Source organism: Filicampus tigris, chromosome 5, assembly GCF_054856515.1.
Source record: "Filicampus tigris isolate MCC_2025a chromosome 5, RoL_Ftig_1.0, whole genome shotgun sequence".
NCBI classification, from domain to species: domain Eukaryota; kingdom Metazoa; phylum Chordata; class Actinopteri; order Syngnathiformes; family Syngnathidae; genus Filicampus; species Filicampus tigris.
This window is the reverse complement of record NC_141221.1, coordinates 40,321-105,703: the sequence shown is the minus strand read 5'-3', so window position 1 is coordinate 105,703 and position 65,383 is coordinate 40,321. Positions and strand designations below refer to the sequence as shown.

At 55.6% G+C, this 65,383-nt stretch overlaps 6 protein-coding genes and 1 long non-coding RNA gene across 17 annotated transcripts in view; 5 read left to right on the top strand and 2 right to left on the bottom strand.

The window, feature by feature from the left end:
* LOC147146708 (uncharacterized) overlaps positions 1 to 3,116 on the top strand; it is a 4,071-nt gene extending 955 nt beyond the window's left edge. The window contains exons 1-3 of one of the 3 annotated variants that reach the window (XR_015086797.1): positions 1 to 1,256; positions 2,051 to 2,161; positions 2,525 to 3,116. The exon at positions 1 to 1,256 is cut by the window's left edge and continues 955 nt beyond it. This is a non-coding gene — a long non-coding RNA (uncharacterized LOC147146708). Of the gene's footprint in view, positions 1,257 to 2,050; positions 2,162 to 2,321 lie in introns of all 3 variants that reach the window. The other 2 variants (XR_015086796.1, XR_015086795.1) reach the window with 2 other exon arrangements.
* LOC147146707 (regulator of G protein signaling 3-like) overlaps positions 1 to 8,265 on the bottom strand; it is a 12,274-nt gene extending 4,009 nt beyond the window's left edge. Inside the window, exons 1-8 of one of the 4 annotated variants that reach the window (XR_015086793.1) lie at positions 4,872 to 8,265; positions 2,921 to 3,002; positions 2,333 to 2,438; positions 2,109 to 2,205; positions 899 to 1,165; positions 604 to 643; positions 307 to 527; positions 137 to 220 (exon numbers count right to left, since the gene is read on the bottom strand). Coding sequence is in view for 3 of the 4 variants with exons in the window: in XM_086030473.1 (XP_085886599.1) it covers positions 137 to 220; positions 307 to 527; positions 604 to 643; positions 899 to 1,165; positions 2,109 to 2,205; positions 2,333 to 2,438; positions 2,921 to 3,002; positions 4,872 to 5,486 (1,512 nt within the window). In the remaining variant the exon portion in view is untranslated. Of the gene's footprint in view, positions 1 to 136; positions 221 to 306; positions 528 to 603; positions 644 to 898; positions 1,166 to 2,108; positions 2,206 to 2,332; positions 2,439 to 2,920; positions 3,003 to 4,441; positions 4,629 to 4,871 lie in introns of those variants that run through there. The other 3 variants (XM_086030473.1, XM_086030474.1, XM_086030475.1) reach the window with 3 other exon arrangements.
* Positions 6,695 to 14,791, top strand: fibcd1a (fibrinogen C domain containing 1a). The gene is made up of 9 exons (XM_086030489.1): positions 6,695 to 7,276; positions 7,545 to 7,623; positions 9,813 to 9,925; positions 10,829 to 11,201; positions 11,398 to 11,515; positions 11,596 to 11,732; positions 12,039 to 12,135; positions 13,940 to 14,119; positions 14,239 to 14,791. The coding sequence occupies exons 2-9, from the start codon at positions 7,546 to 7,548 to the stop codon at positions 14,496 to 14,498; spliced, it is 1,356 nt and encodes a 451-aa protein (XP_085886615.1). The 5' UTR covers positions 6,695 to 7,276; position 7,545; the 3' UTR covers positions 14,499 to 14,791.
* A 759-nt stretch (positions 14,792 to 15,550) lies between these two features.
* phf19 (PHD finger protein 19) lies at positions 15,551 to 21,922 on the top strand. Of its 3 annotated transcripts, none has more exons than XM_086030486.1 (14): positions 15,551 to 15,706; positions 16,150 to 16,401; positions 17,474 to 17,555; positions 17,629 to 17,733; positions 17,803 to 17,897; positions 17,995 to 18,143; positions 18,233 to 18,328; positions 18,441 to 18,630; positions 18,709 to 18,776; positions 19,989 to 20,129; positions 20,211 to 20,271; positions 20,344 to 20,408; positions 20,494 to 20,577; positions 21,231 to 21,922. In XM_086030486.1, the coding sequence occupies exons 2-14, from the start codon at positions 16,156 to 16,158 to the stop codon at positions 21,535 to 21,537; spliced, it is 1,689 nt and encodes a 562-aa protein (XP_085886612.1). In that variant the 5' UTR covers positions 15,551 to 15,706; positions 16,150 to 16,155; the 3' UTR covers positions 21,538 to 21,922. The 3 variants fall into 3 exon arrangements, with proteins under 3 accessions (XP_085886612.1, XP_085886611.1, XP_085886613.1); XM_086030485.1 differs by lacking the exon at positions 15,551 to 15,706 and adding an exon at positions 15,808 to 16,047; XM_086030487.1 differs by lacking the exon at positions 15,551 to 15,706 and adding an exon at positions 15,808 to 16,047 and having other exon boundaries at positions 16,146 to 16,401.
* Positions 21,923 to 22,412: 490 nt separating this feature from the next.
* LOC147146704 (disabled homolog 2-interacting protein-like) lies at positions 22,413 to 40,907 on the top strand. 3 transcript variants are annotated; one of them, XM_086030469.1, is made up of 22 exons: positions 22,479 to 22,551; positions 24,907 to 25,025; positions 26,347 to 26,449; positions 27,586 to 27,662; positions 27,737 to 27,831; positions 32,211 to 32,355; positions 32,425 to 32,597; positions 33,881 to 34,152; positions 34,727 to 34,935; positions 35,015 to 35,159; positions 35,243 to 35,387; positions 35,462 to 35,698; positions 35,811 to 36,003; positions 36,511 to 36,734; positions 37,744 to 37,835; positions 37,906 to 38,367; positions 38,556 to 38,785; positions 38,852 to 38,965; positions 39,080 to 39,202; positions 39,684 to 39,763; positions 39,837 to 39,924; positions 40,109 to 40,907. In XM_086030469.1, the coding sequence occupies exons 1-22, from the start codon at positions 22,491 to 22,493 to the stop codon at positions 40,277 to 40,279; spliced, it is 3,558 nt and encodes a 1,185-aa protein (XP_085886595.1). In that variant the 5' UTR covers positions 22,479 to 22,490; the 3' UTR covers positions 40,280 to 40,907. The 3 variants fall into 3 exon arrangements, with proteins under 3 accessions (XP_085886597.1, XP_085886595.1, XP_085886598.1); XM_086030471.1 differs by lacking the exons at positions 24,907 to 25,025; positions 26,347 to 26,449 and having other exon boundaries at positions 22,413 to 22,551; XM_086030472.1 differs by lacking the exons at positions 22,479 to 22,551; positions 24,907 to 25,025; positions 26,347 to 26,449; positions 27,586 to 27,662; positions 27,737 to 27,831 and adding an exon at positions 29,626 to 30,005.
* A 270-nt stretch (positions 40,908 to 41,177) lies between these two features.
* On the bottom strand, positions 41,178 to 47,251 carry LOC147146703 (gelsolin-like). Its single transcript, XM_086030478.1, has 19 exons — positions 46,175 to 47,251; positions 45,169 to 45,375; positions 44,922 to 45,076; positions 44,689 to 44,850; positions 44,539 to 44,598; positions 44,379 to 44,468; positions 44,216 to 44,305; positions 43,640 to 43,772; positions 43,470 to 43,558; positions 43,286 to 43,414; positions 43,129 to 43,215; positions 42,927 to 43,060; positions 42,779 to 42,869; positions 42,553 to 42,723; positions 42,188 to 42,362; positions 41,978 to 42,099; positions 41,832 to 41,909; positions 41,483 to 41,543; positions 41,178 to 41,421 (listed from the first exon to the last, which is right to left on the bottom strand). Exons 2-19 carry the CDS (start codon positions 45,365 to 45,367, stop codon positions 41,249 to 41,251), a joined length of 2,199 nt encoding a protein of 732 aa, XP_085886604.1. The 5' UTR covers positions 45,368 to 45,375; positions 46,175 to 47,251; the 3' UTR covers positions 41,178 to 41,248.
* LOC147146702 (dynamin-1-like) lies at positions 46,315 to 64,094 on the top strand. 2 transcript variants are annotated; one of them, XM_086030476.1, is made up of 23 exons: positions 46,315 to 46,950; positions 47,508 to 47,581; positions 49,809 to 49,958; positions 50,184 to 50,387; positions 50,472 to 50,570; positions 50,843 to 51,003; positions 51,066 to 51,208; positions 51,287 to 51,422; positions 52,495 to 52,562; positions 52,682 to 52,820; positions 52,916 to 53,002; positions 54,377 to 54,447; positions 57,077 to 57,128; positions 57,214 to 57,225; positions 57,293 to 57,406; positions 58,550 to 58,659; positions 58,839 to 58,950; positions 59,039 to 59,050; positions 61,702 to 61,869; positions 61,970 to 62,056; positions 62,142 to 62,296; positions 62,614 to 62,778; positions 63,045 to 64,094. In XM_086030476.1, the coding sequence occupies exons 1-23, from the start codon at positions 46,790 to 46,792 to the stop codon at positions 63,064 to 63,066; spliced, it is 2,502 nt and encodes an 833-aa protein (XP_085886602.1). In that variant the 5' UTR covers positions 46,315 to 46,789; the 3' UTR covers positions 63,067 to 64,094. The 2 variants fall into 2 exon arrangements, with proteins under 2 accessions (XP_085886602.1, XP_085886603.1); XM_086030477.1 differs by lacking the exons at positions 46,315 to 46,950; positions 47,508 to 47,581 and having other exon boundaries at positions 49,814 to 49,958; positions 50,225 to 50,387.
* The last annotated feature ends 1,289 nt before the right edge of the window (positions 64,095 to 65,383 follow it).

Genomic DNA, 65,383 nt, shown 5'->3' with positions numbered 1-65,383 from the left:
CAGATCAAAACACTGAACATGGGCCCGGCCGACGATCGGCCTATCCCTAGAGCGCGCGCGCGTTCGCAGAATGTGCGCGTGAATCCTTTTTCGGGATGCTCAGTCAGGAGTGCGCAAAGCGGCACGTAGTTGGCACCTTGCGGGGCAGCTGGCGGGCCCGGTGGAGCAGCATTTCCTGGCACATCAGCAGCGTTCTGTCGGGGTCGCACAGGTCCACGGGCTGTCCGCGGGCGACATCGGCACGTCAGCGGCACGGCCAACGGCCACAAAGGTCAAGGATCTGCCGGCGGCGGCGGCGGCGCTGACCTCGACAAAGATGGGGAAGATGAGCGTTTTGGGCCCGCGCCATTGGATGACGGTGCAGTTCTGGTAGTCCTGGCGGTCGCGCGGCGCGGGGGAGAAGACGCCGGACGGCAGGGGGGGAGCCGAGCCCACCGGCCGGCGGGGGAGCGCTCGCCGCCACGGGCCAACTTGGCTCTCGTCCAGGAGGTCGACGCCTTGTCTGGGGTGAGTCTGATACAGGCGCCCTAATATTTGGATCCATACTGTCAAGGTTTGTGTGCGCGACACACGTACATTGGATGCAGGAGACATCAGACATACCAACCGTGGCGCTTCCGTCCTCAAATGCGGGATGGACGAGCTTCGGAGAAGACACACACACACAAACAAACAAACAAGGAACGCGTCACTCTTTTCTTCGGGACGGCAAAACACGGCGCCGCACGGCATCCATCAACGGGCTTTCGCTCGTCCGGCGCTCTCCCACTTGGGACTTGAAGTCAAAGCGCTCGAACGCTCTGCGGCGCTCTGACGCCTGAGCTGTGCTGCCGGGCTAAACTTCCAGCAGGGAACGGCGCCCTGTAACTAGCAGACTAGCCCCGCCCCTCAGACTCACCTGCTCTCGTGGTGTCACAGGGGACAGGATGATGTAATTGTCACCGTTTGATGATGTCACACAGGTGCCCTTGAGGGTGGAGCTGCAAGGTGCTGCTGCTGCTGCTGCTGCTGCTGCTTCTTCTTCTTCTTCTCCTTCTCCTTCCTCCTCCTTGCGATCCCTCCACAGAGAGCCCAGAACCCCCAGACCGGACGACGCCACAGAGCCGCGATCGCGTCCGCGGCGGCCATCTTGAGTGTGGGCGGGCCGGTGCAGCAGCTCGGTGCTCTGTGAAGAGCGAGCGCCATTGAAAGCGCACAAAAAGTCAGCGAGGGCTGATGGATCGCTCCAAAACACGAGTGGCTCCAGTGCATTATGGGTAACGGGACTCTCCTCGGCTACCAACTATTGTGAAGCAACGTACAAAGCCATTTGTAACCCTTTGGACCATTTCTAGAAAGCTGTTGTTGTTGTCGTCGACTCTACTCTATGCGCTTCGCTACTCCTTCCACGGAGGCGAGCGCCCTCTGCTGGGACACGACAGTCAAGTTGAATTGTGTTTTGACTGACGTTTTGCCCCACGCCTGCTACGGCGCATGAGAATGACACACGTTGGTGTTCAGTCGCTGCCTTAGCCCAACGCTGCCGAACAAATGGCACGTTGTTTTGCCCAGCGGCACAAGCGGAAGTGACGTTGGAGCCGCCTCGCAAACGTAGCAGTGATGTACTTTATTTATGATGATGATTATTTGACGTTTGGGTCAATTCCACATTCATGAGGCAACATTGAATAATTCTTCTCCACTTCTTGCCATTTTTCTGAAATCATATGTGCATGTACTGTCCCTCGTGAAGAACAAGAAAAGCCTACATACTCGTCACGCTAATCTGAAATACTGCTTAAATCAAGACAATATATGACAGAAATATGTTCTGAGGCGTGACGTCATCAGCAGGCGCGCGCTTAACACATATTTTTTGGCCGTCAAAGTTTTTAGTTTTTCTCTTCTTTTTCTATTGTTTATTTTTATTTTTTTCACGAACTTTACCCCTGACACAATGTCGCAACCCGATCACAAGCTTGAAGGCTTCCAGTCAGGCGTACACCTTTGTACTGTCACACTTGTTACCTCTCCCTTTTTTTTCCCCATCTCGATTGTCACGCACGCGCAGAGGAGATGGCGAGGGGCTGATTGTCACAACATGATGACGTCCTGATCATGTGACCCACCTTGCTGGCTCCTGGTGGGCGGAGCAAAGTCTCACAGCACGTCCTGACCTCAGGTGAGCCTCTCCACACCACCAGGACGATTCGACAGGGACAACTCCTGAAACAGGAGGACGCACGCGCACGCACGCGCACACGCACGCACGCGCGCACACACACACACACACACACATTCTTATTGCGCACGGCCAACACCAATCCGTGTTGGTGTGGAAGCAAGGAGTCACCTGATGGCATGAGCCAGCGCTCCACACTTCCAGATCTCCACGGGAAGTCCGTTGAGCTGCAAAACAGCGTCGCCTGGGCGGAGGCCCGAGCGATGAGCCGGACCACCTACGGCCGAGGACAAGCCATGAGAAAGCGTGAAACCGGCACAAGTGGCGGCCCTTCAAAATGTTGACGTTCAATCTACTTTGCAGCTTTGACTGTGACATCTTGAGACTGGACTTCCGCAGCAACAGACCCCAGGATGTCACGATGGGAAACGATACCTCCTGCACTCTCATCCTCAACACGGGGACACCTCAGGGGGGTGTCCTCAGCCCGCCCCTCCCTGAATAAGTGTGTCGCTGGTTTAATATGATGCCACAAGGCTGTATATTGTGAGATGCCCAACTGATTTTCATTGTTCCTCTAACAGCGACCATAAGTTCTATTTTTATTCGATGCCATCCTCCAATGAAGTTACTTCCCAAGTGAGTGTGAAAAGTTGGAGGATTTGTTGTTAAAGTTTGGAGGACTTGTGGTCAAAAGATGTTGGTGGTGGTGGTGGGGGGCGGCGGGGGGCTTTTGTTGGCAAAGGGAGGAGGTCTCACCGGCGTCGACGGACTGAACCCGCACGGGACTGTCGCAGCAGATGGTGAATCCGAAGCCGTCTTGTCCTCGGATGACGCTGACCTGGAGACGCAGAGCACATCGGCGCCATCGACGTCAAGATCGTTACTTCTAACAAATTAAAATGAAAAAAAAATCGGAAAAATTGTTCAATAAAGGTATGCCTGAAGAGGTTTCAACAAAGTGAATAGTTTTCATTTTGACACCGATATTTTTCCTTTTGCTGAAAATGAATATCGGCTCCAAATATCGTATCGCTCCCGGAAGAAAACACGGCTCCGTCCCTCGTCTATTTGCGTCACGACGTTGTCCGTGCGTCGGCGTTTGAATGGGGACATTCCAATTGATGGCTTTGGCCACGCATGCGGGAGTAATGCTCTCATTGCCGACGTTTCCCACAGCGGAATTTTGACCTTCACCCGAATATTGGCGGCACGTCAACGCCGTTATTGCCAATGCCCTAAGACGCCTAAATGTGTTTCTTACGAGGATCTCGTCTCGACCGTCGGCGTTTCCATGACGAGCGAGTCGGGCCGCGGTCATGAAAGTTGTCAGCTTGACACACGCAATTAAAACTCCCGGGCGGGCCCCGCCCACCCGCCGCCGCGCGACCTTTCGCCGAGCAGATTCTTTGCGCTGTTTGCGTTGTTCCGCAGAGACGGCCTCAGCTGCGGGCCGGGACGACCGTGGCTTTTGCACTCAAGCCGGGTGTGGGAATTTCATCTTCTGGAGGAAGGACGCCTGAGCCAGCAAACGTTTGTCAAGGGAAAATCACACAAAAGTGGGCAGGGGCACCCCAGGCAGCAGCAGCAGCAGCAGCAGCAGCAGTAGCGGCGGCGGCGGGAGGACGGCGGACGACGGACTCTTGCGCCAACCCAAAAGCATCTTTGCTCAGCTTCAACTAGGGCTGCTCCAGTCCGAAAAGAACACGCATCCAAATCACCGCGATTCAAACCGTCACTTCTTCTTGGGTTTTTTTTTGCTACAAAACAAGACAATGTTTCAATGCAAACGATACGGAGACAAATAAATGTAACTTTCTTTTGGACCAAACAAAATGGATCAAATGAGTTCTTACAACATTTTCTGTATCGATTCCAGTCGGATTTGCTGGTGGAAACCAATTGCCAGCGCGTTGGCCATAAATGCATATTAATAATGTTTTTTTGACGAGCATGCCCACTTTGTAGTGGTGGAGCGTATGGTCATCGCCACCGTCATTGACTTTGGACGAATTGCACAGCTTGGACAAGCTGTGCTCGACCGCGGATGGAATCCAACTGGAACGTCTGACCGATATCAACATTTTGCCGAGCATCGCGACTTCCTTTCCAAAGACTCGAGTGACCCGCGCGTGGTCGTGTGGAAAAAGCATGCGCTTTTTATGCGTGTGCATTTTTTATAACGGCGTCTCTCGCTCGCTCACTCGCAGCGTGAGTGCTTGTGTTGCGGGGCATGAAAGATTGAACAAGTGCATCAAAGCCGCAGCCGCCACTACCGACCTGAGGCAGGTTCTGTCCGATGCACGAGTGACACAGGCGGGAGATGCTGTGCATGACGCCCGCCGCTCCTCACCCGCAAGCAGCCGCTCCCGCCCCGGACCGCCTTCGCATCTAAACCCGCTGCGCGCAGTCCGTTGGAAAAGTAGCGCCGGCTCCGAGGTCCGGCGCCGACGCAAAGCCCACCGCGGCTGCAAGTGTGCGTGCGTGCGGACGGCAGAATAATGGCAGGAAACACGCCGTCACGGTGTGTCCCTTCGATAAGACACACACACACTTCCTGAATTTTAGGAGCTGGACTTTCCCACAATAACATGTAGCTAGCTAGCTAGCTAGCTGGCCCGCTTAGGTTTCTCACAATGCCCTTGACTGCACCGCCCGTGCACTTTACAAGAAGAGTGCCGCTTCCTAAATGAGCAGAGTTCAAACTCACCGTCAGTGTGACTCGCTTGGCGTCTCGGTTGGCGCTCCAGTTGGCATCCTGGTTTGCGTCCCAATTGCCATCCCGTTCGGCGTTTCGGTCGGCGTCCCGCTTTGCGTCCCGGTCGGCGTCCCGGTCGGCGTCCCGGTCGGCGTCTCGGTTGCCGCTCCAGTCGGCGTCCCGGTTCGCGTCCCAATTGCCGTCCCGTTTGGCGTTTGGGTCGGCGTCCCGGTTTGCGACCCAGTTGCCGTCCCCTTTGGCATCCCGCTCGGCATCCGGAGCGGCATTCCGTTTGGCGTACCGCTCGGCGTCCCGGTTTGCATCCCAGTTGCCGTCCCATTTGGCATCCCGGTCGGCGTCTGGGCCGGACTCTCCCGGTCCGGACTCTCCCGGTCCGGACTCTCCCAGTACGGACAGTCGTGCGGTTGCCGCCGGCGACTCAGTGAAGCGCTTCGGGCCTGGAGGAGTGGCAGCGGAGTCGGGGGTGGCGGTGGTGGCCATTTCTGCGGCCAGCAAACAAGCGTCGTCGCAATCGTGGCAATCCCGGTGGTGATCGCGATGGTCACGGCGGTGACAGTCGCCGCCGCGCTCATTGCGCCACGACCAGGTGGCGTGCTTCCAAAACATGGCCGCCGCCGCCGCTGCCGGGAAAGTTGCCCTGATGACAGTGACACACGATGGTCGAGGCCGCAATGTGAGCTCTGCCGCCCCTCGTCTTGTGACGGCGACGCCGGCAACCGGAGCCAACCTTCCTCTTCTTCTTCTTCTTGCTCACCGCTGAGCGCTTTCACATCTTATCATGATGGGATGTCACGAGTGGGAGGCGCTGTGTGTGTGTGTGTGTGTGTGTGTTCAATAGGACAGAGGTGTGCTGAGGGTCACATGGTTCCCGAGCAGCTTGTGGTCCCCATGGCGACCGTGGGGACTCTTTGGAGCACTCAGCACTTCAAATCTATTTCTATCACTGCACTTTACCGTCTGTGTGCGTGTGCGCGTGGGGGTGTGTGTGCGCGTACAGGACATGTGTGTACGTGTATGTGTGTGTGTGTGTTGATATCCAGCGGTGCCTTAACTGGTTCTGTGACCAGGTTCCTAACTCAACTGACTTGTGCACGACCTCCTGCGAGAGAGCACAAGTAGCTAGCAGCCAGCCGTTTGCTACAGCGCCTTCTGCTTTATTTGAGCCTTTTTTTTTGTTCTTGCTTAAAAGCGATCATCAGCCCCAGCGGCACTGAAAAATGCCTCGCGCGCCTTGGCGACTTGTTGCGCTAACAAGGACAAGTTGAATGGGTGGCTTTGAAGAGGGCGGCTCCATGATGATAACAATATGAACACGATTATTATTGAAATGACGATGATTGAAACGATCGTTTGTTTTGGGCTACAGAAGAAGAAAACGTAAAAAGTACAAAGACAAATAAGTGTAAGTAAGTTGCCCTTGGACCAAACCAAATGTATAAGATGAGGGAATAAAGGTCTTCTTCATGCCAATTGCGATTCCGATTCAAGATGATCAGGATTAGTCTTTGTGGCAATGGTGAGCGAGCGTGACAGTCGTCGCGCTTGACGACGCGACGCCCGTTTTGCTGGCGGGAAAAGTTGTCAAACAGACGGACTAAGCGCGGTCGGAAGCCCCTTCGTTTCATTGGCCGGCGGTGCGCCACGGGTCTAATTTTGGCGGCGGGGCTTCGGCCGTTGGTGTGGAGAGAGACGCGAGACGGTGGCGTGCGTTCAAGCCTGCCTGGATTTCCTCATTCTGACTTCGGGCCGCGCCCTCCTGCCGCCGGGGGCGTCCCATTGCGGGGGGGGGGGGGGGGGGGGGGGCCGATACCGCAATCCCTGCAACAGATGCTTCCCTTTGGGCCCAGGCTTGCAGCTCAGGGTCCTGAGAGGAGACTGAAGACGCCTTTAGTCCATGGAGGCTCCCGTGCCGCAGTGAGACTTACACGTGGCCAGCCTTTGGTTTCGTTTCAAATGTGGCCGAGCTTTAGTCAGAATTGCCAAGGGACGGCCGGTTCAAAGTAGAGGCGGACCGGCCTAGAGGTGGCTACGACTAAAAAAGGCGAATGACGGCCGACGGCAGGGGAGCCGCGCCGCTGACGGCCGACGAACGACGGCCGCTGGGTTTGTAGACCGATGGCCAGCTCTGCGTTTGATGGATCGGCGATGATGATGGCTGTGTGCATGTGTGTGTGCGCGTGCGTGCGTGACCTGATTTAAGTGCGCAGGGTGACACATCGCACTTGTTAATCCGCCGCCTCAAGTCAATCCGCGCAGATTGAGAGCTAATCCGAGCAGATTGACTTGGAAGTGGCGTTCTCTCGCCCTCTGTCTCAGCGTCTGTCGTCATGACGATGTGACACTTTGCAGCAGGCGGCGGGGCAGGTCGATCATCATCGTCAAGGCGGACAAGACAAGTAAGTCAATTCGTCGTGACTATTCTTCATGAGTGAGGAAGAAAGCAAGGAAAGAAGTCAAAGCAAAGTTTGACGTTGAGGAAAGAAGACCTCGAGCAAGGTTTTGGGGAGAATCGGATGAAATACGAGTCAGCGTTTTGTTCAAACCTTCCCACCCGCCGTTCAAGCCGCTTGCTGAAATCTTGATCGGCCCTCTGTCACGTTGCCGCCACTTGCAGCTTTGGCTTTCCTTCCATTTCCTTTTTCTTTTGCTCTTTGTTCGTTTCAGGATGATGCTAAACGACAGCTGGACCGTGATGAACAACAGCAGCTCGGAGCTGGACGGCAAACCGGCCAACGGGCGCAAGGTACGACGGGCGTGCGGCACCTTGCACTGCTGGTTTTGCACAGAGACAAAGGGAGAGAGAGAAGGGAAGAGACGGTGACTATATGTGACAGCGGTGCTTTTCGGGACGGCCATCCCAGGCTTCATCTCGGGACTGGTCTCAGGATGGACTCGCACGCGTCTGGCGGCCGGTCGGCGATGACAGCCCGTGGCCAAAACAAGGCACGGAGGTGAAGACGCCCAGTCATCCCAACGAGAGCGGCGTCGCTGTTGCTCCCGCGAGGCGCGCTGGAACCGAACAGCAGCTCGGAGGAGCGCAAACGACAAAAGGCACGATCCAAAAAGATGCCAAAGATCCGACCGGCCGGATTCCAATGTGGAAGTGGCCTCGCCGGCAAATTAAGCCCTCACTGGTCTTAATCTGCGGTCAAGGCGCTTGTAATCTTGAGCAGCTGTCGCCGTAGCGACTTGACCGCCAGAATGCCTGCGGAAGAAGACACCGGGACAGCCGTCAAACAAACGTCCCGCCAAACGCGTCCTAGCGCAGCCAAGCCTCTTCTTGACAAGGCTGCCGAGTGCACGGGATTTGCCCGAAAGGGCCGCGGCAAACAAATCGGGCTTGAAAATGCTGACGCTTGAAGTCCTTCTCCCCGCTCTTGTTGGCGGAATGCGTGCGGGCAAGCCCCGCCCACTGTCAGCTGTCCATCAATGGCAACAGGCTACTGCCGCTCGGGAAAACGGACGCCACCGCGGGCGGCCGCGTCAGCCGACTTTGCCGCTCCGTCTGCGAGCCGGGCACTCCTCCGTCATCGGGCCTCCCTCTTTCGCCAGTGGATTGAATTGATTACAACCGTCGACGTGTCGACCGCGAGAGCCTTGAGCGGTCGACGCCGCCACCGTCGGTCGCCAGACTACAGGGCCCGCCGGGGGACATCGGCAGAATATTTCAGATTGCCGTACGACGCAATTGCCAAACGTGTGCGTTATAACGCGAGAAGTTAGCCGTTTTTCATGGGTTATTTCACAATCGAATAACTGTTGCAAAATGTTAGTTTGGGAGCAGAACGAAAGACTTCCACTTCTGCGTCGCGGCTTTACGTGTACGCCGGCGCTAGCCGCAGAACGACTGGCGCTGCGGAGAGAATTTTAAGGACATACTTGGCACGCAAAGGGATGTACCAAATGTTAACAGTTAGTCAACAAAACAAAATTGCTATCCGGCTTCTTAATCCGTGCTCTTACCACCAGTGTTGAACCACCAGAGGGCAGACTATGCCTGTGAGTGCAATGCTACTGCAGGGAACGCACATGAAAAAGAACCCCAAAAGGACTCTACGGTGTTGCGCGCGCAGTTGATTAAGGCGGCTGCGTGGTATGGCAGGAGGGAGCGGCGATCTTGCTTTTGGAAAGAACCCGACACAACACGTCAGTTGCTACTTGACCCGGTTAGGGGCGATCGGAGGGATGGCCCAAAACCCGCGTCCGCCCTTGCTTAGCCCGTCCTCTTTCAAAGACTTCTCTTCCCCCGTCCTCAAAACGGCCGTCCGTTTCTGTCCATATGTCATATGGTGTTCTGCCAGGTTCTATTTTGAGGCCCTTGCTGTTCTCATTGTGTTTGCTGCCCCTGGGTTCCATCCTTCGAAAACTTGACGTTTCCTTCCACTGCTATGCGGATGACTGGCAAATCTACGTCCTGCTGAGCAAAAAAGACCCTTTTCCTCAAGACCACTATTGGGCCACGCCGGCAGACTAGCCGAAGGGAAGATGCTTTCCTGGGGCGTAGGGGTAGCTAGCTCACTAACCGCACCGAGCGGTTAGTGAGAGGAGGCGAGGCAACCCGTGCGGCATTGGGCGGGCGGCCATAGAGCCCCGCCCCCCCATCCGCCCCCCCGCCCCTAAAAGTCAGTCCAACTGGAAGGATGACAAACGGTTGAAGGTCTCCACCAGTGCCGGCAAACGTGTCCAACGGCTTTCCGATCAAATCTGCGAATGTTCCTCAGTGCTCGCTTTGTGTGTGTGTGTGCCGCGATTGGCTGGCCGGCGGTCGGGACGGAGCGCTGGCTGGCTGGCCGGCTGGCTGGCTGGCTGGCTGGCCGGCGGTCGGGACGGAGCGCTGGCTGGCTGGCCGGCTGGCCGGCTGGCCGGCTGGCCGGCTGGCCGGCCGGCCGGCTGGCGCGTACTTTGCAAACCTTTGTCGCTCTGTGTGCTCAGAAATGCTGCAGCTTCCTTTTGCGGGCGGTCCTGCTGGCGGTGCTGGTGGCCTTCGTCACGGCAACGGTCACCATCCTCTACGTCAAGAACTACCCTCTGCCCTTCATCGACAGGTGCACGCGCACGCAATGCTTTCCTTCATGAAGTCAACGGTGTGCCACCTTTTTATGCTATTGGAATGCGGCAGCAAAACGCAGCCGTCACTGTCCGTCGGAGGGGGCGGCCATTTCGGGCCTTTTGTTTGTTTGGGGTTTTTTTACTGGCGGGAATGTGCTTTTTGATTGATTGATTGATTGATTGATTGATGGATTGGTTGATTGAATTCACCTTGTTAACATTTGTAAATCCCACAAATAGTAGTCCTTACAGGCAGCTGTAACAGCGCAATGAACGAACAAAACACCAATGTTCAACAACTAAAAAACCAAACAATAATATGCCCGGGGAATAAGAGTTTACCCCCATATAGGTTGAGGGATATTCAGTGTTTTGATAGCTTTTTGGTTAAGAGCATACTTTCTGGGGCGGCCATTTTGCCGGCTCAGCGACCGACCAATAACGGTTCAGCAGTTTTCTCGTTTGATCGTGTCATATTGCGAACTGAGCCCGCCCGGCGTCTGTGACGCCATTTTGGGTCCACGGCAAGCGACGGTTTTGCTGCTCGGTTCCGACTGGGGCCGTATCCACGCGCGGGAGTGGGCCGCGTGTTGTGGTCAGGAACGTTTGGGACTCTTGGAGCCCGGCTCCATTTCGGCAGCGCTGGCCTCCGCCACTCGCAGCCCTTCCGGGTTTATTTGGCCGCCGCTCCTCGTCGAGCGTTTCAGAATCACCGCTCTGAATTGTCCCCGGCAAATGTGAGCGTCAGTTTGGGGGGGGATTGGTCGGCCGGGGTGAAAGAAGGGCAACTGGTCCGGCCGCATTCCAAAGCGTAGCGCAGCCCGCCGGTCCATCTTTCATTCAGTCATTCGCGAGCGGCAAGATGAGCAATCGTGATCGACGCGTCCGTCCGCTCGCAGGGACCGGGCATCGTCCTCTTCGCCCGTCATCTCCACCCATCCCAAGGAGTCGGGCGCCCTGGTGACGGTGTCGCAGGCGGGTGACGGCCAGCCCATCAGCATCTTCCTGGACCCCAACTGCCCCGAGCCCGCCCGCCACTTGGAGCGCTGGGAGGCGCTGCACGCCTCGCTCCTGCGGGCGCTGAGCGCGCGTGCCGCCGCCGGCGCCGACTGGCGGGAGCCGGGCGGCGTCCACGCGCTGGCCGAGGAGCTGCGGGTGGCCGCGGGCCACGCGGGCGACCTCCGGCGGGACGCCCAGGCCCTGAAAAGCGGCCAGGGGGTCCTGGAGCAGAGACTGGAGCGCCTGCAGAGCCAGCAGAACCGCATCGCCCAGGTGAGGACGGCTACGGGTTAGCTCGCTCGTCGTCCCTGGCCGGCCGCCGCCTGGCTTTTTGCAAAGATCTCTTTGCTCTCTCGTGCGGGGGCCTGCCAAGTCGAAATACTTGGACTGGCGAGGACGTGGGTACGTTCGAACGTTCCCGATCACGAGGTGCGCCTCAACCGTGGACGTGTTTGGTATTCGCGAGCAGGCGCTGTCGGACGAGCACGCGGGGGTCCTCAAGCTCAGCTCGGCTTTGACGGATTCTCTGTCCAGCCTGCAGAGGGAGACAGAGAGTCTGGGTAGACGTCACCGGGACAAAGGCCAAGGTAGGCCGGCGCCGTCTTTGACGCGCGTTGCGTTTGTGGTCTCTGACGCACACGTCTTGGCGCCATTTTGTTTCCTCCAGCTCTGGCGCCCAGAGACTGCAGCGAGGTCATGGCGGCAGGACATTCCCGAGATGGCGTCTATTCCATCTTTCCCGTCCACCGCCCCGACGGCTTCATGGTTTACTGCGACTTGAGCACCGACGCGGGAGGCTGGACCGTATGTGCTAGACCGCCCCCAAAAAATCCCCACAATGAAGTTTTAGTTGAGATGCGTTCGTGAAGCTTGACGCTCTCAGGAAGCTGTGAGCTCATTAGCCAGTCACCTCAGCGCACGTCGGCGCTAATGCGCTAATCGTGCTAATTTGCTTAATGGGCAAACATCACACCTCAAGCTGTCAGGCTGACGTTTGTGTGTGTGTGTGTGTGTGCGCGCGCGTGTGTGTGTGTGTGTGTGTGTGTGTGTGTGTGTGCGTGTGTGTGTGCGCGCGTGTGTGTGTGTGTGTGTGTGTGCGCGCGCGTGCAGGTGATCCAAAGAAGACTGGACGGCTCTGTCAATTTCTTTCGTGGTTGGAATGCGTATCGAGACGGCTTTGGAACATCAACAGGAGAGCACTGGCTAGGTCTGAAATACACACACGCGCACTGCAGACCGCTTGCCCATTTTGCCCCTCACGTTTGAGCCAGCGCAAGGTCGAAGCCTTCCATTTGCGCAGGTGTGAGCGGGACAGTTTCAGATTTGTTCTTCTGTTGGGGTGCGGTTTGCCGGCAGCCAGGTTGTTGGCGACCATGCCCAAATGAGCTGCTTGCCAAAGCGACCTGTGCTGGAAAAAGAAGACCGAAGCAGAGCGACTGCAAAGAAGAAGGCGGGCCGGACCGTGTGCGTGATTGGCTAATGTATGAAAAGAGGCGGCGGTCGTCGGGCCTACGGCGCGCGCACATGTGCCCCGCGTCAGCCTTGTGCAGCCTGAGCAACGGTCGAGCGGACTATCGACGCTTCCTTTCCCCCCCACTCAAACTCGCCGGCCGGACGAGACAAAATGAGTTGGACTCCAGCAGGCGGCCAATTCCGATTTCAGGGAGACTCTGGATGAAGCCAAAATTGGGAAAGTGGCCGGCCCACCAGTGAGCTCTCTTTTTACTCTTTGAGCTTTCCAACGCGTTTACCGCTTGCACTACACACACACACACACACACACACACACACTTGCGCCTTTGCGGTCCAAGTATTTCTCAGTCATCGCGTGAGAATGAGAAGCGATCGGCATATTGACTTAGCGCTTCAATTGTGCAGCGTGCGATCCGAAAAGGCTACACTTGGGGCCGCGCGGCGAGAAAAGGCTACACTTGGGGCCGCGCGGCGAGAAAAGGCTACACTTGGGGCCGCGCGGCGAGCTCTGTCTTGCGGCCTTTGGAGCCCATCGGCCGAGCTGGGCATTGCGTTGACGTGACGGGCCGGGCCGGGCCGGGCCGGCCCGTCTAGCCGCCTGTGACGGCCGCCCGTTTTCTGAGCCATAAACGAGAAGCTTCACGCGATTGTGGGACGAAGCATAGCGGGAAGCCCATTTTTATCCGTCTGTTTTGGCGGTGAGGCCAGGTTTCCGGAACAATAGCGTTGTGCGATTAAGTTGCTGTTGCTCGGGGGACACATTTGAGTGCGGGAACAGGCGAGAGGAAGTGACTTCATCTTACCAGACTGAGGGCTGGAGTAAATGCGTCTCCTTTAAATGCGGCCAGGCTTCCCAGGTCCTCAAAGACCCAAAAAGGTTCTTAAAGGTGCTAAGAGGAGAAGCATCGAGTCCGGCCGCGGCGAGGTTTCCGGAACAATAGCGTTGTGCGATTAAGTTGCTGTTGCTCGGGGGACACATTTGAGTGAGGGAACAGGCGAGAGGAAGTGACTTTTTCCCCCTGAGATGGTTGGTCTACATTTTTTCTTTGAATGCTTTATTGAACAAATTGCACATATAACAGCAAGAACGACCACAGAAGTTATATCAAAATAGTGCAGATTCAGAACATGCCAGCAAAAAATGCCAGGGGTACACAACGCATCGTAAATCACAAAAGAGCCGGACTCAATGCGTCTCCTTTAAATGCGGCAAGGCTTCCCGGGTCCTTAAAGGTACATAAAGCTGCAAAAAGATCCTGGAAGGTGCTAAAAGAAGACGCGAGTGGGAGTCGGTCCAGGTTGGTAGTGGGAAACGCAAACGGAAACCCGATGAAAATCATAGGCGGACCGGCCTCTAGGCGATGACTATTTTTCCGGCTGGACAAAAAGGACGGCGGAAGGGTAGCCCGGCTGTGAGCCGCGAACGGACCGGGAATTTTCAGTCAAATGCCCAGCTCTGCCGATGGGTTTGTCGAAAAGGCGCGCATTTGCGTCAGTGACACTCGGTCGCATCCACGTGCCCGATGGCGTCTTTGCAGGGCTGCAGAGGATCTACGCTCTGACGCGATCGGGCGGCTACGAGTTGCGAATCGACATGGCCGACTTTGACAACGCCACGGCCTTCGCTCACTACGGCGAATTCTCGGTGGGCCGCGACTCGGTCAACCCCGAGGAGGACGGCTACCCGCTGGCCGTGGAGCGCTACTCGGGAACCGCAGGTAGCAACTCCGAACGGCGCCGCCGCCTCACCGGCTAAGCCCGGAGAGCGGGCGGCGGACGCCGGAAAAAGCCCCCCCGCCCCCGCGCCCAGACAAAAGAGCCTTTGTGTGCCCTGCAGGCGATTCTCTCCTGAAGCATTCCGGGATGCAGTTCACCACCAAAGACCGCGACCGGGACCAGTCGGAGAACAACTGCGCCACCTACTACCAGGGCGCTTGGTGGTACCGCAACTGTCACACGTCCAACCTGAACGGGCAGTACCTGGGAGGAGGCCACGCCTCTTACGCCGACGGCGTGGAGTGGTCCAGCTGGACCGGCTGGCAGTACTCGCTAAGATTCACCGAAATGAAGATACGGCCTGCGCCCAAGCCCAACTGACCTTTTGCAGCCCTCGCGGGGACGACAAACGGTGCGCTTTCCCCATTGGGTGCGATATCAACAGCGTTGACATCACTTCGGGCGTTCGGAAAGATTAGAGCAGTCAAACTGCTGCTGCCCTTTCGCTTCCGGGCAAAGTGGGTCATCGAATTCATCGTTTGCTCACTTAGCTGCAAGCCTGTTATTGTATCAAAAGGGTTTTGGGATTGCTCGACAGACAACCTAAGAAGTTGTTCGCGTGCTGAATGATTTGTCATTAAAGACTTTTTGGGGGGGTGAAACTCTCGTCTGCATTTGTGATCGTGTACATTTGTGTAAGATGTCATTTCTTCTTTTATAAAACTCTTCAAGAGGTATTTGCTTACTGGGGCCTGCGCTAAAAACAGGATAGCAATTTTAAAAATCGCTGAGCAACGAAAGGAAATAAAGCTTTTCTTTTCTTCATTTACAGTACCAAATAACTTCAGTCATTCCCAGTTGGTTGAGGCAAGGTTTATTAACAGAAATATAAGGAAAAAAGAAAGAAATGAAAGAAGGGGGGGGGGGCTCAGACTTACAAAAACTTCCGTGACAAACCTTGGAATAAATATTAACCAGAGCTTCACTTTTTTTTTTTTTAAATATTTGTGATTCATTTAAAAGGTGTAAAATTATAATCAACTATTTGACTTAAAAACAATTGGGAACAATAGTGATAATTGTAGTAAAATGTGGTTTTCCTGTAAGATATAAAGATTGATAAAAACGTAACATTTCTTTTCAGGGGATTCGAAACAAGTCAATTTGCCACTGAAATGTTCATGATCAGCACACACTGCTTGCAGTTCTTTCCAAAATTGATTTCTAGATGAGCGACCACATGAGTTACATTTTCATGTTCGCTTTAACAAATGGTGCATTTGTTATCGATGTCAAGACATTTGGTGAAATTCAACAAGAAACAAACGTCGCGCAAAAAAATAATGAAAAGAAACAGGACAAAGGTCGGGTGTCGTGACGACTGTTGATGACGTAGGTGTGACGTTGATATGTAAATTAGGGACAGCCCAGGGCGCGATTGGCGGGAAAAGCAAAACAAAAAAACAAAAAAAAGAAGGAAAAAATGGCGATGGTGGACGTTTGAAGCGGACGCCTGACAGTGGCGTAAAAACAACGACGAGAGGAAGACGAGACGAAAGCGCCAGAGAGGAGAAGGCAGCAGCGCGTCGGTAACTTGTTCTTCTTGGCTTTCGATTTTGGTGAACGAGGCGTTCACGTTTGTCGCAACTAAAAACAGCACGCGCGCGCGCGCGCGCGAACACACGCACACACGCACACGCGCCTTAGTAGGTCAGTCAGTAAGTAAGTAACGCAAGTTCAGTCAAGGAATAGTTTGGACGGAAGTAAAGGGCGTCGTGTGAGACGTTCGCGGGAAGGCGACACACGCCAAAAGCTGCTCCGTGCCAGTTGCGAGCTCAAGATCCACTTTTCTATTCGCATTCCTTTGGACTGGTTTACATTTCAAAATCGGTGGATGCGCTCTCGTCACTTGAAGCATACAATGAAACAGGTGGTCAACTTTCGATGGAGATGAGGAATGCACGGTGACGACACAACGATCCGAGTTCCGCGTTGATGATCTCCTGCGTGACGTGTGTTGCGTGTCAGGCAGGTGGGCATGTTTGAGGACGTGTTTGAAGCCTCCTGCGTAGCGGAGCCTCTGGCGCCTGCTCCCGGCTGTCCTGCGCGTTGGGAAGAGAGCGAGGATGACGACATCAGGGCGGAGGATGACGACATCAGGGCGAGGGATGATGACGTCAGGGCGAGGGATGATGACGTCAGGGCGGAGTCCAGCCTCAGCGTGGGCCAGTTTGTGCTGTGCCACTGGTCGGACGGCCTCTACTACCTGGGCAAGATTCTGCGGGTAACGTATGCCGGCACGTCGTCGGCCATCTGTCGCCCCAGTTGAGCCGGGCCAGGCTGTCAAGTGGCAAGTCTGGACACAGACTCCGCGAGCGACGCTTTCCAACTCATCCCACATTTGCGACGCCGCCCTCGATGCGCTTTGCAGGACGGAGGTACAAGGGAATGTGGAGTACGTTGACTCCTTTTCCATTCATTGGGTTGCGGTGGTGTCATTTTCCTTGACCACGCCGCCTGGCTTTTTCAATGTCAAATCGAGAATGGGCTCCATATCTGTCAACCCTTTCCTGCAAAGAACAAATAGCGCATCGAGCTTGCCATCGCAAATGTTGGCTATCGTATCGACCGTGTTGAAAATGTCATTTCTTGAAAAGAGCCAAGTTTGCCCCCGTGTCCAGACTTTCAGGACACCCTGTAGACGGCAACAAAGTCTTTAGGACTGTTTGTTATTTCATTTGAGAAAAGAGAAGAAAATAAATGACGTCAAATAGGCCTGCCACAAACCATTATTTTGCTAGTCGACTCATCGCCGATTAGTTTAGTTAGATTCACCCACAATCTTTCGGCTTCCATCACGGGTGACGCCTGTGATGGCTCTCCTGCGCATGTGCCTCGCAGACAGGCAAAAAACAGCCGGCGGGAGAAGCGCGAGACCAGGCAGTTTTGGGAGAAAAACAATGCGCCTAAGAAATAAATACGCAGATAAACGAGGCGTCGACTATTCAAATGGATTGCTGACGATGTCGGAAGTCATGATTAGTCGACTAACGTTTGCGCCTGAACTCAAAGCGCGGGAAAAGCGCGTTGGCGCCTGACACTCGATAAGCTGCGGCCGCGCTACTTTTGGACGCCGATGCCGAGGATTTTCGTGTGGGGTGAAAAACACACTGTACTCTCCTTTGAGTTTCACTTTACAAAACGTTTTTTTTCCTGTGTACTCGAGCACACGTTTGGCTGCGTGCCAAACACGTCATTCTGACGCCCCAACTCATGATGGCCGTAGTGTGCGTGCGTGCGTGCGTGCGTGCTTGAGTGCGTGCGTGAGTGTCAACTCTGCTCTGATTGATGCACAGCTCAGCCCACCAAGACACAGCTGCTTTGTCACTTTTGAGGACAACTCCAAGTTTTGGGTCCTGTGGAAGGACATTCAGCACGGTGAGACAGACAGACGCGTTGAAAAAAGCTTGTCATATCTCCGTAACCGACCATCGATCCAATCGTCTTGCAGCCGGCGTGCCAGGGGAGGAGCCTCGTTGCTCGGTGTGTCTGGAGGCGGGGCCGAGCTCCGCCGCGCAATTGAACCAAATCCTCATTTGTGGAAAGTGCGGCATAGGTGAGGATGATCGGATCCGGGTGTCGCGATGGCGTCACGTCACCCGTCCGTGCGTCCGTTGCGTCGCAGGTTTCCACCAGAAGTGCCACGGTCCTCCTGTAGAGGGCGGCGGCGACACCAGTCCCTGGTTTTGTCGACGTTGCGTCTTCGCCCTGGCCGTCAGGGTACGCGCGCGCACGCACGCACACGCACGCACACACTGGCCTCTGCGAAGGTGTTGTATGAGGACGAGTGATGTCACAGTCCTGGCCCTCCCTACAGAAAGGGGGCGCTCTAAAGAAGGGGCCCCTGGCCAGAGCCCTGTTGGCCATGAAGCAGGTTCTGTCCTACGACCTCGACGCTCTCCATTGGGACTCTCAGCATCGAAGCAATCAGCAGCAGTCCTACTGCTACTGCGGCGGCCCGGGAGAGTAAGACGCACACGCGCCGACGCGCGGAGCGGCGCGGCGCTGGCTGATGTTGAAGACGTGTCGGTGGGGCGCTTTGTGCGTGCGTGCAGGTGGTACCTGAAGATGCTGCAGTGTTTCCAGTGTCAGCAGTGGTTCCACGAGGCGTGCACGCAGTGTCTGCAGGAGAGCATGCTCTTTGGAGACAGGTGAGCGGGCGAGCGAGCGACGAGCTCGTGTCCCACAAGCCAGGGATAGACCGATGATCGACTCTGAGCCGGCGTCCCGCCCTCTCGCTGGCCCCGCCCACTCTCCCTCCAGGTTCTACTTGTTCACCTGCTGCGTGTGCAACAAAGGCCTGGAGCACGTGCGGCGTTTGCCTCTTCGCTGGGTGGACGCGGTCCAGCTGGTGCTCTACAACCTGTCGCTGAGCAACAAGAAGAAGTACTTTGAGCTGGACGAGATCTTGGCTTTCGCCAACGCGCACTGGGAAAGCTTGCAGCTGGGGAAGGTAGCCGACCAAGCGCCGGCGGCGCCGTCCCACTCGCGCCGTCCCACTCGCGCCCTCACCATCTGCTCGCGTGTGTAGTTGGCGAGCACTCCTCCGGCAGACAGGGGGCAGCACCTGCTCGACGCCCTCAACAAGTACAAGAGCAAGTAAGTCCCCGCCGCGCTTGCGACGGAGATTCGCTCGACCGGACCGAGATGGTTCCTTGACTGAAAATGTTGTGACGACTGTGAGACGGTGGACGCAATTCCGGACGAGTTCGCCTGGAAAATCTCAACTGTCCCGGATGCCGTTTGCTCCGAACAAACGACACCTTCGAGTGCACTATGGGGAGAATTCAAATGAATTGATTCATTAGAATTGAGGTTTCTTTTTTTGTTTTTTACAGACGCCAAATTCTTCAACAAATGCTGATAAACATTTCCCACAGACAAACGTGGGGGGGGGGAAATCCCAGAAGAAAAAAATGAAACAACACATATTTAACTATGTTTTTCAATGTTAGGGATAAAAAACCATGCGAGTCGTGGTGGGGGGCGGTCGACTGTATGTTCTCTGGCGGAGTGTCCGGTGGCTAAACTTGTCCGATTTTGCGTTTGCCAATTTGGGAAGAAGCAAGTCGCAGATGTCACCTGTGCGCGCGCGTAAGAGTCCATTTAAAAAAAAAAAAAAAAAAAAAAAGCAAACAAGCATGGCTAGCGCTCATTGAAATGTTGTGTGGACGCCATCAAGCTGGCGGGCAGGCAGAGAGGAAAAGGGCGGCCGCACTTTGATCGAGTGCTCAAAGGCCATTTCCAGGCCAATTTCCTAAACACCGGCGCCAAGTTCCTCCAAAGACGGACTTTTTAAACCGCCGCTCATTTGTCACAATATCCCGACAAAGAAAAGAGGTCCAGACGGGCGGGCGTCATAGGCGGATGCAAATGAGACATTTCTTGGACGGGTCCATTTTTGTCAACTTCTGGAACGGCGCGCAGGCAAATGTACGAGAGACAAATGGTTTCCCGCTCACTTGGGATGCAACCATGAATGCAAAATGCCCATTTAAACTGCTTCAAATATGTAAAAATCCAGCTTTGGCAGCCCCAAAAGCGGACTTGGCCGCCACGGCCAAGTGGGCCTTTCTTTTCTAGTCCAAAGGCTGCCCTCTACAGGCATCTGCCGCTCACCACAGTCGGCCGCACGCTTGAAGTTGACGCGCAAGCTGAGCCGGAGCCTCGGCCTCCCTCGCCTTGCCCTCCAAAGACGGACGGGCCTGCCGTGAATGTGGGCGGGCGCCACCGAGTGCTTGGACGGGCCACTCGAAAGGAGGCCCATCTGAAGGCGTGCGTGCGTGTGTGCGTGTGTATGTGCGCACTCAGGTTCCTGTGCGGGAAAGAGATCAAGAAGAGGAAGTGCATCTTTCGTCTCCGCACGCGCGTCCCTCCCGCGCCGCCCTCCAAACTCTTCCCCGAGCGCGCCGACGGGGGGCGGGGCTGTAAGAAGAGCGTCGGCCACATCAGGTAACCGCCGCCGCCGCGGCTGTGTCGAGCAGAAAACGGCTTGTGCGGCGCGGCCACACGTGCGTGTGCGTTTGCGAGCAGGACTTTGTCGGAGAGGAGGAAGAGGAAGGCCAAGTGGTTGCTGCAAGACGCCATCCCCGACGTAAGCGCGCCAAAGCGCGGCCGCTCGCGCTCCTTGCTCGCTCAAACCGCACGTCTGCGCTTGTGTCCGCAGAATGATCATCAGCACGTGGCCACCGTCTTTGACTTGACCCTGGACGAACTGCACAAGCTCCGGAGGTCTCGCACGCACGCACACACACTCGCACGCACGCACGCGCCGCTTCGGATCGGCCCCGATCTTGACGGAAACGTGGCGTTGCAGCCGGACGCGGAGCGTCGACGGGGAGCGCGCAGACGTTTCGCCGTCGGGTCGGCTCACCGCCAGCGGCTCCTTTCAGCCGGCCAGGTACGTGCCCGAAAGGAAAGGAGGCGGGGCCAATGTTGAACTTTGCCGGCGGCCCATGAGAAGTCACTTTGGGACTCTCTCGCCGCCGACTTTGCCGTCGCGCGTTTCCGTCGCGCTCTGCAAAACGGCCACGGAGAGTTGATTCGAAAGGCGCGTTCAAAGTGCTTGACGAGCGAAACAAAATCTGAAGACCGATTGTTTGGTCCAAAAGGAACTTACATGATGATCGTGTTTGTCTTCACATTTTTTACGTTGAAACATATTCGTGTTTTGTGCCCAATAATAAATGATCGTTTGAATCATTGTCATTCCAATTATTACCAATATAATCCTAATGAATCTTTTTTTCATAATCGAGCGAGCGGCACAAATCCAGACGGAAATGCATTCAAGAGGTTGTTTTGCGTCATCAAACTGCCAAGGTGCAAAAGTGCCCTTTCAATGATTTGAATCCTCCGGGTTAGGCTTTTTGATGACTGCACTTTTTTAAGGCCAGGGGAAAGTGCCCTGATCCCAAACGTTTTTGAACAATTATATCGGAGCTGCATGAAGTGCTAAAGTCTTTTTTTTTTTTTTCCTTTTCCCCTCTCTCTCTCTCTCTCTCTGGGGAATCCCTCGCGGCCCGGTCCTCGACCTTTGACCTGTGTCTTCAGACGAAAGGTAGGCAGCAAGAAGAGGAAGTTGGCGAGCGCCGCCTACAAGCATTGGGCCAATCGCAGCCAGGCGGAGGAGGAGGAGGAGGAGGAAGAGCCTCCCGCAAGCACCCCGGAAGGCCCGTGCCCCGCCCACTCGTCCCGCTTCCTGTGCCGGCCTTCCGACGCGCCCCGCCTGCACTCGTCCTACTTGGGCGCCTCGGGCAGACCGACGGGCGGCGAGCGTTACCATGTGCTGGCGCGCCGCCTCACCGCCGATGGCGCCCTGCAGTACCTGCTGCAGTGGGAGGGCTCCGCGCCCTACTAGAGGCAGCCGACGGCAGCCGAGGATCGGCAAAATCGGCAGGCGATCAAGACCGGAGAAAATGTCGTCTCTGGCCACTAGCTTCGGATGACCAAATTGCACTTAGACCTACTCAAACATGTCATCGAAGATGTCTGTTTGTTTTTTTTTTTTTCTTTTTGTAAACAACATCTTGCTGGCTTGTTGTTCTGCACATCTCCAAATAAGAGTCTGCCTGCATGCTTGCTTCGAGCTGTTCATTAGAAGCGGACTGCAAAAATGCTCAATCGATCGTCAAAGTCTGCTAGCTTAATGCTGCAATAGATGCGCTAACGCAAATCAGCATCCATGCTGTGGGAGTCGAAAGGCGCGGCGGCTGAACGTCAATAAAGGCAAGATTTCAACCTGACAGTCCTCGCACCTTCTTTCTCTTGGTCTCGTACACTTCAATGAAAGGCCGACGTTTTCACCGGATAGTGATGATTCCTTGCGCGCGCCGCGTCAGCGTCGACCAAAGCTGTGGCCGACGGATTCCCAGAATGCGCGGCCATCTCGGTCGCGTGATCGCGCAAAGGTCAGCCGGAAACGACCGATCGAGGCAAAGCCGGCCGGTGAAGTCGCGGCGGTGCGACTGTTGACCTTTGACCCCGTGGCTTGTCTTTCCCCATCTGCTCCGATGTCAACATTTGATGACATGTCCTTCACCATAAAAGCAAAACAAGAGGCCCGAGCCCAACAGTGGACTGGATTCCAAGCGATTGATGACGCCCCAAGAGTCGTGGGCGCGCAGTGAGAGGAAGAGGAAGTAATCTGCTAATGCGCTTAAGGTGCTTACAAGAGTCAAGTTGGTGCCACTGTTGACGCCGCCTTTTTCTTCTCCGACTCGATGACTGATGGGCAGGTGTGTCATTTGCGTCTGCTGTGTGTGCGCCCACGTCTTATGTTTGTGTGTGCGTGCATATTAGGCTCGGGTTGCCATGGAGACGCTGGTCAAACATCTATCCCGATGTCAACATCTTGGCTGGATGAACGTTATTGGTAAGTTGATTGATTGACAGCTACTTTTTGCACCATGAGAAATAACAATCCGTTCCAGGGTCAAACTGCGCTTGATATTCACTTGCTTTACGGTCGTTCGAGTAAAACAAAAGTCGGCCACTATTGACATTCAAAGGAAAAAAGCACGGGGTCAACTTTTAGTCTGCAGCCACCGAGAGAGGAGTCGGCCGATGTTTTCGCTTTGACTTGCGAGCGGAGGTTTGAGATCCGAGGGTTGCACGGTGGCAGTCGAATCAACTGGACGGACGTTGTTTGGGGAAAAAAAAAATTAAACTTTGAATGTACCAAACATAATTGCCATTGTACATTGTTAACATAAGACAGAAAAGGTAACAGCCAAGTCTCAAGAAAGCGTCACAAAACAACACAGAGAATAAAGATCATGACAATAATGGCAATTGCCAAAAGGAGTTTTGACGTCTCCACGTCGAGTGGAAGCTAGCTCGGTTTTTGTATGCAGCGATTTGCTTTTCCGCAATACTTTTAGCCCAAAAAATGCCCGGCTTTTTGCGTATTCCGCCGTTTTTTGGTGGTTCGAAAGTGGCTTGTTTCAATTGGATTCGGCATGTTTTGGTTTTTGTTTGTCATCATCATCATCTTCCAAAGCGCTTATCCTATATAGGGTCGCGGGGAGTTGCTGGAGCCTATCCCAGCCGTCAATGGGTGAAGGCAGACTACACCCCGAACTGGTCGCCAGCCAGTCGCAGGGCACACATAGACACTGTCACTGAGCGGGAATCGATCCCACGCTGCCCGCACACAACTCAGGCGTGTGTACCACTACACTATCAGCGGACTGGTTTTTGTTTGATGAAGGCTTAAAGTCGGACTTTTTGGAAGGGATTCCACTGTATTCTAGTGCCCCCGGGTGGCCAAGACGTGCATACCATAAGCGAGCAGCATCCAACCAAAGCAAAAGCCGTTTCATTCTTGGCGTTTTATTTCATGTTTTTTAGGAAGTGCAAATATTCCAGAAAGCTCATTTTTGCTCCGTAAAAATGCTTGTTTTTGTTTCCTCTTCCGGGTTTTCTCCCGCCACCGCAGTGCACGTCATACGTCACGTAGCTGTCTCAGGCTATGCCTGTAACAGAGCGCACTGCCGAAACGTATCCCGCAACTGTAAATGTCACGTGGCCAGTAGAGTGCAACTTGATTGGCTGGACGTGAGGATGACTTGATGAAAGTCGGACGGCTTCTTTTTCTGCTGGCTCGCTCGGACGGGTCGTCGTCAGAATCGCCGAGTCACGCTCAAAACGGGTCGTCGGTCGTCACCGGAAGCGCCCCGACGCTCGCATGCGTGCCACAGAAGTCTCGTCAAATGGCTCGCCTCAATTCCACGCATTTTGCTTTTATCTGCGCGCGCGCGCGCACACACACACACACACACACACACAGGCACACAGCTCTGCTAAGTGTGTATGTGGTTAAAAGGAAGGTTAAAGGAAAAATTGCCCAATACGGGACAGTGTAGAGTAATTAACATTTCAATAGTCCCCCTGCACCCCCCCGAATGCGCTACAATTGCAGTTCCGAGTGTCACGTGTAATGCGGGAGGGAGGGAGGGAAATCAAAATCAAAAAAGTGTAATATGAAGTATTCCATTCAAAGAAAAGAAAATGGCAAACAAGCCACTGGGATCATACCAAAGCAACAAGGAGCGAAAGAAACGACGCAAACACTAGAATAGGACTTGGTGTGACTTGGACAAAGGACAGAACCGACAAGAAGCGAAAGAAAGCAGGCAACTAAATACAGACAAATTGACGAGACAACGAGGAACACCTGGACAAAGGCTTGGAGGGAGCTGATTGGCTAACACCAGGGACCGGCATGACAAGCACCGGTGGACCCAACAACTTAACCAGACAGACAAAGGAACACAAGGAAACAAAACAGCAAACTCAAAGACAGACCGTGGCGCACGAGGCTGCTTTTCATTGTCATTGTCAAATGTAAATAAGAATCAGTATTACAACGTCAAGACCAGTCCAATTGTCAAAACATTGACATTCCCAAAGTATTTGGTCAGTCATCGAATCCAAAGACACAGGAAGTGTGTCCTCAATGTCTCTTGCGATATCAAATCAAAGATGGATTCCCCGAAAGGAACCCAAACGCAGAGCTTGCGGGCCGCCCGCCCAGGATGGAAACGGCCAACGGCGCCGCCGCGGCACTGTCGGAAACGTGTCCCGCCCGCGCGCGCGCGCTTTGTGCCAACGGAAATCCAAGCCACCGCTCGGCCGAGCGCGAGTCGACGGGCGAGCGGCGCGCGCTGTGCGGTGAGCACTTTGGCTTCCTGTTTCCTGTCCTGACAACATTTTGTCGACGTGGCAGAGCTGAAGAGCGCCTCCGTCCATTGGCTGTCGTGCGGTCGGAGGGCGGAGCCGGAGGCGTGGAGCAGGAGGTTGTGCATCCTGTCCGACGCTCGCCTGCTGCTGCTGGACCACCCGGAGGTGAGCTCGCGACACCTTTGAGCTTTCGCTCCGTCACGACGGCGCTGGCTCGCAAAAGCGCGTGCGCGCGCGCGCGCGGGCGCTTCACCTTCGCTTCACCTTCGGCCCGCTCGCCACCTGGGCCGCTTTTGGACCGGGCCGCTGTTTTGGAGGCCGCTTCTTACGGCGGACAATGTAGACCAATGGGCACGCATCTCCTCCGTGCCACGTCTGGCGCAGAATGCCTTGGCCTTTCCGACGTTGAATTTAGTGAGGGAGAAGAGGACACCAGTGTCCGTCAAGATAGGAGGACGAATCCACACTTGATGGCCCGGCAAGCACGGGAGCGGCGCAAGGCCCGCGGGACCCTTTTGCCGGTTCGCTCCTCCGCTTGTCAAATCCAGTGGTAGGCGGCATGTCGCTTTCTTCTCGTCTTCGCGACCAAGAGGGGAAAAAAAGGGGCAGCGACAAACTCTTTTTTTCTCTCGAAAAAAATGCCCCAGCCGAGCCGCGTGGGGACGGTCGGAGGAAGCGCCGGTCCAACTGGATCTGGACTTGGGACGTGCTTCATTCCAATTCGCTTCCTTCCTTCCAAAACGCGTCCTCGTTATTTGGAGGAAAATGTCGACTTTGTCTTTCTTCGTCAGATCCTGCCGTCGTCATTTCCGAGCAAGTTTCATGCGTCAGTGCGGCCTGCCCCGATGTTGCGCCGTCCCAAAATCTCCCGTTACAAAAAGTCTTGAGCGTGAAGAAAGACGAATGGAAAAACGGCCAGCAGACAAAGTGGAATCCTTTCCTTCTGAACGGGTCCATGGCTTACGGTTAGCTTTTGACCTTTGTTTGGAGATCAAATCCTATCAACATTAGGAATCATTAGTACGTCCTAGCAAAGTATAGTTCTTTCTCTTCCTAAGGTTTGAACTTTGAGCTTGCTTCAACAAGAGCAAAATGTTCACGGTGAGCTTTACGGCGCCGTCTAATAATTGCGACAACAACCAAAAGAGTTTGCTCCTTGCCGGTTTCCTTTGGGAAGGTGACCCCCGGCATAAACGGGGGGGGGGGATCGGGGGGGGGTCGTGGGGGGGGGGGTGTCGGGCGGGGGTCGTGGGGGGGCACCGCCGTATTGTCAGCGATTTGTCCGTGTGACTTGTTATTTGAAGGTGCGGCGCTCCACCGAACAACAGGGCTGCCAACGGGTCAGAAAAGAAAAAAATGGCGTTTGACAAAGGAAAGGCGGGAAGAAAAAAGAAGACGACGACAATGTGCACTTTTGGTCTCTGGCAACATCTTGCGGTCCGTCAAGTCAGTGAAGCTTTGCTACTTTGGGGGTTTTCTTTTCCAGGTTCATCCTTTGCTGGTCTCGGAGAGGGCGGAGTCTTGTACTGTCTGGCTACTAAGATACCGCCTCCATGTGACCTCAGCGCCTTGGCACTCCGCCCACAAAGGTGAAGAACGCTCCACGCGCACGCGCAAACGATGGACGAGCACTTGGAAGATGCCGACGCTAAGAAGCACTTTGATTGTTTGCTGCGTTGAAGCCGGCGGGGACTTGGGGCCCGATTTGGCGGACCTGATCCATTCTTCATTCAGCTCATCTTCTGCGCTCACCCGTGTGAGGCGGACAAGAAAACAGGGATGAAAATGTCGGATGGCGTGCCAAAGTTCCAAAGCGTCACTTTTGCCTTGGTCGGTCCTGGAAGCGGCAAAAGTGCACGTGCACAACTGCTTCCGCGCGCTCGCAAAGTGCATCGGCCCAAGTCCACCCGCTTGCATTTTGGCGCTGGCTGGCTGGCTGGCTGGCCGGCTGGCCGACTGGCCGGCCGGCCGGCTGGCCGGCTGGCTGGCCGGCCGTCCACAAATTGCCACTTGCGCCTTTGTCCCTCACTGGCCGCCAGTCCGCCGTTGGCCTGCGACGGAGCGGCGAGCAATCGCGGCCGAGATGCGCGGCCGCCCCCCTATGAGGAAAAGCGCAAAGCAAGGGGGCGGGCGGCAGACTCGGCGGAGGTCGGAAGCGGCAATTTAAAAACACTTGCCTCGGAACGCGCTTGTCACCATTCATCCAACATCAATTTAAAATCGATTTAAAATATGCACCAAAATTGAAACGGATGAAAGGAATCATCGATTCGAGTCCAGACGCGCCGAGAGTTGCGTTTATGAACGCGGACATCTCAGCACTCACGAGCCATGAACAGCGACACCAAACAAAAGACATCACATGCCGAGGTCATGCAAATTTCGAGTGCTGAGCTTTCTCCTCATCTTTCCATTTTGTTCCCACGTTTGGAATGTGTAGATCAAATGATGCGCCTGCACCAAACATCAGTGCCTATTGCCTCTGTGGACGGCTGCAGCGCCACACTAGCGCGCACCGGCAAGCGTGGGAGCCATTTTTCACAAATCCGATCCAATCCAAAATCGGGAACTGAAAATCGAATCGAATCGGGGCTTGCGTGAATCGTTACATCCGTACGTTGGACATTTCTCTCCAAGTGTTGGTTTGTCTTTGAAGCTACGCTAATTGACGGGCTAAGTGGCGAGCGTTTGCTGAGTCAACATGGCCACTTGGCACTTTTTCCAGAGCATCCCGAGAGAAGGCCACGCCCCACGAGCGTGCTCAGTGGCAGCGCTTTGGACACGCCCACAGGCAAAGTGACGGTAGGACGCTCGCCGGCCGGCGTTGCGGAGGAGGCTTCTCGGCGGCGTGAGCGCTCTCCCCCTTTGCGGCGCAGGCTTTCCCGGCCGCCGGGCCCAAGCGCTCCCTTGGCAGAAGCGGCGCCCGTCCCAAAGGTTTTCGCCAGAGCAGCCTCGACACGTCTGACGGCAGGTAACGGCAAACGGCGGCGTGTCACTGCACGTGTTCACGCCAAGCGTTGCAGGTCCTCTCTCCGTGCGTTGGCGCAATCGAACGACGACGTGCGGTCAAGTCTGGCTAGTTTGTTTTGGACACTTTCGGTTGTCCTGCCTCCCGTTTATTTGCGCCGCCATTCCTTCCACTGCCAACCGGGAAGTTGTTTGACGTTGCGTACATTTGGAGAAAGAAGAATGAAAACAAGGACGACTTTTTGTTTTTTGCTGAAGGTGATCAAATGTCAAATCCTCCTCAATCCTGCTTTTTACCCCCTCAGAGAGCGAAAGCCGGCAGTCGCCGGGGTTCATAATGCTCATCCTTGGCCACGGGTGACGATGCGTTTGTGAGGCGTCCAACAAAAACAGGATTTGCTTACGGTCAACGCAGAATATATTTTGGTGCTCGCTTTCAATATATGATGTCAAGACTCGAAATGAGCGGGTTCGCATCGCAGTTTGCCAGCCAAAATTCGGATTTGGTGCCTTAAACCAAAAACATTGAAATGCAAAAGGACCGAGAAATCCCGCATGCTAACTGGTGACGCTAACGTTACAGAAATCCCGCATGCTAACTGGTGACGGCAGAAATCCCGCATGCTAACCGGTGACGCTAATGTTACAGAAATCCCGCATGCTAACCGGTGACGCTAATGTTACAGAAATCCCGCACGCTAACTGGTGGCGCTAATGTTACAGAAATCCCGCACGCTAACTGGTGGCGCTAATGTTACAGAAATCCCGCATGCTAACTGGTGACGCTAACAATACAGAAATCCCGCATGCTAACTGGTGTGACGCTAATGTTACAGAAATCCCGCACGCTAACTGGTGACGCTAATGTTACAGAAATCCCGCACGCTAATGTTACAGAAATCCCGCACGCTAACTGGTGTGACGCTAATGTTACAGAAATCCCGCACGCTAACTGGTTATGCCTGCAACCTGTCGTGATTGTTCCAACTATTTGAAAAAGTCATCCGAGTGGCCTTTCGTTTTGCCTGCCTCCCTCGGGAGGCGGCGGGCGCGGCGGCCCCGGTGTGCGCCTCCTTGCCTATCGGGAAAGAGAATCCCGCCGGTGCGCGAGCCACGCAAAGTGTATTACGGCAACGCTCTGTGCGGATGCAGCGTCGTTGTTCAATGTGTTGTTGCGTTGTGCGGGCGGCTAGGCTAGCTGCCTGCAGAGAGCGGCTAATGGCACCGTGGGAACGGCGGCCGGCTTGCGACGTCGCTTTGGGCCCAAAGCCTTTCCAACAATGACCACGAGAAATAAGAATAACATTGAATGATTTCATGCCTTCTGCTTTTGATAGAAGTGAAATGCTAGGTTGAAAGTGATATTGCTTTGAAGTTGCCCCACTCCAAATGTTTCAAGACAATAAAATCCATTTTGCTGCTCTGCACACTGAGGCATTTTCTTTGGCGATGGATTTTGCTGCGTTCATGTTTCCACACCAGGCATGAAACGTCTCAGGTCCGCAGACACAAAAGCTGCAAATGCCAAAGAAGATCAAGTCGTATCGCTGGCGTCGGGTCAAAACCTGACCCGTCTCATTTCGCTAAATGGAATATCCCCCCCCCAAAATAGACTAGACTAAGGTTCAGTCCACAGGTGTTGAAAATGGCCTGCTGTCTTTGGTGATGCAATGTTGACGGTTGAGGGAAGGTGCAGTTTTTTTTTCTGCTGAAAAGGGGTTAGGCTGGCGCGTGCTTTCGGCCCCACGCCAGCAATATGCCCCTCACGAAAGCTCGTCTTACTGATGCAGTCCGGTGCGGGTGCGGGTGCGGGTGGGAAGGGCATTTGATCGCATCCAAATGTCGTGCACGTGTGGCAAGCAGCCAGCCGCTTTGTCGACGCACTCAGAAGAAGAAGCAGAAGATGTCGTCACTGAGTGTCCTTGCGCAGCAGCTGCAGCCTTTCAAAGATGGAGGAGAGGAAGTAGGGCAGCATCCCTGATGGGAGGGGCCGCGGCTGGAGCCTCCAGCATCAGTAGCTAGGAGACGCGGGCGCGCGCGCGCGCACACACGCACACACACACGGACGGACGGACGGACGGACAGGATCGACAGGTTTGTCTTTCATGGGCTCCTGTTTGCTTGAGACCAGCGCGGATGTGTGAGCCTCCTCCTCCTCCTCAGCCCACGGAATGCTTTGTGAGTACTTGTCCTCTTTTGTCCTGGCGGTTGACACCCCATCTGCAGTGCGTGCGCGTGCATCCAGCGCGCTGCTGCGTTAGCATGCGGCTAGGCTAGCGGCGCTTTTCAGCAAGACCAAGGTGAAAGGCAGCCTGTGCGCAGCTGCTCGCCGAGCCTCTAAAGCGAGGACGTGCGTGTGCGTGATAGCATGTCAGAAACGCCGTCAGTGACCCCCCCCCCCCGCCCGACCCCCCCCCCGCACCCGAAAGACGAGCTTCAGAAATGCAGCCATTCAACTCCGGTTTAGATTTCGGCAAAACTGCGATGCTCAATTCGTTTTCGGACACCCCGAGTTGTTCGTTTTGGATCGAATCGTTGCTATTATGTGCCTTCAAAGTCGAGTAAAACTTCACTTGTATTGTTTTAGCCACCATAAACAGAAGCATTTTAATATTCAAGAAGCTCTCATGTTGCATATTTACCTCCAATCTCATGCAAATTTACTTGAAGTACGTCGTCCATGTCAGACTTAGATATGGTCCGAATCGGCCTCCACGGGAGATTAAAACAACGACATCGGACTCGGGTCGCGTCGACTTCTTGCCACTTCTCCTTTAATGCTAGCATGTGGACCTGCTAGCATATTGGGCATCGAACAATGTGAAGGAGGACAAATCTTTGCGTCACTCGGCACTTTTTCACCAGTCAGCTCAGGCGATTTCCCCCGAACGAGAGTCTGTGCAAATGCCGGGTACAAGGCGGCCGCAATTGTGCACATGGGACGATTTTGGTGGGGGAGGGGAAAACCCCGCCGCCGGCCAGCCGGCCTTTTGGGCCGAGCTTTTTGCGTCGTGTCCTTTCAAGCAGTCATCCCAAGTCGGCTCATCCAATGTCACGTATTGAGATTTTTTTTCCCCATATAAGGTCCAATATTGGCGTCGGTGTCAGGAAAAGTGTCCTTTCGCTCTAGTCGCGATCTACTCTCGAAGCAAATACAGCGTCGGAGCAAATACAGCGTCGGAGCAAATACAGCGTCGGAGCAAATGCAGCGCAGCTCAGCCTTTGGCTAGCGGACGCCATCGCGACCTCATTTCAGAGTGACAAAAATACGGCACGTGTATTTTCACAGCCCGTTTTGAAACGACAGCAACGACGCAAGCTTCACTCTCCTTCTCTTGTATAAAATGCCTCTTTGCAACTAGGGCTGCACAACATACCGAAAAAATATCGATATGGCGATATTGGCTCACGCGATATGCGGATGGCAAAGACGTGCAATCATCTTCTGGAATTGTCTGCTTTTATCTGAATTTGACCAGTCAGACGCAAACTTGAATAGTCGGACACTCGCACAGGGAGTTACTTCATTATTGAGCTAAGAATAGATTGAGCTGGCTTACTTTGCTGCATGAACAAACACAATTTCTTTCATTAGATCACGCAAACGTCACTCCTTGAGCAACATGTTAAATATGGCAACGATATCGATGCGGCTGTCGTCGACGACCGTATGGCACTTTGCGCGTTTCCCCAATATCGTGCAGCCCTCTTTGCGACCATGGGAAGGTGCGGGTGCGGTGCGGTGAATATCGGCTCCAAATATCGGCGCTCGCCCTCCTTGACTACTTACAATCGGTATCGGCCCTGAAAAAAACATACGGATCTATCTCTAGATTCAAGTTCAACCCATCTTGTCGTCGGCCCGCAGCATACGCGGGGAGTCTGCTAAGTCGCCGGCCCCGCAGGCCCCCCAGCCCGTGGGCTTTGCTCACATGTTGTCCGCCCGCCAAGTCGGCGTGCGCGGTCGCGACGTCAAGCGGCCAGCGGAGGGTGACGTTGCCCCCCGAGAAGTGACTCCCTTTACGAGTGAATGCTAATCAAGCGCTTCCAATTGGCAGATTGTTTTGCTCAGCGGCGGCACACACGTGACGTATTCTTGCCCGAAACGCCACCAAGAGGCGGGGCTCACTTCTCTTGACTTCCGTTGAGCAAATGGAACATCGGCGGTGAGAAGAGCGAGTTCTCTCGGTCGTGCGCGCCACTCGCCGCTCGGTCGTGAGCTCGTTTGTCCCGGAGGCCTTTGAAGTGCTGATTCGGCGAGGGGACCGTCAGACGTATGGACGACGAGCGGACGAGTGGAGGGTCGGACGCGCGACGGGCGAATGGCAGAAAGGGCCGGCGGAGGGCTGTGCGCCGCAGAGACGCTTGTTGTGTTGTGTGCAGGCGCGTGATGCGTCGGCTGCACTGCGCTAGCCAGGAGTCGGTGTTGGGCGGCGGGGGCGTGGCCTCCCTGGAGCTGAAAATGGACCAATCGGTGATCATCAAACCCGTTCACTCCTCGCTCCTGGGTCAGGACTACTGCTTTGAGGTCAGACGCGCGTCGGCGGCGACCGCGCCGCGCCTCGGCCGACTCTCACCGCGCGCCGCCGCTCGGCAGGTGACCACCGCCGCGGGCACCAAGTGCTTCTCGTGTCGCTCGGCGGCCGAGCGGGACAAGTGGATGGAGAACCTGCGGCGAGCCGTGCAGCCCAACAAAGACAACAGCCGACGCGTGGAGAACCTTCTGACGCTGTGGGTCATCGAAGCCAAGGACCTGCCCGCCAAGAAGAGGTGACGTCTCCGTGGCCGCCGTTGAGCGTTGAGCCGCCCGGGCTCCAGACTCCGCCTGACCTGGACTCACCAGACTCTTGACTCTTGACCCGCGGGTGTTTGCCGTCCATATTTGGAGACCAGCGTTCAAGCTGCTGCGCCGTCTTTTCCTCCTCGAGCCAAAACCTCTTTCTCAAGTCGCGTGCGCAAACCCGGCGAGCCGTGGCGCTCGTCGGCTGTGCAGGCGCTCCAACCAGAGCGCGTGGCCCAAGCTTTCAATGAGTGCTAGGGATGGACCGATGGATTGAAAATCAATTTTCAGTTGATTTCAACCGCGTGAAACACGCATCGATGTAAAAGCCGCAAGGAACAATTTGGAACGCGATGTTAGCCATAGCCGCTGTCTCGCGTCTCGGCCGTGAACAAACGACATACGCAGGTTGCAGAAATGACTCGACGCGCTAGCGCCAAACGCCGTTACGCGTTGCATTGGCGGGCGCCAAAGTAGCGCGCAGGGACGAGCGCGGCGGCGCATTTAAAAAGCCGAATCGAAATGAAACCGGGAACCGCTAATGGAAAATTGAATGGAAGCGAATCACGGCATGAGAGAATTGTGACATCGCTGATGATTGCATCGATACAGCAAATGAAAGAATTGACTCTCTCCTCTCACCGGCGGAAAAAAAAAGTTTGATTCGGCCTCTTTGCGTCCGGCAGTCGAAAAAAATGTAGGTCGCACGACAAACGGCGCTCATCTCATATCGCAAGTGGGGCACGGGTGCCATCTACTGGCGGCTGTGCGTCAGTAAAGTTGTTTGCGAGCTGGAAAGCTGGAGCAGCGTCGGCCGCCGTCCTTCTCCGAGTGCCGAAGCCTCGCCTTCCTCTCCTCTCCTCGTCTTCGCTTTGCATTTCCGCACGGCGGGCAAACAAAGGGGCGTCGGCGCCTAGCGGACGGGGGCTCCGCTCGCGTCACTCGACTGGACCGGAGTCGCCGATTCTCCGGCCGGCAATTTGCCGGCCAAACACTCCGCTCGACTTTGATTTGCTTCTCTCTCGGCTCGGACGGGAACCGCTCGACTCGACTCGGCGCCTTGCCCGTTTGCGGTCGGAGCCGCAAACGTTCAAGCTAGCGCGGCCCTTTGCCTGGCTTTGTTTTTTCGCGTCCGACCGGGCGATGGCGAACGATCGCGTTAGGATTTGTGCGGTCCGTTTTCTATGTCGCAACGTTGCTCGCGTTGGAAGCCGGCAACGCGGCGGATGGCGCCGACTTGCGCTACTTACTCGGGCCGCCGGCTCGCCCGCAGGTACTTCTGTGAACTTTGCCTGGACGACAGCCTGTACGCGCGCACGTCCTGCAAGATGAAGACGGACAACATCTTCTGGGGCGAGCGCTTCGACTTCAGCGGCCTGCCGTGCGTCGGCGCCGTGACGCTGCACATCTACAAAGACACGGACCGGAAGCGCAAGAAGGACAAGAGCAGCTACGTGGGCCTGGTCAACATCCCCGTCGTCACGGTAACGGGCAGGCAGCCGCTGGAGAAGTGGTACGCGGTCAGCATGCCCAGCACCATCCGAGGTGAGTCCGCCTCGACCCCCTGCTAGCTTGCCCGGGTGGCCGCGCGCGCAAAGTCCCGAGAAATTCCCTTGTTGCGCTGCGTCCGCCACGCAAAACGCGCCGCTTCACGGTCAACTTGAAGAAGGAGAAGAAAATAGAGGAAGGTCAAAAGTGGCCGACTTTCTAAGGTGCCCTTCAAGGCCATGGCGGGTGCTAATTGGCGTCGATCTCGCGTTTTGGTTGACGGAGCCATCCGTGGTTGATTCTTTGCTTTCTTAGAGAAGCGCACACGCGTGTTTCTTTTTCTCTTTCCTTCCCTCTTCCTGCTTCTGTCTTTGTATTTCAAAAGAAAAGCGTGCTGATGTCTTTGTTGCGGATTTGCAAAAGATTTCTGCTCGGGCATATATTCGAATCGACGGCAAAACCAAGCGAGCTCTTCCTTTTGCCGGTGGTTTGAATGAGAAAGGCCTCTGGTTTGGAATACGGCAGAATGGATTGCGGCTCGCGGGCCGAGCACCCAAAAGAGGGCGGCGCCCCCCCCCCCAATCCCCCCCCCCCCTCCGGTCAGGACGCTGACGCGTTTGTGCGTCGGCAGGCAAGTCGAGCGTGCCGGCGGTGCGCGTGAAGGCGCGCTACCAGAGCGTGGCCATCCTGCCCATGGAGCAGTACAAAGAGTTTGCCGAGTTCATCAGCGCCAACTACCTGCTGCTGTGCAACACGCTGGAAGCGTCCGTCGGCCTGCGGGCCAAAGAGGAAGTGGCGGCCGCCCTGGTCCACATCCTGCACAGCACCGGCAAGGCCAAGGTAGCGCCCCGGCCCCGCCGGCCGCCCCGGCCCCGCCGGCCGGCCGCCCGCCCATCGACGCCGCCCCTTCTGTCCGCAGGACTTCCTTACGGACTTGATGATGTCAGAGGTGGACCGTTACCGTGACAACGACCAGCTGATCTTCCGAGAGAACACCCTGGCCACCAAAAGCATCGAGGAATACCTGAAGCTGATTGGGCAAAAGTACTTGCAGGACGCGTTGGGTACGCCGCGCGCTCGCCTCGCGCCTCGCCTCGCCTCGCCTCGCCTCGCCTCGCCACACGACTGAACGCGTGCGTGTGTTTAGGCGAGTTCATCAAAGCTCTGTACGAGTCGGACGAGAACTGCGAGGTGGACGCGTCTCGCTGCGCCACCTCCGAGCTGGCCGAGCATCAGGCCAACCTCAGGATGTGCTGCGAACTGGCGTTCTGCAAGATCCTCGACTCGTACAGGTCTGACGCCCGCTCGGCCGCCCGCCCGCCCGCTCCCGCCGTGACCAGCGGCCGCGTGCCTGCGCCCCCTGCAGGGTGTTTCCTCGGGAGCTGAGGGAGGTTTTTGCGTCGTGGCGTCAGGAGTGCGGCGAGCGCGGCAGAGCGGACATCGGCGAGCGCTTGATCAGCGCCTCGCTCTTCCTGCGCTTCCTGTGCCCGGCCGTCATGTCGCCGTCGCTCTTCCAGCTGACGCAAGGCTACCCGGACGAGCGCACGGCGCGCACGCTGACGCTCATCGCCAAAGTCATCCAGACGTTGGCCAACTTCAGCAAGTGAGTCGGTCCGGCCGGCCCTTCGCCGGCGTCCCCAGCGCCGTAACGTGGCGGGCGCGCGGGCGGGCGGGCCATCGCGCGGCCGCCCCCCCCCCCCGCCGGCTGTTTGCAGGTTCGGCAGCAAAGAGGAGTACATGCTCTTCATGAACGACTTTGTGGAGCGCCAGTGGAGCAGCATGCAGCGATTCCTGCAGGAGATCTCCAACCCCGACGGACTCAACCACAGCGGCGCCGGCTTCGACGGCTACGTGGACCTGGGCCGCGAGCTCTCCTGCCTGCACGCCTTGCTCGCCGAGCTGGACCAGGTGAGCGGCTCTTTGCCCGCCCGACTTTCCCACGCGGGCCGAACTTTGGGCCGCACTTGCCGGCGGAAAAGCTTGCGCTCGGGCGCGTGACCCACCAAAGTTGGAGGCGGGTGGCAAGCGCCAAGCGCGAGAGGCTAATCGCGGCAAGCGCGAGCGACTAATCGCGGCAAGCGCGAGCGGCTAATCGCGCCAAGCGCGAGCGACTAATCGTGGCAAGCGCGAGCAGCTAATCGCACCAAGCGCGAGCGGCTAATCGCGCCAGGCGCGAGCGGCTAATTGCACCAAGCGCGAGCGGCTAGTCGCAGCAAGCGCGAGCGGCTAGTCGCAGTAAGCGCGAGCGGCTAATCGCGCCGAGCGCGAGCGGTTTATCGCGCCAAGCGCGAGCGGCTAATTGCGCCAAGCGTGAGTGGCTAGTCGCGGCAAGCGCAAGCGGCTAATCGCGCCAAGCGCGAGCGGCTAATCGCGCCAAGCGCGAGCGGCTAATTGCGCCTTCCGCTGTGTCCTCAGTCGTGTCTGTGCAAGCTGAGTCCACTCCCTCGGATCCTGCGGGACGTGTCGGCGGCTTTGGCCAACCCCGGGGGCGGGGCTTATCCCGGGAAAGCCTCGGCCTCCTCGCCCGAGCCGCAGCGGCATTTGGCGTCCCCGCCGCCTCTCTCGCCGCCCCTCTCGCCTCCCCTGGCGGCCTGCAATCCCTCGCTCGGCCAGCAGTGCGGCGTCGGACCGGACGGAGGGTTCGTCTCCACGCCCGTCTCGTCTTGGCGGCCGCCGCCCGGCAAGGTGGCACGGCTCCAACGCCGAGGCTTTCTTCGCCCCGCGCCTCGAGTTCGGCCCGATTTTTTTTTCCAAAGCCCACCCGGGCCTCTTTCGTATGTGCTCCTAAATGGGATATGCGCGCGACGTTCGTTCCCGCATTCTGAACGCTGGTCGGGCGTCTGCGTCATCACCGGCCCAGCGCTCGGGAGCCGGGCTGCGGACAATAATCGGCCGCGAATCGGCACTGCGGCCGGTAACCGAGTAGGCGCCGGGTCAGCGTCGGACGCATAAAGTTGGCATGACAACAAGATGGCGGCGACCACATCGACGTCCGTAAACACTCGAGACGGGCCGATTGTCGGCATCGGCCTTTTTTTCCAAGGCCGATGGCCGACAATACGTCAAGTTAAAACCGTGTTGAAATCAAAAGAAAGACATGTGACAGGTGAATATTTCTTTGAAATTTTGGAGGACTTCATCCACTGTCAAGCAATTGTTTCCGTTTTCATTGAGCTTTGAAGACACACCGGCAACCCTCCCTCAACCTTTTGTGAGAATTTGATAGCAAAAATGGATATATAAGTCGAGTAATAATCCCAAAATTTACAGCGATGATCATTTCCAAAAAATTCTACATGATGCATATCTGAGAAAAGGGTTTTATACCTGATATTTGCCCGCAAAGGAATTTGGGCTCCAAATACGGGTCGTGGGCCTCCCTGACCACTCGTCGTCGCCATCGGCCCTGAAAACAACACTGGGCCACTTCATCTCGACGACGGCCTTTGCGCACATCACGGACGCGTTGCGCTCGCGTTCAAAGTCGCCTCTGTTTTTGAACCGGTACACCAAAGATGAGGAAAAAAAACGCGGCCCGAACGCAGCCTTTGAGAGTTCCGAGGGCGGCGGCGGCGGCGGCGGCGGCGTTACTTTGCAAATGCCGACGCCGCGCCGTCCTTGGGCAAATGAGGCGCACGTTTGTTGCAGGCTGCTGGACTTCACCAGGCTTCCGTCGCCCACGCCCGAAAACAAAGACTTGTTCTTCGTCACCAAAGGTTCCAGCCTGCAGCCGGCGTCAGGTGACCTTCCCGCTTTCGTCCGCCGCGCAGGCCCGGACGGCGACCTTTGAACTTGCCCGACTTCCCGCAGGCCCGCGCGGCTCTCCGGCCCCGAGCTCCTCCTACTCGGAGCCCAACGACGAGGCGGCCTTCGGGAGGGCGGGGCAGGAAATGAGCGCCGAGGGGCGGAGCCTGTCTCTGGTGGACCTGCAGGACTCCTCCCCCGGCGAGGCTCCGGACGACAGCCAATGGCGGCGCCGGGCGGGGCTGCTGCCGCTGTCCTTCCAGAACCCCGTCTACCACATGTCGTCGCGGGCGGCCCACCGGGCCGGGGCCGGGGCCGGGGCCGGGGCCGGGGCCGGGACCGAGGCCGCGCCCTCCGACGGCTCGGCCGCTCCGCAGGGCGCAGATGAGCGCGGCTCGGCCGCCGCGCCCAAGCCCGCCTTCCTCACCCAGATGCAAGTGGGCGTGGCCGGCGGCGAGCGAGGAGAGCGTCTGGCGGCCGGCGGCGGGGAAGAGCAAAACAGACGGGCGCTCTCGGACAACGTCGCAAGTAACGTTCGGCTTTCCTTGCTCGCGTCTACCGATGATCGCGTCACTCGCGCCAGACCTGCGGCGCCTGCCCCGCCGGCGGGCGTCGCCGAGGCCACCCTTGTTTCTTCGCTCGTCACTTTTGGACTTTCGGTCCATTCGCGTACGTCTACGGTGTCACTGATGACGCGACCCCCGCTCTGGCCGCAGGTGGCGCCGCCCCCCACCGTCAGAACTGTTCGGGTCCTCAGCGTCGCGTCGACCAGCCGCCGGCGCCGCCGCGGGGCCGCACGCCGCCCGGCGCGCCGCCCCCTCGCCCCGCCTCCGGAAGCGTGATGTCGTCCAGTCCCGACTGGCCGAGCGGCGGACACTCGCGACTGCGCCAGGCCTCGTCTTCGTCCAAAGGAGACAGTCCCGAAAAACTGCGGCCGGCCAACAAGGTCTGCGTCTGTTACCGTGGCGACCTGCCGTAGGCTAAGCGCTGACGCCGTCGCGCGTTTACCCAGGCGCCGTCTCCGTGTGCGTTGGACCGGACGGCCGCCTGGCTTCTCAACATGAACTCCGCCTCTTCCTACGCCGAGGCAGAAGACGATCGCCATGACGACGCCTTAATCGACAAGGTAACCGGCGACCTCCCTCCAGCCTGCCGCTGGCCCCCTTAGCTGAGGCACACCGTGTGCGTGCGTGCGTGTGTGCGTGCGTGCCTGCGTGCCTGCCTGCGTGCCTGCGCGCAGTACCAGCAGGACATCGCGTTGCTGCAGGAGAAGCTTCGCGTGGCGGCCGTGCGTCAGGAGGAGTGCGAGGCCCGGCTCCTGGTTCAGGACCAGCAGAACCAGCGTCTGCTGCAGGAATACCAGGTGCGCGCAAGCCTCTGATGGCTCACCTCCTTTCCGTTCCCACAGAGGTCTGCCATCGGCCTTTGGCCGCACAGGGGCGTGGCCTCTTTTCTTCTTTTCACTCCCAACTAGGGACGGAGCGAGTATCGGCCGGGCCGATTATCCACACCGATAGCCGGCGCTTTGACCAATATCGCCATCGGCCTTTTTTATAACCATAAATCCATGGAAAAATGTGCTCACTTCAAGGAACTGTCGATTTCAATCTTCACTTCACTCGATAAGAGATTCTACTGACCCTGGGAAGCCTCTGAAGTTTTTGTTTGAAATCAAAACAAAGAGAAGTCGACTCGCAACAGTTCTGTCACACTTTGGACAACTTTATTTACTGTCGAAAAGTCCACGGCTTCTGGGCCTCCTTGACTACCACTGATCGGTAAATCTCTGCTGTCAACGCGCAGACAGCCAATCAAAGCCTTGAGCGTGCGCGTTTGTGCTTCAGGCTCGGCTGGAGGATACGGAAAGTCGACTGCGGCGGCTGCAGGACGACAAAGATCTCCAGATGAACAGCATCATCAGCAGGTCGGCTACTCGCGCGCCTGCTACTCGCGCACCTGCGCGCGTGACAAGTAACAACCCTTGCACCCCTGAGCAGGTTGATGGCAGTGGAAGAGGAGCTGAAGAAAGATCATTCCGACATGCAGGCTGTGGTCGACTCCAAACAAAAGATCATCGAGGCGCAGGTGTGTAGGTGTGTGTGTGTGTGTGTGTGTGTGTGTGCGCGTGGCCTGCTCCCTCCTTTCAGACGGCCCGCCGCACCACTAACCCTAAGCTCGGAAAGAGAAAAAAGACAAAAACAAGTCATTGTTTCCATGAAATGGCTACTTTGTGATAAGTGTGTGTCTCCTGCCTGCGTTTGTGTGTCAGGAGAAGAGGATAGCCAATCTGGACGCTACCAACAGTCGCCTGATGGCGGCGCTGGCTCAGCTGAAGGAGCGCTACGGCGTGACGTCGCAGAGGAACGGCCTGTCGCCTAGCAACACCTCCTCCCTGCAGATCACGGAAAACGGAGAGTTCCGCAATTCGGGGAATTGCTGAGCCGCCCGCACCGCGAGTGGGAGGGGACACGCACGCGAACGCACGCACGCACACACGCACACACACACTCTCCGTCCAAGATGAAGATGAATGAATGAGGACGTGACTGGACATTTGCTGAAACGAAAGGCTTCAAGCCGTCTCGTTTGGAAATTGCATCCAAAGCAGTTCTCTCGTCCGCACCGACCGAGAGCGAAGCCGGCGGACGACGCCTGTTGAGAGCCGCTTTCGGATGCGCGCAATTGAGCCGACTCGCCTTTGTCTCGGTTAGGGGCGGATCCGTTATCGGCCGGCCAGATTAGCGCCTCTGATATTCAGCCTTTGGGGGGGAAAAAAAAAAAAAAAAAAAATCTGATATCCATTTCAAACGGTCTTAACTTCAAGGAAGTATTTCCATTTTCAGTTCACTTGAGAAGAAATTCTGAGCCTGGGAACACTGCACCGTTTGTTTTTCTTTGAAATCAAAAATACGTGAAATGTGAACATTTGTCCTTTACTGTAGAAAAGTAGATGGCGCCATTGTTTAAATGCTCATTTGGTCAGAATTTGACTGCAAAGATGTATATTTGCAAACAACGACAAAAATCAACATTCTGCAAAATTGCTCAATTAAACGCATTTGCTTAAAGACGTTGCAACAAAGAGTTTTAATTTGGGGGGGATTTTTCCACCAATATTTTCCTTTTTGCCGAAAATGAATATGGGCGATCGGCCTACTACTAATCGGTAGCGGCCCTGGAAAAAAGCGCATCGGTCCATCTCTAGTCTCGGCCAAGCTTTCGATCGAGTCATTCACCTCACCGACGCGACAGACTCAAATAAAGTGCGCCCGCATCAACCCGCGCGCTTTATCGTTTTATTTACTTGTGCTCCTTCAGGCAAAAAGCGGCAGCAGAGCTTTGCAAACACCATTTATTGAAGGGGTCGAAGAGGAAGCGAGTCGAGCGTTAGCCGAGCGTTAGCCGAGCGTTAGCCGAGCGTTAGCCGAGCGGCGCCCGCTGCAAGGGGCTCGCCGCTCCAGTAGCGGCGGTCCCAGCCCGGGAACCAGCCCGTGAAGGTCGGCGGTTCCCATCCCTGCGTGACGCTCGTCACGGGGGTGCGCCGGTCTCTGCGGCCTGGCTCGCTCTCCAAGTATCTCAAAGCTGCAAGAAAAATCAAGAAATAAAAAGAGCCGCCAACAGGACCACTTCCTCTTGGGCTCACCCGAAACAAACGCCTCCCTCTTCTCGTCCGCGTCAGAGTTCTTCCCGATCCACACGAAAACCTGGCAGGAAAAATAACCGTGTTGGCCCAAGCCAGGAAAAAAAGAAAAAACAAAAGCCATTTCTTCCACAACTACTTTTTCCCCCCCTCCAATTGAACAAATCCAAGCGCAAGAAGCTCCATCTTAGGCGGGCTGGCTACAAAACAGCCCGAGGGGCAACAAAACATTTCTTTGCCGCGGTGAAACGGGCCCAACGGCCAGCCCCGCCTTCGGTTTGATTGGCGACCCCGATGGCTCGGCACACGCGGCCTTTCAAACGTCAGCGTTAAAAGCGCCGAGGCCACCCACCTGCTCCCAGGCGTCGAGGAGCATGACGTCATCGGGGGCGAGGTCGGCCTGGCTCAGCTCACCGGGAACTTCCTCCATCTGAAGAGGACAAGAGCGCAGCTGACGGCGGCCAGCAAAAAGTGGGCCTTCTGACGCCGTCCACCCACCAGGAAGTTGCCCGTCCGGTTGGAGCAGGCGAACAGGCGAGGCGGATGAGCCGCCATTGGAGCCTCACTTCGGGGGGACTGGCAGTAGTCCTGGCGGCCGCCCAGCGCCGCCCACAAGTCCTCTGAAAGCACACCGTCGCCATCTTGGCCTCGCTGGTCGTCGGCAAAACAACGGCGACGACGACGACGACGACGCGCCTGACAGCTGACCTTCCTCCTGTCCTTCATCCACCTGGACGGGCTTCTCCCGCAGGACTTGGGCCAGACGTTGGGCCCCTCGGACTTGGGCCGGGCCGCCGCCGCGACCTTTCCACAGCCAGCATCTCCAAGGGGACGCCAGCAGGAAGACGTCGGCCGAGTTCAGACTGGAGGACGACGCCGTCACCTGGCCGGACGCAAGGCTCAAATCGCGGACGCTCGACTTTTGTCCGGCGCAGTTACCGCGTTCCTTTCATTTCATTTGTCACACGAAGACGTGTTCAAACGCGCCTCGGACACGCCGACAAAGCCCTCGAGCGCAAAAGCTTTCGCGAGCCGCCCTCGTCATCCGACCGTTATTTGACACCCGTCCTCACCTCCGCAGCTCGGGTGTCCCCGGCGACGTTGGCTCGGATCTGGAACAGGCGCGGATGGGCCGGCTGCGTTCGTCCCCGCCCTGTGGATGTCCCGCCCTTGTAGACCACCATTGGATGGCCGCCAAACAGGCTGATGAAGTGGGCGGGCTCTTTGCCCTGGCTGACACGCACCTGCCGAGACAAGGGCGGTGGGACGTGCCAAACCCGCCGAAGCGCATGGGCTCACCTGCGCGGCCCCGCCCCCCAGCTCCTCATCCAGTTGAGTTGCCAAAATTGCCGAGGCGGCCCGCTCATCCGGACCGGATTCTTCTCCTTGCCTGGGCCACAGCGACGGGTTCAAAAGGCGCCAGACCAAACCCCGCCCACCCCCTTACCAGATGTAGATGATTATGCCGCCTCGCTCTTTGTGACGGTAGCGGTAGAGGACGATGTAACTGTCCCCGCCCCAAAACTGGCCAACCGTCGACGCGTCCACTGGCACTTTGGCCCGCCCCTCCACGCGCCACACCTGCGCGTGCGCACGCACGCACGCATTACAGGACAGACACACAAGCGCGCGGGCGTCTGGGACCGCACCTGTTTGTCGCCGTCCCCAGCGTCCAACATTCCGTGCTGGGCCGCCATGGCTTCCGATTGGCGGAGGGACGCCGCCTCAAACGGGACCTGTCCAATCGGAGAGCGGAGCCATCCTGCCAAAGCCGTCGGGAGGAAAAGAAAAACTATCTCGGCGCACCTTCCCCATCCCGGCAACTCGATCGGACGTGTGGGCCGTCGCCATGCCGACCGTGTCACAGGGATGGCGCCAGTCCTCAAAGAATTGGATGAAGAGCGCCGTCTCCCCGTGCTCAGGGAGGACCTCCACCTGGAAAGGGGGGGCCGCGTAACAGCCGGCCAATGACGGCCGAGCGCGCGCTTACCTGGGTGTGCGTCGGGTAATTCATCTTGCGGAGGAAGCGCTCGGAAAGCTCCAGAGCCGCGCGCCGCTCCTGCGCGTTTGCATCCTTGCCTGCACGAGCGCGCGCACACACACACTTCAAAGCGGCCGACGCGCGTGTCGCGGAATTGACCAGACTTGGCGCGTCGTCACCTTTCCACAGGTAAATGCGGCCGTTGCTTCCGTTGTCCAGGACGAAACAGTCGCTGGACAGCAAAGCATTCTGGGAGAAAGGACCGCACGAGGCCACCGCGGCCACGTCCAAGTCGCCGTCGGCGTCGGACACCTGCCGGGCGACCATCCGTCAGTCTCCAAGAGTCAGTCTCTTCGCTGCCCGAGCCTTTCTGGCAGCGATGCGGCGGCATTGCCAATACGGCGGGAACAAAAGTCTCCCAATGAAGCCGCGCCATCGGGGACACTCAATCCATCACTAAACATCTCCGGCCGAAAAAAAAAACGCCATCACCAAAATTCCCGTGCGCCCACTTCCACCTCCGCAAATATGACAACAATCGCCCCAATCATTTGCATGATGCCGATGTCAAATTTGTGATCGGTTTTTGACTCGGCATGAGACTTGGTTTTTAGTCTTTTGTGCCCGTTAGCCTTTTTGTTCTTCATTTCTCCTTGTAAGCCTCTTTGTTGCTGTACAACTTCATCTCGGCTGAGGTTGCTGCCAATTTTCCCAGCGTCGCGCCAATAATTTGGAAATTGAACATCAGGTTTTACTTTGTAAAGCTTTGCCAGTTTCCTGTTGCAGGCGTCCATCTTGGTGTCGTCCGTTTGGGATTCCGGAAGCTCGGGTTTGTCCCCCAGGACCTGGACACAGAGGTCAAAAGGTCGCAATGGTTGCGACTCGCCACGCCACGCCAAACAGGGGGAGGCTTCTCACCTCCATCATCTTTTGGTGCTCCGAGCCGTCATCGCACATCAGCAGCGAGGCCCGCCCGCAACGCTCGTTGTCACGGATACCCTTGGACACCTGTCGCGCGCGCGCACACACACGGTTCCGGGATGACGTCGCCAATCACTGCCAGGACATCACGACTCACCGTGGTGGCCTTGACTTTCTCAAAGTGGTTACTGTGGCAACCAGACCACTGGATGATCTCCTGCTGGGAACAAGAGTTGTTGAACAGAGCCCGCCCAACCGCCCGCCCGCCCGCCCGCCCAACCGCCCAACCGCCTCCTTCTCCTCTCACCTTGCCCAGGTCCAGTATGAAAGTGTCGCCCCTGTTGAAACTCTCCCAGCTGAGGGCGACTTGGGTAGCCCTGACAACGCGTCGCCCTTTGACCTGCAGCAGTCTTTTGACGTCCATGTCGTTTGTCTCCACGTGTCGGAATCCTGAGGCCACACCCCCCGCCTGTGACGCATCATGCCGACCTTAGCGGGACACCTGCTTTGTTGCCACGGTAACTACTCCGCTCCACTTACCAAGTACTTGAGTCCCGCTTTGAAGTATCCCGCAAAGGCGTTGGATTCGTGACCATGGACTTCACGGTACTGGACCGGCTCCCCCCGCAGGAAGTCATCCATCTGGACCGTCAAGATGGCCGCCGCCCCGGCCTCGTCCTGAGAACATTGGCAACCTGCCGGCGCCCCATCAGAGAGCGGACGTATGAGCCGCGCCGCGCCGCGCCGCGCCGCGAGCGCTCTGCCGGCTCGCCGCCCGCGACGCCACCTTGCCAGTAGTGCAGTCGGTACTGCAGGGGGCGCCCTGGCCGGCGGCTGCTGCTGCTGTGGAGCACCAGGTAGGCGTCGCCGCAGTAGAAGGAGCCGTGAAGACTCTCGGGAACGGGAACCGGCTCCATGCGCTCCACCCTCCACACCTGGAGACCCGGCCGCAGGCCCGCCCGCTCAAACTCCGGGTGAGACGCCATCCCGTCACCTGCAGGGGGCGCAGCCGCTCCTTTTCAAAGCATTAGGGCAAACGGGACGCGCCGAACGACACGCTAGCTGAAAGTTGAAATGAAGTAGAGCGCAGGCTGCCCGCGAGGCGCTGCCGCTCTTCACTCGAGGACTGTCCGCAAAGGCCCGAACGGCGCGCGTGGAGCGCGCGGCCGCACTTGAAGCCGAGCCGCTCCCACGACTTGACTCGGCCTCCCGGACTCGATGTCGCACGTGTGCTAGCTAAGTGCCGCGCAATGCTAACATTCGATATGCACAAATGTTTGACGAGCAGGACACGGATCTGAGCAGCAAAAAAATAAATAAATAAATAAATAAATAAATAAATAAAAAAAATAAATAAAACAAACGGAAACCTTAGAAAACACGCAACACACGGACGGCTGTGGAACATTGTTTGCAACATTCAGCATGCGTTATTGAATAAAAACTTGGTCATTGTGGAGTGAAATGTAAAATGTGATCATTTCTTCTTCCAGTAATGTGACACACGGACGACAAGGGTGACCAAACCTCTTGCAAGAAGAACACACAAAGATGACATGTGAGCGCACGCACAACAGTGGCATGGCCAAGCACACGAGATGCCACGTGGGGATTTTCTAGGCCCACTCGATTACAACGCACATCACATGCATGGCCCAAACACGTTTTCGGAAACGGCGGGGGCGCTCGGGGCCCTCGCCCCGTTGCCCCTGCCTTCTGGCAACATTACAATAACTCCACGCAATGTAAGACTAATGCCCGACCGAAGACCGAGATGAGACGCGGCAACTTACGCGCAGGATGCTTCTTAGCTTGAGGCTGGAAAGTGAAGAAGGCGGCGAGACTCTCGTCGTTTAAATGGCTGGGGGCGGGGCCACAGGTGAGAGCGTGACTTGGCACGCGCACCTGCAGCTGATTGATGACGTCATCAATTCAGCTTGCCATCAGTCCGCAACACGCCGGAAACAGCAGTCTTTCATATAGAGCTGGCTTTTCTCTTCATTTGGCCTTTGTGCCGAATGCAATTTCACTTGGAAATCAAAAAGCTCACTGACGACGGACGTTTGTTTTGAAAGAGACTCGCCGGATGTGCAAAGGCGTGCGCTTGCGCGAGGACGAGCTGAAGGTCACAGCACGAGCATCTCAGCTCAGAGTCCGGACAGCCGTCGCGTCGTGTGACGAGGAGGAGGAGGAGGAGGAGGAGGAGGAGGAGCAGCAGTAGCAGCAGCAGCAGCAGGAGCAGCAGGAGCAGGAGCAGCAGGAGCAGTAGCAGCAGGAGCAGGAGCAGCAGGAGCAGCAGGAGCAGCAGGAGCAGCAGCAGCAGCAGCAGCAGCAGCAGCAGCAGCAGCAGCAGCAGCAGCAGCAGCAGCACCAGCAGCAGCAGCAGCAGGAGGCGTCCGGGCGGCAAGATGGGCAACCGCGGCATGGAGGATCTGATCCCGCTGGTCAACCGGCTGCAGGACGCGTTCGCGGCCATCGGCCAGAACGCCACTTTGGACCTCCCTCAGATCGCCGTGGTGGGCGGCCAGAGCGCCGGCAAGAGTTCCGTTCTGGAGAATTTCGTCGGCAAGTAAGTCCATCTGTGCTGTCGCACAGCCCAAACCGAAGCGGACTCGGCTGTGGCTGCAGGCACATGCGCGCCATTCCATGAGCGCAATCCAACAGATGATAAGCAGGAGCCGCGTAGCATGGAGCGCGTCATCCTCGTCGACTGCATGTTTCCATGACAAGTAGTCTGAAAAACATTTTTGGATGATCATGATTAGCGATTGAGAATGAGTGCTGAGTAACCGTATTTTATTCTGCTCAAACTGTACACAGGGATTGCGCTACACGGGCTGTGGGGGGCGTCGGTTCATCTGCGGAGCCCCTCCGTGCATTTAATTTGATCTTGATTTTCCCCCGCATCACTCAAGCCCCCCTGTAGCCCAAGGAGCGGGATCCAGCAAAAAGAAAACATGCAGAAACATCCTGCATGGGGCCATCCCCGACTCTTCATCAATTCAAATAGTAGAAGTGCAATTGCGTCGAAAGCTTTAGGCTGTTGCATTTGACATGAAAATGCTTCAATTGTATGACGATGATGATGATGATGATGATGATATTTTCAAACGCCTTTCCCACCAGAGATTTCCTGCCGCGCGGCTCTGGTATTGTCACTCGGCGCCCCCTAGTGCTGCAACTCATCAACTGCCCAACAGGTGAGAGGCTGATTCTTTGACAGCATTTTCAGCCGCTCGTGAACGGCAAGCGCGCCTCAGTCTCGCAGTTGCAAGTTTACAATCTGGAGCCCCATTCCAAAAGCGTGCCGATGCGCCAAAGTCTGCCTCAAGACTGCGGGCGAACATTTCCACGCAAACGTCGGCATTCGGCACCGGCGAAAGACTTGCGCGTAAATGTCTGACCATGCGCGCGGGCACAAACAAGCCAGTTGTGGGCGAAGGGTGAAAGTACGGATAGCATTCACGGCTACGCGTGCGGACATGAGCGACGAGGCTTTTGCAAACAGACGTTCATCGGAGGCGCAGCCAAAGATGAGCTGCAGCCACAAATCATCGGCGCCCTGCAGCGTGAGCGGGCTGGAGCAATTCACGCATGCACGCTGCCTTCACTGCACAGAGTAGCTCCGTCCAATAGGAAGCCGAGGAGGGCTGAGCGCGCTCCTCAAGGGCCCCTCCCCTTGCAGCCTCTTTTGGACGCCCCCTTCCGATTCAAATGCCCAGCAAGCTCGCGGCGGCCTGACGATTGGCATCCCGATCTCTTGGTATGCGCAGTAGAGCGCGTCGAGCGGCAGGCAGGCAGGCGGGCGGGCGGGCGGGCGGGCAGGCAGGCGGGCAGGCAGGCAGGCGGGCAGGCAGGCAGGAAACAAGCTCGTCTGCCTGCCGCTTGAGTACAAGCACCGGTGGCTCCCAACTGAGCTGGACGCGCGCGGCAGCCCGGCTTTTGCCTTTCTGCACCGAACAAAACGTTGATTCCTCCTTTGCGAGGCGCCAACGCTCAAGCACGCGGCAGCAGGGAGCGCGCGCGCGGCCAACCGTGAAGGCAACCGAGCGTTTCTGTTTGCATTTGCTTGGATATGAGGCACATGCGAAATGGGCACGCACGTTTACGGCTCCATTCCCAACCTACGCCGTGCACGCTGTGATCAATGAAGTCCACGGAATGCAGCCTCCATGTGTGGAGCTGGCCGGTGGCCTTCCCAAAACACGTTCGCGTCTCGGAAGAGTCCAAAGTGCACCGGCTTTCCCCAAACTATGGCGTCAACTTGATGCAACAATGACGTCAGCGTAATGTGAAATGGCGCGTATGCACAAGTATGTTGTGTGCGTTCCAAAATGGGATTGGCACGCGCACGCACACGCACACGCACAAGATTGTTTTGACGCTTGCCACGAGTACAATCGGCCGATTCACGTTTGCGATCCAGGCGTGATCATTGTGCTACAAGTCGTAACCAATCAGGAGTCGGACACTTGGGCTCGTTCTGATTGGCTGCTTGCTACCCGGTCCTAAGTATTTTTGATTTGTTTTTTTTAACGTTTTCAAACATTTGTATTACTGAACAACACATTACAACATACAAAAATGGCAACAATCAAACTTGTTTCCAACATAAATTGAACATAATTGCCAAGGGAGCAGTAGTTAGATAGTGTAAATATATATATATGTAAACAAAACAATACAAAAGACAAAAAAAAAAAAAAAATTGCCTTTAAGTATAAGTATGAATTATACGTAGATAAGTCTTAAACAAATCCGGTCGTAACTAAGAGGTGGGGAGAAATCGGAAAAAAGACCTAAATGAACTGCTGGTTTCTCAAGGGACAATAACGTTAAATGAAACAAAGAATCTCTTTTGAATGATAAACACAAGAATAAGAAGAGCAAAGTGTGTTCGAATCCAGCCGAATAGCGAGCCTTGCATCGATTGTTTGCGTTCGAGGCTTCCTGGACGCGGTGCTTCCTGCTGTCGAATGCCATTGGATAGCCAACATCCAATCGGAATGAGCCCTACTGTCCGACTCCTGATTGGTTAACAATTGTGGCACAATGATCACGCCGGCCACAGGCGTGAGTCGGCGTATTGTACGCATAGCAAGCGTCAAAACAATCTTGTGCGTGCGGACGGCAAACACATTTTGCAACGCTCAAAAGCTGCTTTTCTGGGCGTGATTTCATACCACGTACACGGCAAATACGTTTTTGGGATTTGACATTACGCTGACATCATTGTGGCATCAGTCGAACGCCATAAAAAAGACGTTCGCATCTTAGATGAGTCAAAAGTGTCCTGAGGTGCCAATGCTCGCTTGTCAACATGCCCGTGACTTTGGTGCAAAAGGGGCGGATGGCCGCGCTTGAGCCGATCCAGTCCGGCGTTGGCGCCGCTCGTAACGCTGACGGACGATGTCGTCATGTCGGCAGAATATGCTGAATTCCTGCACTGCAAAGGAAAAAAGTTCACAGACTTTGAGGAAGTTCGTCAGGAAATCGAAGCGGAAACGGATCGAGTGACTGGACAAAACAAAGGAATCAGTCCCGTTCCCATCAACCTGCGCGTCTTCTCGCCCAACGGTAACACACACGCACACACGCACAGACTGTTGAACGCTCGCGCGCAGCGGTTGTGAACGCAAGATCCTATCCATGCGATTTGAAACGCCTGCTCGTGTCGGGCAAGTTTTTTGTTTGAGCGTTTGGGCGCAAATGTTTTTGTGTCTTGAGTAGGCGAGCCGATGGCGTGTTTAATTTTGGCCCTGCCGTGTGGTTGCGTGTTTGTGTTGCACGGGGCGGGGGCAGTGTTGAACCTGACACTGGTGGATCTTCCCGGGATGACCAAGGTTCCGGTGGGCGACCAGCCGGCCGACATCGAGCAGCAGATCCGCGACATGCTCATGCAGTTCGTCACCAAGGACAACTGCCTCCTGTTGGCCGTCTCTCCCGCCAACTCCGACCTGGCCAACTCTGACGCGCTCAAGGTGGCCAAGGAGGTGGACCCCCAAGGTGGCCCGCCGCCCGCCGCCTCCTCTTCGACTTCCGCCCGGGCCAGCGCGGCGGGGGCTTGACTTTGTGCGTGTGCGCGCGCAGGCCTCCGGACCATCGGCGTGATCACCAAACTGGACCTGATGGACGAAGGGACCGATGCCAGAGACATCCTGGAGAACAAACTGCTGCCGCTTCGCAGAGGTACCGCATCCACTCAGCCCTGGGGTGGGGGCGGGGGCGGGGGCGGGGGCGGACGGCGGACGGCGGGTGGCGGGTGGCGGGCGGCGGGTGGCGGGCGGCGGGCGGCGGGCGGCGGAGGAAGCTCACCTTCCACCCGAGTCGCCTTCTCGCGCGCTCGCGTTGGTCGAACGGTTGCCGACCCGCCTCGGGCCCCTCGGCTCTTTGCGTCGTGTTATGTTGCCTTGAGGACTCGTGAAGGTCTAGCCAGCTCTTTCCCGGCCCGGCCCGGTCAGGTTACGTCGGCGTGGTGAACCGCAGTCAGAAGGACATCGACGGCCGCAAGGACATCACGGCGGCGCTGCAGGCCGAGAGGAAGTTCTTCCTGTCCCACGCGGCCTACCGACACCTGGCCGAGCGCATGGGGACCGCCTACCTGCAGAAAGTTCTCAACCAGGTCTGTGCCGAGGCTCTCTTCTGACTTGCTCTTGGACTTGACATGATGCCTTGTCGCCGCAGCAACTGACCAATCACATCAGAGACACGCTGCCCGCCTTACGCAGCAAACTTCAGAAGCAGCTGCTGGACATCGAGAAGGAAGTCGCCGAGTACAAGAACTTCAACCCGGACGACCCTGCTCGCAAAACCAAGGCCTTGCTGCAGTCAGTGCGCGCACGCACGCGCGCATGTTTTGCGCGCGCCAAAGGCTCGGACGTGACCTGCAAATGTGTTTTGGTCAGGATGGTGCAGCAGTTTGCCGTGGACTTTGAGAAGCGAATCGAGGGTTGCGGGGATCAGGTGGACACCAGCGAGCTGTCGGGAGGAGCCAAGATCAATCGCATCTTCCACGAGCGCTTCCCCTTCGAGCTGGTCAAAGTAAACGCACACGCTCACGCGCCAAGAGCAGACGACAAGAGCTTAATTAACACGGCCGTCCTCCTGTTGGGCCATGTGGCAAAAATAGCCTCTCGGGTTTTTTTCCAAATCAAATCACCTCAATTCGATCGTAACTTCTTGTGTTTTTTCCAACTAATTTGCACCTTTCTCACCATTTACTTCATGTTAAACATCTTTCAAATGGCGCCTGCCAGAAAAAAACCGACATTTTAAGCCAACTAAGCTTTAAGCGAACAGGTTTCAACTTCAATCGTGCACTTTTGATCAAAACGTGCAGTAAAGTTGAACATCCAAGGCAACCTCACGCAAAGCTAAAAACACAGCTCATAACGCGGGTCGGCTACTTTCGAAGCGTCTCTTCAAGGCCTGCTTTTCCGCTCTTTGAATGGCAATCGTGTCTATACAAACAAACGGGGAGCGTCGCGTAGGGTGCAGCGTGCATTCTGCCATCGGTCGCTCGGGTACGCGCGGGCGCCCGCCCTAGAGCACAAGTGCACATGATGAACGCATCTTTCGGCTCAGTGAGATCGTCAGCACGTTCGAGTCCTTACTCAACCGTGTCCGCGGTAAATGAGCCGTCACTACTTGTACGGTGCTTTTCTACCTCGGCTACTCATAGCGCTTCACGCCGCACCTCATCTGATGCCGCAGCATCAGGAGCCATCGGGGCTTCGGTGTCTCGCTCAAGGACACTTGCACGCGCTCACATTGGCCGACGATCCAACCCGCAAGCCCTGGGAGACGACCAACGCTACCGCTGAGCCGCGCCGCCCCCGACGTCACGCCCCCCGTTCGCTAATCCGTCCGCTATCCGAGCCGCTCATCCTCACGAGCTACGACAACATTTCAAGTGGCCACACGTCAAAGCAGAAATCAACGAAACCTGAACAACAACAACAACAACAACAACGAGACAAAAGCCCGCGTTCTTTTCTCGTGCAGTCAAGTCCAATTGCACAAAGCCTGAAGCTAGCATGAGCAGCATTAGCCGGTTCACGCCTTTGTTGCTATGGATGTGTTGAGGTCGACACTGACCTGTGCCTGTGCGCAGTTGGAGAGCGATGAGAAGACTCTTCGCAAAGAGATCAGCTATGCCATCAAGAACATTCACGGCATCAGGTGACTTGGCGTCGTCTGCGCAGGCATGGCAGAGTGCCGCCGCCGCCCGCCGCCGCCGCCCGCCGCCCGCCGCCGCCCACCCGCGCAGCCGCATGTCTAATTGTCATGCGCCTGCTCAGGACAGGCCTGTTCACACCCGACATGGCCTTTGAGACCATCGTCAAGCGTCAGATGAGTCAAACTAAACAACCCTGTCACAAGTGCATCGACTTGGTCATCAATGAGCTCGTCAACACCGTCCGACTTTGCGCCCTCAAGGTAACGCGAGCGAACGCTCGGACGCTGCAGCGCGCTACCTACCGACTGTTCCCTTTCTCCGTAGTAGAGGCTAACGTTTGTCCGTTTTGCTGCAGCTGGCTCAGTATCCGTTGCTGCGAGAAGAGATGGAAAGAATCGTCACTCAGCACATCCGAGACCGAGAAAGTCGCACAAAAGAGCAGGTCCGTTTGTGCTGTCTGTCGCCGTTCATTGTTCGTGGATGTTGCCCCTCATCACTGAAGAGTCTGAAAAGGCTTGGCGGGCCCGCCGCCAGCGCCGTCTCCTGCCTTCCACCTTCCAGTCGGGCAAGGAGAAAGGAAAGGCAGAGGAAACGGGAAAGAGAAGGGACGGAGGGCTCGCCCGTGGAGGACGCTCGGTGGGCAACATCGATCGCATCGTATGCCGCGTCGAGTCCAGGCAATGTTAGTTTCAACAGAGTCCATCGGCGGGCGCTCGAGCGGTCCTTCTCCTGTCCCATCCCGGTCGCTCAATGCACAACCATCCGCGGCGGCAGCGGGGTTTCGCTTCGCTCGCCCGGCTCGGGGAGGGGAGCCGAGAAGCGGCGGGGAAAAAGGAGCAAATCCAGATGCCGGCGGGCGAGCCCGGGCGAGAGACTTGTTGCCGACAGCTGCGAGTGTGTCAAAAGAAGTCTTGGCTTAAGATTGATGTCGCCACTCGAGTTTGCGTGGGTAGGACGCTAATATTCCAGCCGCTCCGGCTTTAGTCGTGGCCGGAGCGAAGGCCGCCGTCCAACGCTTTTGGCACATTGGGGCGAGTAGTGGTCAGACCTAGCAGAGGTATACTTTGCAACATCGGCTTGTGAGCAAATCTGGCGCCTTACCCTTGTTCTGGGTCGGTTCATGTTTTAGCCGCATCGAGCCAAATCGATCAATGGCGATGATGATGCGTCGGCACGCGCGTTTCTGCGATTCCCGGAAGCCAGTCGAAGCACAGCCGGCCTGATATTGTTTGTTGTTTGAGTCAATAAAGTTTGAGGGGAAGAAAAAAAAAAAAAAAAAAAAAGAAGCAGCGTGAGCGAAAGTGGTGGCGGGCGCGAGACGCGTCGGCGAGACGCGTCGACGCGACGCCAACGGGAAAATGATGGCAAATAAGACTTAGAAAAACGCTGTTGTGAAATTCCTTCCTACTCGTCGAGACGTCCTGGCAATGCCCGCCGCGCTTGCGCATGCATGCGCACAGCGCCGATAAGGCGTTTTCCTGGGAATTTTGTAACTTTTTGTCCTACCTGTCGTACGTTCGGTTAAAAGTGGCAAGTGCTTCCTATTTTCCTTGTTATTGGGTCTTGTTTGACTTTTTCCTCGCTTGTGCTGCGCGCAGCCCTATTTGACAGACAGACAGATGGCTGGCTGGCTGGCTGGCTGGCTGGCTGGCTGGCTGGCTGGCTGGCTGGCCGGCTGGCCGGCTGGCTGGCCGGCTGGCTGGCTGGCTGGCTGGCTGGCTGGCTCGCCGGCAGCGGCTCCAAGGAGACTCAATGTTCATCAATGCCATCTTGATCCAGCTTTACCAGTCCGTCTGTGTGTGTGTGTGTACTTCAGGTCCTGCTGCTGGTGGACATTGAGCTGGCCTACATCAACACAAACCACGAAGACTTCATCGGTTTTGCAAAGTAAGGGCAAAGAATTTGTTTTGTGCCGATGGTCCAAGACGATTTTGTCAAGTCAGGTCAAACTGCTTCTTGTTGTGCTCTACCGGCGCCGCCCTTATTCTCCTGGGGGCGCATTTCTCAAGCCTGAGTACACACGCACACACACACGCACGCACGCACACGTGCGATGATATCTCGCCATTTGAACTTGGATGTGCGTAAATGTCGTCGTGCAGGTGGAGCAGGGAGAGAACAGATGGAAGGCTTCAAGTGCTCAACGGGAGGCGTTTCTCAGCGCCAATGAGGCGAGAGGTGCGCCAGCGTGGCGGTTGGGAACAGGTGGCATCACTTAGTGCCGTGCGTACAACAGGCATCGGCGCCATACACCAATCTCTCGCATCTGCTTCTGGGGACCTCCTGGCAGTACTCCGGTCACTCGAAAGAGGTTGAGAGACTTGTGGTGCCGAGCGAGTTTGCAGCATTTGTAGCGCATGAAGGTCTGGACTTGGAACGGGCCAATCCCGAGTGTCCCGAAGCCCATACTTTGTTGATTTCCAGGAATGCATTGGCTCATCGTCTTGTTGCGCGATCCGATTGCGTCTCAGCCGGCCTCAGCTGAGTGACTGACTGATGACGGGAGGTTCTGCTCAAGTGTTTGTTGATTCGCCTGAGCGTTGGGTTCCTTGGAAAAAAACAGAGCCGTCCGGGTCCAGAAGTGGCAAAGCAGCCGCAAGCCGCCGCGTGTGCACCACCCTGCTTCGCCGCTTCTTCTCTTCAAATGCGGAGTTGGTTTGTCTCCAAAGTCTGTGCTTTTGAGAGCAGCCAAAGGATCGCTTATTGGAGCCGGGGCTTGTCCGGGTGCTCTTTGGAACGGGCACCTTTGTTCTTTTCGAGAGTGCAGGCTTCCTTCTAGCAGCCCTCCCGCCAATGTCGTGCCTTAGCGATTCTGGCCTGCGGTGGATGCAGACGCGACCCGGGAGGTGTGCAACTCCCAAGAAGTGACGAGTGGGTCGGCCTTTACCCGACGGAAAGATTTGCCGGCGCTTCTGGCTGACGTCTTTGACGGGTGGCCAGACCCCGGCAGAGTTGCCTTCATGGCGAAGGCCGTCCGTTTGTAGAATGTTTTGACTGCCCTCGCCGCACGGACGGCAGTCACGGCCCTCTTCTCGATGTCTCCTTTGCTCGCTTTGGCCATCGCCGGCTTGCGTGGCACGGCAGCGTTGGTGTCGCTTTGCTCTCTGTTGTGGCGAAGGGGCCCTGACTTGTCGCTCAAAGCGCTTTACACTGTGAACTCATTTACCTCCTGGTGACGCAGCATCGGGGGCAACCGCCTGCCGGGTGGCTTTCTTGCTCGTGGACACTTGTCCACGGTCACAATGGCCGGGACTGGAGGCCCCAACCCACCGCTGAGCCGCGCCGCCCCCGGCCCGACAAATGCGGGGCGAAATTCTTTCCCGAGGATGTCTCCTTTCATTGGTCTGTTGAAATGATGATGACGACAAAGAAGAGGCCAAATCTCCAGCCTGCGTCCGTTGCCCGCTTGGCATCAGCAATGCAGCCGGGGGTTGACTTTTGCACACCCAGTTTGCTTTCACGTGAGCTTCGGGCCGCCGCTCATGCAAGTCCCGTTCAATACACGCAGACAACCCCGAGTTCATCTGCTCCGATTCTGGGGACGATCACGTCCTGCAACCGCGGTAAAACAAGTCAATTCAAGTCGAGTCCAATTGGTTTCTCTGGCCCTTGATCGCAAGAAAGTCTCCGAGGACTTGACGTGCCCGCAGTTCTGAACAACATGCCCGGCTCTGTCCTGGGCTGCTCTCTGGACTCTGTGGGGGACAGGAGGATGTTGGCCAAGCCGTCATCAATGCCGGACAACCCGGCCCACCCCCTCCAGGGCACCCTAACAGCACTCCACGGCTCCTTCGGTGACAGACTGTTACACCCTCGCTGTGCAAAGGAGAGATTCGGCCGCTCCTTCTTGCCTGCTGCTGTCAGACTCTTTAACAAGAACATTGTGTAGTCTCTACAAACTGGCGGCCATTAGTGCAATTGTGCAGTCCTGCACCTGAGCTCATATCGTGCAATACCCAACATTCCCCACTGCTGTAATAGCGTGCAATACTCAACATTCCCCTCTACTGTTAGTCTAGTTTTATTTTTAGCCAATGCTGTTCCTTACGTTTCACTACAGCACTGCAGTCGCTTACTTAGAGTATTTTTCCTCTGTACTATGTACAGGCTAAAATGAGTGTTCCTCACACAGTTTATGCAGATGTATGTTGGTGTGTAAATACATGTGTATATACACATAGTTACTGTGCATATTTACATAGGTTTGATCCTGAATGTTTGCCGTTAATGTTATACGTTAATGGCTACATTATGCGGCCTGTGTCCCTGTGTGACCTCTGTGATCTTTGCTGCTGTAACACTGAAAATTTCCACACCGTGGGGTCAATAAAGGCCTTCTTATCTTATCTTATCTTATCTTATCTTATCTTATGGGAGGGCAAGGAAAAACTCCCTAATCCCTGTCCGGGAAAAATGAGAAACCTTGAGAAGGGACCACGGATGGGAGAATCGGCATCCCCAAACCGCCAGCAAAACGGAAATGGCTGACTGCGTTCCCGTTGTGTTTGCTCCCTAGTGCTCAGCAGAAGAGCAGTCAGATGAGCAAGAAGAAGGCAAGCGGCAATCAGGTGAAGTTGATCCCGTGAGCCGCACGCGGGCGGCGTCCTCGCCGCTTTGACTCATTCTTCTCTCTGCTCGGCTTCCCGCCGCCAGGATGAGATCATGGTGAGCCAGTCGGTCGGCTGACGCGTGGGCGGGCGCGCTCGCTGAGCTCTCGCCTTGCTGCTGGCAGGTGATTCGCAAAGGCTGGCTGACAATCAACAACATTGGCATCATGAAGGGCGGAGCCAAAGAGTACTGGTTTGTTCTGACCGCTGAGAATCTGTCCTGGTACAAAGACGACGAGGTGAGACGCACGCATGCGCACGCGCGCGCACGCACGCCATCGTAATGACATTTTTCCCCGCAATGCGGTGCGCTTCAACAACTGCTCGGTCGGCCGCAGCTTCGCAACTTGCTTGGTGGAAAATACTCTCGTCCGTTTTTCCGGCATCTTTGCAGCCGCCGACCGAACGCAGGGCGGACAGCCAAAGACAAACACGATGCGCCCGCTCGTGCAGGACGTGCTGTGTGCCACAGCTCATGTCCAGACACTCACGCAGACTCGCAGATGTCACACGCCACCCGAGCAGGCCCCGCCTCTCCAAGGCACAAATCGGACGCGCAGACATTGCAGTACAATACGGAACGATCCATAGATTTGCCTCTGTGTATGTGCGTCCTATAGGGATGTAACGATTCCTCAAAAAGGGATTCCAACCCATTGACGGAATAATCGATTCCAATCGAGACGAATCGAACTGGACATCTCAGCACTCACAAGCCTTAAACGGCAACACCCAACAAGACACAACATCCCTGGGTCATTAGAATATATTAATTTGGAGTGCTTTGCATTTTTTTCCATTCTAGACGCATAGCACATTTTGAATGTATAGATCAAATGACACGCTTGTGCCAAACATCTTTGCGTGTTGCCTTTGTGGATGGCTGAAGCAACACACTAGCGCACGCAGGCAAGCATGGTAGCCACTTTTCAGAAATCAAATCGAAAATCAGGAACTGAAAATCGAATCGGGGCTTGAGTCAATCGTTACATCCCTAGCATCTAAGATTGCAATGTGTTTCAAGTGCGCGGAGGGGACAAAAGGAGGTTTTATGGCCTTTGCAGGTGGCGTTCGAGACGTCAGCTTCCTTGGATGGCTGAAAAACATCCGGATTCGTCCATTGAGTCCTTTTCCCTCCAAGTCAATAGTCAATAGCCACGATTCCATGTTAGACTAATGCGAGCACACCCGAGACATACAACATTTTGGACTTCACCTTTAAGAATCTAAATGTGGGCTACTTTGAATGCATGTGTTGCTCAAAGTTTTTTCTTTCTCCTGGGGAAAAATACGCACATGCTTATCGGACGATCTGCTCAATGATACGGGACGCTTACGAGGCCTTGGAGGGCATTTGGATGACCTTGTAATGCCTCCTGCAGGAGAAGGACAAGAAGTACATGCTGACAGTGGACCACCTCAAGCTCAAAGACATTGAGAAGAGTTTCATGTCCAGCAAGCACATTTTTGCTCTCTTCAACACTGAACACAGGTACGCTACATACCGATACATGTATGCATGTGCAGTATGTCGTTGCTGTCGGGCGGGATCCTTGGAGTGACAAAATGACAGCTTTACAGGTCCAAAAAATGACAGCTTTTTTGAGTTGTACTGTGTATGATGTATAAATGTGTGTGTGTGTGTGTGTGTGTGTGTGTGTGTCATTTTAGGAACGTGTACAAGGACTACCGTCAGCTGGAGTTGGCCAGTGAGTCTCAGGAGGAGGTGGACAGTTGGAAGGCATCTTTCCTGCGCGCTGGGGTGTACCCTGAGCGCAGCGTGGTACTCCTCATTAGCGCCTAATGATGATGATGATGATGATGATGACGATCTTTTCACTCAACACCTGAATTTGCTTTGTTCCCTACAGGATAAAGACAAGGTGAGTCAAATGAAAACAATCTTCTAAATGGGTGCAAATAAGAATGCCCGTGTGGGTTCCTTTGGAGCAGCACAGCTTGTTGCTTTTTTTTTTTCTCCTGTGGCCTCTTGGGATGAGCTGTAAGACTTACCCAATGGGACCAGGTGATCAGCTGATTTGGTGCTGTTCTCTAGGGTAACGGTCCCCAATCAATCAATCAATCAATCAATCAATCAATCAATCAATCAATCAATCAATCAACCTTTTTGTACCGTGGAGCAGTTTTACTTAACGACAGCGTAGGGATGGGCTGCTAAAAAGATCCTACCACCCGTCGTCGTCTTTTGACATCGCAACTCGACTGCGTTTCTTTCGCACTTGAAAACAAGCATTGCCGCACACAAAGTTCCATACACGTGCAATCAAAATGGCCGCTTCAATAAAGACGCTAAAAAGCCTTCTCATTCATGACGCTGACTTTGACGTACGGCACTCGCTGCTAGGCGTTGGCGTGCGGTGGCTAGCGGCTCGCCGCAAAGCGGGTGCTACTTTCCAAAGGCACTTTCACAGGATCGACTGTAGGTTTTCAACAAAGCAGGCTTACTCAAAGGTGCTCTTTTAGCCGGCAAAATCCCTACTGCGCTTCTGACGTCACATCGTTCCATACTCGCCGTTTGCAGAGAGAAAATAGAGCTGCTATGTACCTTTGACAGGGATGGTCATTGGAATATACTCATTTAGCTAAAAAATGATGCCTTTCATTGGTTTTCCATTCCAGATGCATAACACATTTTGAATGTGGGGATCAAATGATGCGCTTGCGCCAAACATCATTGCGTATCGCGTTTATGAATGGCTGCAGCACCACACTAGCGCCCAAGCATGGTAGCCACTTTGAAAGGCAGAGTCCCAAGAGCTGTGGAAAACATCCTGCCTGGTCCCGGTGCCAAAGACCCCCCACCCGCAGGAGCTGAACAGCTTCGGACCAGTGGCGCTGACTGCTCGCCTGATGAAGACTCTGGAGGGACTTGTCCTCGTCCCCCTGCGCCCCCTTGTCAGCTCCTCAATGGACCCACTCCAGTTCGCATACCAGCTTGGTATCAGCGTGGATGATGCCATCATCTACCTCCTCCACGCTTCACTCTCCCACCTGGAGAAGGCGGGGAGCACTGTGAGGATCATGTTCTTTGATTTCTCCAGTGCTTTCAACACCATCCAGCCCACCTTATTGGTAGACAAGCTGGAGCGGGCGGGAGTGGCCCACCACCTCACCACATGGATCCAGGACTACCTCACAAACCGGCCACAGTATGTGAGGACACAGGACTGTGTGTCTGACGTGCTCCTCTGCAGCACGGGGGCCCCGCAGGGAACTGCCTTGGCTCCCTTCCTGTTCACCCTCTACACCTCGGACTTCAACGACAGCACCCCTACCTGTCACCTGCAGAAGTTCTCTGACGACTCTGCGATTCTCGGCCTCATCACAGACGGAGACGATCGGGAGTACAGAGAACTTACTGAGGGGTTTGTGGACTGGTGCCACCAGATCCGCCTCCTGATCAATGCGGGGAAATCCAAAGAAATGGTGGTGGATTTCGGTAGGCGCCAGCACTCTTCACCTGCACCAGTGAATATCCGGGGAACAGATGTTGAGAGAGTCTCAACTTACAAGTACCTGGGTGTTCATCTGAACAATAAGCTGGACTGGAGCGACAACACAGCCGCTCTCTATAGGAAGGGTCAGAGCAGACTCTTCCTACTCAGGAGACTGAGGTCCTTTGGGGTTCAGGGGACACTCCTCAGGAACTTATATGACTCGGCGGTCGCATCGGTCATTTTCCAGGGAGTGGTCACCTGGGCAGGCGGCGTCTCGGCCCGGGACAAGAAGAGGCTGGACAAAGTGGTCAAGAGGGCCGGCTCTGTCCTGGGCCGCTCCCTGGACTCGGTGGACTCAGTGGGGGACAGGAGGATGATGGCTAAACTGTCATCAATGCTGGACAACCCGGCCCACCCCCTCCAGGCCACCCTAACAGCACTCCACAGCTCCTTCGGTGACAGACTGTTACACCCTCGCTGTGCAAAGGAGAGATTCGGCCGCTCCTTCTTGCCTGCTGCCGTCAGACTGGTTAACAAGAACATCGGGTAGTCTCTATAATCTGGCGGACATTAGTGCAATCGTGCAGTCCTTCACCTGACCTGATATTGTGCAATACCCAACATTCCCCACTACTGTATTTTTATCCAATGCTGTTCCTTATATTTCACTGCAGCACTGTCACTTTCAGTATTTTTTCCTCTGTACTATGTACAGGCTAAAATGAGTGTTCCTCATACTTTTTATGTAGATGTATGCTGGTGTGTATACACATGTGCATATACACATGGTTACTGCGTATATTCACATAGGTTTGATTCTGAATGTTTGCTGTTAATGTAATACTTTAACGGCTACATTATGCCGCCTGTGTCCCCGTGTGACCTCTGTGATCTTTGCTGCTGTAACACTGAAAATTTCCCCACTGTGGGGTCAATAAAGGCCTTCTTATTCTTATTCTTAAAAAATCGAATCGAATCGGAAATTGGGAATCAAATCGGGGCTTGAGTGAACCGTTACATCCCCAGGTAAGACTGTATGTCAAAGGCTGTGTTGTAATGAGTGTGCTTTGGCGTAGGTGGAGGCGGAGGACTCCAATGCCGACGGGCAAATCCACAGTGTGGATCCTCAGCTGGAGAGACAGGTGGAGATCGTCAGGAGCTTGGTGGACTCTTACCTGTCAATCATCCATCGCACCATCAGAGACCTGGTCCCCAAGACCATCATGCACCTGATGGTCAACAATGTAGGACGCGCATCCGCTCGCTCGCACGCACGCACGCACGCACGCATGCATGCACGCAGAGGAAGTGATGTCACGGCCGACGATTTTTGATGCTCTTCAGACCAAGGACTTCATCCACGCCGACCTGCTGGCTCAGCTTTACTCGTGCACTGACCAAAACACTCTGATGGAGGAATCCCAGGAGCAGGTAGAGCAGCCCGGAGCGCCACGTAGTCCCGCGTCCCCGCTCATGTGCCCCACCGCCCTCGCCTTCTTGTGTCTGCACGCGTCAGGCTCAGCGCCGTGACGACATGCTGAGGATGTACCACGCGCTGCGAGAGGGTCTGGACATTATCGGCGACATCAGCACGTCCACCGTCACCACGTCCATGCCGCCGCCTGTGGATGACTCGTGGCTGCAGGTGACGGGGATGCCGTCCGGCCGCAGGTATGCTGCCGCAAAGACATCTGTGAGGAAGAAAGAAGCGCCGACGGCAAGCTGAGGGCCACGAGCAAATATCCAAGCCGTCCTTTACGAACAATTAGGCTTATTGAGGAATGATTAAGTTGAGTTCAGTTAAGAGTGTGCGCACTTCCAGCACACATTTGCTGCTATTCATTAATATCGTGACATGACGACGACGATATCGTGGCAATTGGAATATGGCGATATCGCAGATTTTGTGACATCCCTAGTAGTATGAGTATGATTGTCAGTCGGCTTACCTAGAGAAATCGAGTGTAACCAAATCAATGTCACCGAAGGTCCCCGATGTCCAGCCCGACACCGCAACGCCGAGCCCCTCCCGGCCCCCTTCGCCCAGGGGCCCGCGCGCCGCCCGGCCCCCCCTCTCGTCCCGCGGTGTCACCCGACCCCGGGCCGTCCGTCCCGTCTCGTCCCAACAGAGCGCCGCCGCCTGGAGTTCCCAGGTAATCGCACAAGCTCATGAGATGGTTGTTGTGCAAGGCTCCAAATAAGACCTTGCAAATTTCACAATGTTGCACATTTCATACCCAAGGCAAAACAACGTGCCCGGAAAGAAACAGTTTGCTTTGGCACTCTGCGAGGCAAAATGTGCATTTGGCGCCTCATCATAACGCGTCGAATTGCAAAACTGAGGCTCTCATCTCGTACATGTCATTGCTGGCAAGGCAACAAGACGTCCCTCTCCAAAAATCACATTTGCTTCTTTCAGAATCTCCATCAGTGATCAGTGAGGATCCACCGGTGAGATCTCATTTCACCCCGTGACCCCGCCCTTCCCCATGACTGACAGCTCGACTGATGAGCTGCGCTCCATGACTCCCCGCCCACTCCTACGAGGTTCTTTGTGTCTTTGTATTGTAGCTTGGTGACGGAAACATTGCATTTAAACATCGCAGTGTTTCCATTTAGGAATCTTGTTTTTTTTGGTTTTGTAAAGGTCAAACGAGTGAAAGAAATGGGCCTGCGGAAGGTGCTACTTGGTTAGCTAAGTTGCTAGCTAGCTAACACCCGTGTGATCAATTTTTTTCCCCCTTAAGTCAAGATGAGAAAATGCTCATCTTTACAATGTAAAGTTTGTTTTTTGTTTGGAATTGGAATGAAAGAATCATTCATTCATCCAAATCGATGATGCTCTTATTTATTTGCTTAAATTATTTCTAATCAAGATAACGGTATACTTATGAACATATTTAAAGAAGCACGCCAAGATGGAATGCAGAGAGTTTGCCTTCTTGTGCATAGTGTCTTTTCTGGGGTTTTCAAGATTCTGCCAAACTGAAGCGCAATAAAGTCATGAATAATGAAGGAATATTGTAGACTTACTTCAGAGCAATATCTTAGATGTGTGTATTCAGAAATTGTCTGTCCAAAAGCACATGGGTGGTGGTGATGATGATAAAATGGCGCCGGAGATGGAAAATTAGACAAATGTGTTGTAAACCTTTTCTCACTGAAAATGGATGATGTGATGGAATTGCTGTATTTGATTGTTGCACGTTTGTCATTTCTGTTGTTCACGCAGCAATGCGTTAGCATGCGCTTGGCGTGTTTGTAGCTGTGACATGTCGTGTTACATTCTAAGTGATGTCAGGGTGCACTTTGTAACCAGTCATGTGTTCAAGTGTGTAATTCAGACTCAATACGGACACCTAGTCTACTGTGTGTGGAAACGCGTGTGTGTGTGTGTGTTTACTATGCAGTAGGCTGATTATCATGTGAGCTTCGCAAAATGAGTACAATATTAAAAGATTGAAGCCTGGATGTGTGTTTGCAATCTTTTGTGTACACGTCTTCATTCTGTTCTTTTAGCAGAGCTGCCAACTAGGCAAAATGAACCGATTGTGTGGGTTGGGGTTAGGGTATAGTAATGATAACCACGATCATCTTAGGGTTAGGGTTAGGGTTAGGGTTAGGGTTAGGGTTAGGGTTAGGGTTAGGGTTAGGGTTAGGGTTAGGGTTAGGGTTAAGGGTTAGGGTTAGGGTTAGGGTTAGGGTTAGGGTTAGGGTTAGGGTTAGGGTTAGGGTTAGGGTTAGGGTTAGGGTTAGGGTTAGGGTTAGGGTTAGGGTTAGGGGTTAGGGTTAGGGTTAGGGTTAGGGTTAGGGTTAGGGTTAGGGTTAGGGGTTAGGGTTAGGGTTAGGGTTAGGGTTAGGGTTAGGGTTAGGGTTAGGGTTAGGTATAGGCATGATAACCACGATCAGCCACTGGCTAATCCTAATGAACCCCATTTACTCCTCGATGGTACGAGCTAGAGACTTGAAACTCGGTCCACCTGTGGACTTCCCCAGTGCGCTGCTGTGCTTCCATTTCGGTGGCCGCGTCACTTCCGGTTCCGGAGTTATACCGGAAAAACGGCAATATCTCCGGAGCGGACGGTCGTAGAGAGATGCGGACTTGACCAGCGTGTTCAGCGCGGGCGAATTACCCCAGGTAGGTCAAAGTCCCATCGTCCTAGGGCCCGTGGTTCCGGAGTTATCCGCATCAGATTGGGTTAGGGTTAGGGTTAGGGTTAGGGTTAGGGTTAGGGTTAGGGTTAGGGGTTAGGGTTAGGGTTAGGGTTAGGGTTAGGGTTAGGGTTAGGGTTAGGGGTTAGGGTTAGGGTTAGGGTTAGGGTTAGGGTTAGGGTTAGGGGGTTAGGGTTAGGGTTAGGGTTAGGGTTAGGGTTAGGGTTAGGTATAGGCATGATAACCACGATCAGCCACTGGCTAATCCTAATGAACCCCATTTACTCCTCGATGGTACGAGCTAGAGACTTGAAACTCGGTCCACCTGTGGACTTCCCCAGTGCGCTGCTGTGCTTCCATTTCGGTGGCCGCGTCACTTCCGGTTCCGGAGTTATACCGGAAAAACGGCAATATCTCCGGAGCGGACGGTCGTAGAGAGATGCGGACTTGACCAGCGTGTTCAGCGCGGGCGAATTACCCCAGGTAGGTCAAAGTCCCATCGTCCTAGGGCCCGTGGTTCCGGAGTTATCCGCATCAGATTGGGTTAGGGTTAGGGTTAGGGTTAGGGTTAGGGTTAGGGTTAGGGTTAGGGGTTAGGGTTAGGGT

Coding starts and splice junctions, on each gene's coding strand:
- LOC147146702 (XM_086030476.1), top strand. CDS start 46,790: ATGGGCAACCGCGGCATGGAGGATCTGATCCCGCTGGTCAACCGGCTG. Junction 51,209..51,286: donor AAAACCAAGGCCTTGCTGCA/GTCAGTGCGCGC, acceptor TGTTTTGGTCAG/GATGGTGCAGCAGTTTGCCG. Junction 54,448..57,076: donor GACTTCATCGGTTTTGCAAA/GTAAGGGCAAAG, acceptor TTTGCTCCCTAG/TGCTCAGCAGAAGAGCAGTC.
- phf19 (XM_086030485.1), top strand. CDS start 16,012: ATGCGCTCTCGTCACTTGAAGCATACAATGAAACAG. Junction 18,777..19,988: donor CTCAACAAGTACAAGAGCAA/GTAAGTCCCCGC, acceptor GTGCGCACTCAG/GTTCCTGTGCGGGAAAGAGA. Junction 20,578..21,230: donor GGCTCCTTTCAGCCGGCCAG/GTACGTGCCCGA, acceptor CTGTGTCTTCAG/ACGAAAGGTAGGCAGCAAGA.
- LOC147146704 (XM_086030469.1), top strand. CDS start 22,491: ATGGAGACGCTGGTCAAACATCTATCCCGATGTCAACATCTTGGCTGG. Junction 34,153..34,726: donor CATGCCCAGCACCATCCGAG/GTGAGTCCGCCT, acceptor GTGCGTCGGCAG/GCAAGTCGAGCGTGCCGGCG. Junction 39,764..39,836: donor ATGAACAGCATCATCAGCAG/GTCGGCTACTCG, acceptor ACCCCTGAGCAG/GTTGATGGCAGTGGAAGAGG.
- fibcd1a (XM_086030489.1), top strand. CDS start 7,546: ATGATGCTAAACGACAGCTGGACCGTGATGAACAACAGCAGCTCGGAG. Junction 11,733..12,038: donor CCGACGCGGGAGGCTGGACC/GTATGTGCTAGA, acceptor GCGCGCGTGCAG/GTGATCCAAAGAAGACTGGA. Junction 14,120..14,238: donor GCGCTACTCGGGAACCGCAG/GTAGCAACTCCG, acceptor TGTGCCCTGCAG/GCGATTCTCTCCTGAAGCAT.
- LOC147146703 (XM_086030478.1), bottom strand. CDS start 45,367: ATGGCGTCTCACCCGGAGTTTGAGCGGGCGGGCCTGCGGCCGGGTCTC. Junction 44,599..44,688: donor TCATACTGGACCTGGGCAAG/GTGAGAGGAGAA, acceptor TGTTCCCAGCAG/GAGATCATCCAGTGGTCTGG. Junction 42,363..42,552: donor GGGACACCCGAGCTGCGGAG/GTGAGGACGGGT, acceptor GCGTCCGGCCAG/GTGACGGCGTCGTCCTCCAG.